The 70,719-nt window shown below is 50.5% G+C and overlaps 1 protein-coding gene and 2 long non-coding RNA genes across 4 annotated transcripts in view; 2 read left to right on the top strand and 1 right to left on the bottom strand.

The window, feature by feature from the left end:
• The window catches only part of LOC140605740 (uncharacterized), a 17,512-nt gene extending 5,485 nt beyond the window's left edge, over positions 1–12,027 (top strand). The window contains exon 3 of one of the 2 annotated variants that reach the window (XR_012008304.1): positions 11,889–12,027. This is a non-coding gene — a long non-coding RNA (uncharacterized lncRNA). The remainder of the gene's footprint in view (positions 1–11,888) is intronic. The other variant, XR_012008303.1, reaches the window with a different exon arrangement.
• A 13,955-nt stretch (positions 12,028–25,982) lies between these two features.
• LOC140605739 (uncharacterized) lies at positions 25,983–32,685 on the top strand. The gene is made up of 3 exons (XR_012008302.1): positions 25,983–26,290; positions 29,897–30,013; positions 31,652–32,685. It is a non-coding gene; the product is annotated as an uncharacterized lncRNA (long non-coding RNA).
• A 30,855-nt stretch (positions 32,686–63,540) lies between these two features.
• Positions 63,541–70,719, bottom strand: part of MVB12B (multivesicular body subunit 12B) — a 186,397-nt gene continuing 179,218 nt past the window's right edge. Inside the window, exon 10 of the mRNA XM_072777954.1 lies at positions 63,541–67,240. Coding sequence (XP_072634055.1) covers positions 67,154–67,240 — 87 coding nt within the window. The 3' untranslated portion in view covers positions 63,541–67,153. The remainder of the gene's footprint in view (positions 67,241–70,719) is intronic.

The following is a 70,719-nucleotide window of genomic DNA, read 5'->3' as shown; positions in this document are numbered from 1 at the left end:
CAAAGGCTTACTCCACTCACTACTCAGTGGTTATCCCTCTCAGTGGTTATCTCTTCCTGCACATTTGGGTTGCAAATGCATGAGTTCCAAGGGGGTTTCCACTGTGTAGTATGTAGGGAGAAGCCCTAATGCTGGAAATGAGCTAATCATGGTCCAGTCCAAGGGAGGCATTGTCCCATCACCCCTGTGTCTGGCTGGAATCAAGGCAGCAGAGTGCTTAAGGGTGTCCATACAGACACCCGGTTTTACTCCGATGGTAGCATATCCCCATCAGGAAATTGACATTGATGTGATTCCCCTATTTTACTTGTGCTCATTTGTGTGTGTGTGTGTGTGTGTGTGTGTGTGTGTGTGTGTGTCCATACAGACACCCTCCTCTCTGAGGAGGTGACATTTGTCCTGGGACCCAAGGTGAGAATGACCTTTGTGCCTGACCCCCTAGGTCCCCTGTGACGAAACCTAGAAAGAACATATGCTTATAGGGTTTTTTTTTTCTTTTAGTAAAGAAAGAAATAAAAGTGTTCTTTTCTTTTTTTTATTAGCCACAAGTTTCAGAAAGGTAGAGTATTTTATCTTTTATTTTTTAATTATTGGAGTACAGGTGACACACAATGTTAGGTTATTTTTGGGCATATAACATAGTGATTCTCTACACTATGCAGTGGTCACCATTGGAAGTGTGTTACATCAGACAGAACATGAGTCTGTGGCTCCCACTGGTTGCGTCTTGACCTTTGTGGAGACCTGGGGCCAAGCCTTGTGAGGCTCTCTGGTTTCTGATACCACGCAGAACCAATTCTGGGTCCTGCAGAGATACAGCCAATACGAAGTGCTTCTTGGGGAAGTCAGAAAAAACATCCAATGACATAAGCCAGGGGGTGAGCTCCGGTCAGAATCTTCATGATTTGATGATACTTGCAGATAATTCTGGTTGCTCTCCAGCAGTGCTGTCCAATAGAAATGCATAAAACACATGTGCTTTAGAGTTTTCTAGGAGTCCCTTAAAAAAGAAACAGATGAAAGTCATTTTAATAAAATATATTACTTAATTTAGTATATAAAAATGCCACTTCAATATGTAGTCAATATAAAATATTAATGAGACAATTTATATTCTTTCATTCATATTATGTGCTTGAAATCTGGTATGTAATGTGATGTGTCTAGCAGGACATGTCAATAGGTACTGGCCATATTTCAAGTGCTCAGTGGCTACATGTGGCTGGTGGCTCCTGTTGGACAGCCTAACTCTAGACATTAGAAGTGTACTTTATTTTGTGTATTCAGATAATCTGTTTCTATTATCATAAGCTTGAAGAGTCTTCATGGGCACTGGCCCATTGGCGATGACTGGCCTAGGAATAAATGGCCAGGGCGCTATGTCTTTGGTGGACATCTGGGTTTTTTAAAATTTTTATTTAAAGATTTTATTTATTTGAGAGAGTGTGAGCACACGAGTGCACACAAGCAGGGGGAGGGGCATAGCAAGAGGAAGAAGCAGACTCCCTACTGAGCAAGGAGCCCCATGCAGGGTTTGATCCCAGGACCAAAGGCAAGACACTTAACTGACTGAGCCACTCAGGCACCCCAGGCATTTTTTTTTAATTAAACATTTTTAATGAGATAAATGTAGATTCAGATACAGTTGTAAGAAATAATAATTTATCTATGCCCTGTATCCAGTTTTATTCCAATGGTAACATATCCCCATCAGGAAATTGATATTGATGGGATTCCCCTATTTTACTTGTGCTCATTTGTGTGTGTGTGTGTGTGTGTGTGTGTGTCTAGTTTTGTGCAATTTTATCACATACACATACACCTACTACCATAGTCAACTTGCTGGACAGTTCCTTGTGACAGGACCCTCCTGGTATTTGCCCTTTTATAACCATGTCCTCTCCCACCTACCCCTCCCATTTTAACCCCCGGCAACCACTAATCTATTTTTCATTTCTAAAATGTTGTCATTTCAAATATATAAATGGAATCGATATGTGACTTTGTGGGACTAGCTTTTTTCACTCCACACAATTCCCTGGAGACTCATCCAAATAATTGTCCTTATCTGTAGCTCCTTACTCTTCATTGCTGAGTAGTTTTCCACATCCTGTGCTATAGCTCCTAACCTCATGCAGCCAGGGGCTGTACCTGTGTCCACAGTGTGCCCTTTTCATGGCCATTCTACCTCAGAGGGTTGAATAGAAGTCCCATGGCTTATAGCCAGGCAGGCCCTGACTGCTATTCAGTGATTAGCATTTAAATGACAGAGGGTTATGGTTAAGATTAGGATAAAGATTAAACAAGATAATCCATAGAGTGTTTAGCAGAATACCTGGCAAGTAATCTGCTAAACACTAACCAAGATAAAGTTATTTACAAAAGTGAATTGGGTTTGCTCTAACGCACAGAAAGCAGAGGCTTGAGAGCTCCCAGTGCGCTATCCCTGAGGTCTCACTATACTGTAGAGGTCTCAGACCGAGTTGCCCAGGGTTGCCTGCTGGGAAGTAGAGGGGCTGGGTTCAAATTTGGCCTGACTCTAGGTTCTGCACATTGCTCCATTTGCCCTGATGTCAGAGGCTGTGGAAGACCATCCTTGCTGGCCTGATGTGTCCTAGGACTCTCAAAGGAGCATGCTGAGGCCACCTTCCCCACCCTCACACCTGCCCTGTTGGCTCTACCCACCCAGCTCAGCGCCTGCTCTGCACTCCTCTGCACTCTTCTCTCTTGCCCCTCTGGGTGGTCACATCCTAAACCTGCTGTGCCAGGAGCTGCTCTCTGTCCACCTGTGCTCCATCCCCTCTGCTGTGATGTGCTGCCCATGCTGCCCACCCGCACAGAGTGGTATTTCTGCAAACACTGCAAACTGCCACCCACCGCACAGGCCTGCCGTCCACCTCACCCACCTGCTCCTCTGTGCAGAAGTTCAAGATCAACATGGAACCCCCACCCCACCGGGTCCCATCTCTGTAAAGGGCAGTCCTTCCAGCTACTTGCTCAGGCCAAAGACCTTGCTTTTTTCTCTCACTCCACACTCTACTCCATTGGGAAACCTTCTCAGCAATCCCAAGTATATCCTGACTCTGAGCATATCTCCCACGCCCTGACCCCTTCACATGTATCTGGTCCAGGGCACTATCACTGTCTGCTCAAATGACAGCAGTGGCCTCCTAACTGGCCTCCATGCTTGTGACCTCTTTGTAATGCACCCTGCTCCCCACCCCAGCACTCCTCACCTCCTTCTCCTGGAGCACTCAGCACCATCTAACCTACTGTATTCTTTGCTTATTAATTTTGTCTAGTGCCTGTCTTCGCCTTATTAGAACCTGAGTGCCACGAGGACAGGGATATGGGTCAGAATTGCTCCCTGCTGCATCCCTAGAATAATGCCTGCTGCATTACAGGGCCAGGTACATGCTTCCTGAAGGCCTGCATCCCTCTGCATGCACGGCTTGGGCTGTGCTTGTTGGGGCACAAGCTGGATTTGCTTGTCATAACACACAAGTGAAACTCCTGACCCACATTGGATTCATTGGCTAAGATTTAGGTCCTCACCCGCTCCATACACTGGGCTCACTCCCTGCATCATTGTCATGGTTACCAAGAGTCCAGAGTGACCCTTGATGTGGGTCTCTCTCCAGCCGGTACCCATTCAGGGATTTGGCACTGGTTGGCTAAAAAATTGGCACCAGTGGGACAGTGACACTTGTCATTCAACCCAGGCCAACCACTCTGGGTTCCAACTGCGTGATGCCACTGGATACCCCAGGGTCTTACCCTCCAGTTGGGTTCTTTGTACCCCATTACTTCCAGTAGGGCCACAGAGATTGTAGGGTTGTGAGGAGGGGATCATATGACAATTCAACAAAGCCCTACCATGTGTCATTTCTTCACTGGCTCCTAACACCAACCCTGGGATGCAGGTAGTGCCATCAATCTCTCCGCACTTGAGTTCCTATGAACTGGACAACTTGTCCAAGGGCTCCCAGCAAGTATGAGGTAGAGCTGGGTGTCAACCCGGGACACAAGGTGCTAACACCTGTGGTGCAGAGGGGTGGAGGGGGAAGCAGGGGCTTTGGGCTGATGTCTGCAGGTCAGGAGCTACTGCAGGATCTGCATGCCCCATGTCCCCATAGCCATCCGCAGGCCACCTAGGATGAGATGTGAATAACAGGCTAGGGTGGGGGCGAAGGTACATTCAGGCCCTTCCATGGGGATACTGACTGCTCGGAGCAAGAGTGCCGTCCCCGGGCATGGGCAGACTAGGGCGGTGCCACAGGGGCACAGCCGGGGAGAGGCTGAGACCACACGGTGGCTGAGGATGCAGGGGGTGGTAACCAGGCCTACCCCTGAACAGTGGGCACAATTCTCAACCGGACAGAATCAGGGACACAGTAGACTATGGCTGGGGACGGCAAGGCAGGACTGGAGATGTGGTGGGGCAGTCCCAGGGGACACCGAGTCTAGAGCTGTTCCCGGCCCCCTGCACCCTCCCCTCCTCAGGTCTCTCAGCCCTAACCACCCCCCCCACCCCTGCCTTACCCTGTCCAGGAGCTGCTCCTCTGCGGCTGCCACCGTCTGACGCGCCTTTGAAATCTTATCTCTCATCTTGTTCTCTGTTTCCTCCTTGTCCAGGCCTCATCTGTCTCCTGCCTCCCCCACCCCCCACCTGCTTCCCATCTGTGGCCCCTCCCCCGCCCCTGCCCGCTGACCACTGCCTCCGTGCTGGCCTGGCCTGTCCTGTCCTCCCGGCTCCGGATCCAGCCCTTCCCTGCCTGTCCAGGGGAGATTTGAGTTGTGAGTGAGGACCCTGCCTGCTGCCTCCTGCGAGCCCTGAACCTCAGCCCCAGGCCCCTGTCTGGGCCCTCCTTCTCTCCCCTGGCCCCCACCCAGCCCTCAGGCCCTCACACTCCCAGGTCAACCGCTCGAGCTCCCTGAAGGCTGGTTCCCCAGGGCCCCCTCTGTCCCTCACAGCACAGGCCACCCTCCGTCCTTGAACTTGCCCAGCCTAGCCTTCACCTAGGGTTCTGTCTCCAGTCTGTGACCTCCTCTAGGTCAGGGACTCCACCCGCATTCTTTACAGATGGCGAAACTGAGGCTTGGTAAGCAGGCACCCCATCCCCAGTGCTTCCTTGGTCTAGGCTGCCCCTCAGTGAGGTTGTCCTGACAGCTTGACGTAGCTCGGCTCCTTCCCACTCTGGGTGCCCCCGCACCCTCCATCCCTGCACCCTAGTTTCTTTTCCTCTGGGGCCTCACCACCCACTTTACAGGGAAAACAGAAGGGGGTTAGCCTCACCCTCCTGGGGGCCGACCTGAGTGTCCACTGTGCCCCAGATGCCCCGGCAGAGGCTTCCAGCATCCTGCCCCTGTCCCCGGGGGCCCCTGCTGCCTCCAGAAGTCTCTATCCTATGAAATCAAACCGCCCAGCCTGCCTGAATTCAGATCCCAGGCCCGCCACGTAGTCACTGAGTGATTGCTGGCTCGTAAGTTCCTTTTCTTCGGGCCTCAATTCCTGCACCTGTAAATTGCCGAGGAGGGTGATGAGGGTGCCTATCTTGGGGGTGTTGTGAGAATTACATGAGTTAATGTGCACAAAACATGATGCAGCAGGACCCAGTGTGTAGTATGTGCTCAGTGAATAGCCCTCCTTGCTCTCACATGCCACAGTGGCAGCAAAAATGTGGGAGAAAATCGTGTACTTGAATGTGCAGGTAACTAACTGTCCCCGGATACCAGTGATGCCTTCACCTTGACCCCATCCCTGAGTGCTTTCCAACCTCAGTCTCTTTGAGTCTTGTCAACAAACTTGGCGGTGTGGACTCTTGCTCCCACCTTCCAGATGAGCAACCAAGACACAGAGGGCAGAGACCCACCCAGGTCACACCTCGGGTATGCACGAGGTAGGATATGCAGGCCAACAGTGGGGCTTCCAGGCTGTAGGACCCTGGCTCAGGAACTTACCACTGGGTGTGACCTGGGACCAGTCGTGTGGACTCTCAGCCATAGTTTATCCATATGTAGAATGGGGATACTTGGTCTTACCTCACCAAGCCACAGTGAGAATCCAGTGATGTCTGTGGGCTTACTCAGTGATCACTCAGTGAGTGGTAGCTGACAGTAGGAGGTCAGGGCTGGGGTTTGCCCCTGGTCTGTCAACTGTGAGTCTGAGCCTACCCTTCCCACCTCATGGCCCGGCCCATCCTGCTCTGCTAGGGACACTCAGACATCTGAAGCCATATGTACATCGATCACAGGTTCTGGGAGGTGAGGTCTACTGCTCCATTTGGAAGCAATTGGGGCCTGAGTCTCTTGGGCCTCCAGCCCATGTTGAACTTATTTGAGGCATTTGTGTTTTCAAAGTTGAAACCTAAACAAGAAAGGGAGTGTAACAGGGTGTTTTGCTGTTCATTCAGATTGTCCTTCTCTGAAGTGTCTCACTGGCTGACTCCTCTGTGGCTGCACAGTACAGGCCTGCCTGGGTGGCCAGTGAGCTCCTGGGCATGAGCCTGCCACAGCTTGAACCTTCCATGGCTTCCACTTTCCACAGGGACCAGCCAGGTGCCTTAGCTAGAGGAAAGCTCTGAAGTGCACAGACCAGGGCCCCCTCCTGGCTGTGGGATGCTGAGCAAGCACATATCTACACTGAGCCTCCGTTTCCTCACCCAGAACTCGTAGAAAACATTCTTTGCCTTACAGGTTTGCCCAGAACTGAGGGATTTCCTGTGATGCTGGACCTTCAGTGCTAAAACCTGAAAACTTCCAAACATACCAGGTTGAGTTGAGTACTGTGAGGATGAAAAGTCCCTCACGTTGCTGCTTAGAAAAGAGCAGTGATGGCTGGGCCTGTGTGCACAGCATGTCTCCATTTCCATCACCTAACTCTGTCGCTTCCCAAGCTTGCCAGTGATCCTGCTTATTCCCCCCCACTTTACAGATGAGAAAACTGAGGCTGGAGAGAACAGGCAGCTTATCCAGGGTCAGACGGGGTGGCTTAGAGTGAATGACTTAATTGTACAGGTCCAGGAAGTCACCCCTGCATCTGGAGGGTGGCACTGTTGTGAGTCATGCTCCACAGGTGGCGTTTCCCTGAATAGTGGAGGTGGGAGCCCAGGGTCTGCTGGCCGTGAGGGACGCCCTTCCTTCTCCCCCTGCTGTCTCTCGTCAGGGTGGTGAAGACCAGAGGGTGGTTCAGGTGCCACTCTGGAGGAGGGCCAGACACTCAGCCTCCTGCTGACAGGCCTTGTTTCCAAACACACTTCCCAAACCCCTCTGCTGCCACTGTGCTGGGCGTTCTTGGACTTCAATTTTCTCTGTTGTAAGGGGTCCGTAATCACAGTACCTACATAGCAGCGTTGTTTTTTTTTTTAAAGATTTTATTGATTTATTTATTCATTAGAGATGCACAAAGAGGCAGAGACATAGGCAGAGGGAGAAGCAGGCTCCCTGTGGGTACCCAATGCGAGACTCAATCCCAGGATCCTGGGATCATGACCTGAGCAACTGAGCCACCCAGGTGTCTCTTGTTTTTTTTTTTTTTAGGATTCATTGAGGTAATTTATGCAAGAGCTTAGCAGATTCCTTAGTAGGTACATAGCAGTGTTAGCTAACAAGGAGAAGATTATAATGGATAAGAATAGTATAATTCACAACTTGTTTCTCCCTCCAGTATCCCACGGAATCCTCACAACAGCACTAGTTTGAGAAGTGGGTGCTATTCTCCCCATTTTCCAGATGTGGAGACTAAGGCTTTGGTCAGGGAGGAAGTTGCCCTGAGCTGTGCAGGAAATGGGGTAGGGCTGAGGAGCCAGGCCGATGGGACCTGACAAGCCACAGAGCCTACCCCAAGTCCCCTTCCCTGACTGCCTTTCAGCCTGTCACCCTCCTGCCCCTGCCCCAGGATGGTGGACTTTGTCCTTCTGGCTCCACTGAGAGCCCACTGGCTCTGTTCCCCACCTTCTGCCTCCCCGCCCTCTTTCCAGTGTGCTTATCACCAGCTGACATCAAAGTATTGGTTTTCTTACTTATTATCCATTTCTCCCACAAAAATACCAGTTCCAAGAAGCAGGGGCTTTGTCTTTTGTTCACTGCAGAGTCCCCATGCCTGCACAGCAGGCCTTCAGTGAACTGTCAGATGATTAGATTATCTTCTAATTATTATAAGAACAAATGAAACTTGGTGTCCTGCAGCCCCAGTGGTGATGCAATGCCTGATTCATGACAGCAGATGGCAGCAGAGAACAAGGTACATGATGGGTGGAGCCCAGGTGAAGTTTGCAGGTTTGACTTTATAGTGTGTGTGTGTGTGTGTGTGTGTGTGTGTGTGTGTGTGTGTTGCATGTACCATCTTCTATCTCCTCTCCTTAACCAATCTTCAAGCCTGCAGATCCCAACCCAATAGAAAGAAGCTTTTCCCAATCATGTATAATAACAGCTATTGTTGATTAGGTACAGAAGCAGTATGTGCCAGGCACCATGTATGCATCATCTCATCAGACCCTCACATTAGCCCTACTACTACTACCCTCATTCTGCAGACAAGGAAAGTGAAGTGCAGTAATAGTCCCCAGGTCACACAGCTAGTGGGGAGCCAGGACAGTTAGACCCCAGTCATTCTGTCAAACAACATGAGATAAGATCTCTGAGCTTTACTTGCCTGTTAGCAGACTCAGAGGCTACCCCAGGAGGAGGAGGGCCATCCTTGTCTCTGGAGGTGTAAGCTGTGCCAGATAAGTACCCGCCAGTGAGTGCCCAAAGCCACTCCTGGCCAGGTACAGCTGGATATATAATTTTCAGAACCCAGCACAAAGCGAAAATGTGGGGCCCTCTGCTCAAAAGTTAGTACAAATTTCAAGGTGGCAACAGCAGAGCATTAGGCCAAGCATGGGAACCTTCTAGGTATGAGGCTGTGTGTGACTGCACAGGTTGCATGCCTTTTGGGTCTGGGCAAGGTGTATGAGGATCAGGTCTCAGGAGCCTCTGGGACATCGTCAGCCCAGCTCTGCAGGAGTTCAGGGAAAAAGTCCCCCTCTGCACATTGCTTCTCATAAGACGGATCCTGAATCCCGGCACCTTTTATCTTTCTTCCCTGGTGGTGATTTATTTCCATGTGAAGGGCTAGGGCAGCCTCAGAGGCCCAGGTCCCATTTGATGGTCCATGAATCTTTCGTTTGCAGATCCTCTGGCCACTCTCTGCGTGGCCGGGCGGACCCACCACTTCCTTTCTGCCAAGTAAGGATTAAAAAGCCATAAAACAAGGAACCCAAACCTCTGGCTGGAGAAGCACACACATGGGCGTCAGATGCATTGGCTGGCTGGCAGGGGATGGATGGGGGCTGCAGGACTCGAGCCCCAAAGAGGGACATCTTCCCTGAGGCCACCATTTTCAGTCTCCTGTCCCCTGTGGAGGGGACTTCCTAGCCACACCTGGGGCCAGATCTGTTCAGGGTCATCCCCAGAGGGAGAAGTCTCAACTGATGCCAGGGCTCGAGGTGGTTCTGATGTGGTCAGAGAGTGAGGATGCTCAGGCTGAGCTGAGCATGAGGGCCCTGGTCAAGTTCAGGTGGGAAGATCTGAGCACCCATTGCATGCTGGGCAGTAAATACATATTGTTTTAATTTCTCACGGGGTTGTTCCCACCTGAATAGCGTAGATGAAGAATGTGGAGCTCAGAGAACCTGAGGCCACTTGTTAAATTCACATAGCTGGAAGTGATGACTTTTAGGATTTTAATTCCAGGTGAAGAGATAGCAAAACTTTGTCCCAAAGAGAAATTTTTAAACCATAATATTTGGAAAAGCACATGACTTATTTCTTGAAAGTGATCTATTTTTTTTAAAGAAATTCAAAGTTAGGGATCCCTGGGTGGCGCAGCGGTTTAGCGCCTGCCTTTGGCCCAGGGCGCGATCCTGGGAACCCGGGATCGGATCCCACGTCGGGCTCCCGGTGCATGGAGCCTGCTTCTCCCTCTCCTTCTGCCTGTATCTCTGCCTGTCTCTCTCCGTATCATAAATAAATAAATAAAAGACTGTTTCTGTTAAAAAAAAAAAAAAAAGAAATTCAAAGTTATAAAAGGCATGTGGAACAAAATTCAAAAGTGGTATAAAATAACATTAAAGTTTATGTCTTCTTTTCCCTTCTCCTATTGCACTTTGCCTTTTAGTTTTCATTATTTTGATTATATTCCCAGACGTGGAATTGCTGGATCATATGGTCCAACTTCATTCTTCTGCATGCAGATACCCAGTTTTCTCCAAACCATTTGTTGAAAAGACTGTCTTTTCCCCATTGACTAGTCTTGGCATTTGTGTTGAAAATCATTTGGCCATTACACATGAAGGTTTATTTCTGGACCCTCTATTCTATCCCATTGGCCATATATGTCTGTCTTTGTGTCAGTACCACACTGTTTTGATTAGTGTAGATCTATAGTAAATTTTGAGGTCCAGAAGTGTGAATCCAACTTTGTTCTTCTTTTTCAGAATTGTTTTGGCTATTTGAGGTCTCTTGAAATTCTATATGAATTTTAGTTTTGGGGGACGACTTTTCCTATGTCTAAAAAAGGTTGTTGAGATTGCACCAAGTCTGTAGATTGTCTTGGGTAGTATTGCTATCTTAGAAATATTATTCCTATCCATGAACATGGGATATCTTTCCATTTATTTGTCATCTTTAATTACTTTTCAGAATTGTTTTGGTAATTCTTATTGTACAAAATTTTATCTTCTCAGTTAATTCCTAATATTTTATTCTTTTATGAAAGCCTTTGTAAATGGGATGGTTTTCTTAGTTTCCTTTTTAGATTGTTCATTGTTGATGTTCAGAAATGCAACTGATTTTTGTGTGTTGACTTTGTATCCTACTACTTTGCTGAATTTATTAATTCTAGCCGTGTTTTTGCCTGTGTATATGTGTAATTTCAGGGTTTTCAACATATAAGATCATATCACCTGTAAGCAGAGATAATTTTACTTCTTCTTTTCTAGTTTGGATATCTTTTAGTTCTCTTTCTTGTCTAATTGCTCTGGCTAGCATGCCTGGTACTATCTTGAATAGAAATGGCAAAAGCAAGCTTCCTAGCCTTGTTCTTGATCTTAGGGGAAAGGTTTCAATCTTGCACCATTGAGTATGATGCTTCCTGTGGGTTTTTCATATATGGCTTCTATTATATTGAGGTAGTTTCTTTCTATTCCTAGTTGTTTGAGTGTTGTTTTTTAATCTGAAAGGGTGTTGAATTTGTCGAATGCTGTTTCTGTGTCAACTGAGAGGTGATCATGTGTGTTTTTTCCCTCTTCATTATGTTAATGTGACACATTTGATTCTTTTTTTTTTATAAATCTTTTTTTTAATTTTTTATTTATTTATGATAGTTACACAGAGAGAGAGAGAGAGGCAGAGACACAGGCAGAGGGAGAAGCAGGCTCCATGCCCCGGGAGCCCGATGTGGGATTCGATCCCGGGACTCCAGGATCGCGCCCTGGGCCAAAGGCAGGCGCCAAACCGCTGCGCCACCCAGGGATCCCTGACACATTTGATTCTTAATCAAACCACCCTTGCATTCCAGGAAAAAATTCCACTTGGTCATGGTGTATAATCCTTTAAATATGTGGTGCAGCACATTTTATACTTGAGATTCAATATTATAGATGTGCTTATCTGTTGGATATCAATCTCTTTCCATTATGTTGAGCTCATTGTGGGGTCCCCTGCAGGGACCAGGTCAGTCTTGTTCACCACTTTTTCCGCAGCATCACGCATAAGGCTTAGCACAGAGTAGGGGCTCTCTAAAGAATGAGTGAATTAATGAATGAATGAGCAAATCATAAAATGACAGAAGTTAACCCAAATAGATAATGGTATGGGATTACATGTGAGTTAAATTTTCTTTCTAGGGATCCCTGGATGGCTCAGCGGTTTAGCACCTGCCTTTGACCCAGGGCATGATCCTGGAGACCCAAGATCGAGTCCCACGTCGGGCTCCCTGCATGGAGCCTGCTTCTCCCTCTGCCTGTGACTCTGCCTCTCTCTCTCTGTCTCTTATGAATAAATAAATAAAATCTTAAAAATTTTTTTTCTTTTTATACTTTTCTTTTATATGTATTTATCCTGAATTTATTATATAATCAAGTAAAAGTTAAATATACATTATTTTAATGGCAGAATGAGAGACAGTTCTGGGTGCCCAGAGGAGACATGATTGAAAGGCATGAGATCAGGACAGGAAGCCTAATAAGGAAGCTGCTGGGATGTCCAAGTGTGGGGTGATGTTAGGGGAGTGTGTACAACAAGGGACTACGGGGACTAGAGCCTCAGTTTCCCCTTTGGAGAATGGGGTTAATAGTCACTCCTGTACTTAAATTGCAAAGGTCAAATGAAAATAGCCATCATTTATTGAAACATCTTCCATGTCCTTTCACTGTCCTATTTAATGCCCCCATTTCCAGTCAAGGATTATTATCTTTATTTTCCAGGTGGGGAAACTGAGTCAGTGGTCCATTCAAATCCTAGCTCAGCCATAATATAAGCCATGTGATCCCCAGTAGTTAGTTTCTGAGTTTTCGTTTCCCTATATGTATAATGGGATAATAGTCCCACCTTCTTGGGGTGTTGTGTAAGGTCAACAGCATTGGGCACATAAAGCTTGTAGACTACCTACCAGGATGGTCCAACAAATACAAGCTGCCCATCATCACTATTACCAAAAGCAGTGAAGTTACCATCCTAGAGTCACACAGCAAACAAGTGGCCAAGCAAGGATTTAGCCCAGATTTCTCTGACCCCAGAGCCCAGCTCTGTCCAGTTCCTGGTGTGAGGAGCTCCCCTGCTTGGCAAGAGCTCTGGGTGGCAGGTGTCTGTGTGGAGCGTATTAGGGCTGAGTGTGAGAGGGCTCTGTCCAGAGCTTCTTCCTGGAGATACATTATGGACAGGGGAGGGGTCAGCGATTGTGGCCCTGTGGGGGATTTTGCAGGGACTGTGTGTCCAGTGCAGCAAGCAGTTTCCCAGCAACCCACGCGCCACAAATGGGCCTCCCTTCATATAACAATACACTGAGATAACAGACAGATTTAATTAAAAAGAACACACATCCTCCTCTGCAGGGCAGCTACAGCCAGGGTGTGGGGCTCGCAATTAAAACTTAGCTCTATAAAGTCAGCGCATAGGCATGGGTGCCTGGAGCTGCCGTGTCTTCTAAAAAGAACACCCCACCCCCACATGCCCACATTATTTATCGAGTTAATTTTGTTCTGTGGCCACAGGGTGAACCAACTCTGAGCCCCGACCCTGACTTGCCTCCCGTTCCTTGTCTGTGCCAGGCCAGGACTTGCCTCCTTTGGGGAGGAGTCAGGCTGAGATGGCTAGCTTTAAAGGAGGAAGTCCCCGGTGGGACTCTCCCTGGCTTTGTGATACCGGGCAAGTGACTCACTCTTCCATCAAGAAATAGTCGGCCTCCTGAGGTTGGGTGAGGCCCAAATGAGCACACAGTGGACACTCGGAAAGTGTGAGTTCTTAGTATTGTTGGTATTATGACCACTGGTGGAAAGAGCTTCTGGAAGGAGACCAGGAGGCCTTGGCAAGAGGGAGGCTGGGATAGTCGAGGAGGCCCAGGTTGGGCACTCAAAGTTGTAGATGTAGCCAATGAGTGGAGCCTTTTGCGTCTGAAGGATCCAGGTTTGAATCCTGGTTCTGCCACTTTCTAGCTGTGTGGACCTGGGTGAGTGACTTCCCCTTCTGGGGCTCCATTTTCTCTTCTGTAAAATGGAAATGATAACAGAATCTTCCTTTTGGGTTGTAGCCTGAGGAATCCACAAACTGGGTACCATACCTAGCACTGAGTAAAAGCTCAAGAGATGTGAGCTTGAGCACTGTGTCCCAGGGAGGTGACTTTGAAGGCCGAGAGGAGGGGTCAGAGATGCCTGGTTTCTTGCCTGGCTCAGAACAGTTTCTCTGGAGTCCAAGTAGCTCATAGGCAGAGAGGGCCCTTCCACGCATTTACTCGCCAGGTGCCCGCCACTGTCAGGCTGGGGATGGAGGGGGGTGCCTGCCTTGCGACCAGATAGGTGGCCTGATAGCGGAGTCTGTGAGACAAAGCTATCGGAGACGTCAACAGGATACTGAATGGGCTTCTCTGAGCGGCGGGTACAGGATTGCATTTGGCTCAGATTTAATTAAAAAGACTCAAATCTTTCTGATAATCCTCCCAGCAACGGCTGGAGCAGGGTCTGAGGCAGGCTCCCTGGCAACAGCGCATCCTGCTGATAAAGAACTTTGTGGGGAGGCCACAGTGAGCCCCCTCAGCTGGCCCAGTGTTGTTGCTATCAGCCCTGCCCATCGCCCAGCCAGAGAGGGACAGCAGCTGCCGCCCCCTCCACCCCCACCCACCCCTCACCCCTGCAGTGCACATTGCTGGGCTGCTCCGTTTGTGGGTCTGAGCCCTCTGCCTTCACACCTACTCCCCCAGTCCAGCTGCCGAGGTCTTGTTTTTCTCCTGCTCCTCCCCTCGTGCTCCAACATTGAGCCTGGGGTGTCCAGTTTTGGGTGTTAATGGAATGGGCAGGTGTCCAGCTCTACTTGGAGGCTGGGCCAACAGTGGAAGGGTGAGGCTGGGCACCCACGTCTGCATCCTAGTGGTACTGTTCCCCTCTCACCTACCAGGCTTTGCTTGTACTCTGCCCTCTGCCTGGTTTCCCATTCACGGATCCTGACTAGTCCTTCGAATCCCAGCCCTCGGTGTCTTCCTAGCCCTCCTCTGATTTACATGCAAGCCCCCAGAATCCAATGCAGAGCCTGGCAGAGAGCAGGAGCTCAAGAGTTGTCTGATAAGTGAATGAATGAATGAATGAATGGAGTGAAGCATGTGAGCAAGTCTGAGCTTGGTACAGGAGTTCTTATACCAACGTCTCCTCATTACCAGGCCAGCGACCTGGCAGGCAAATGACTTGCCTCCCTTGCACATCAGGGGCACCCATCGGAAAGGCAGGCTGCCCTGTGGGAGGAAGATGTGTGATCCCTGCCAGTTCACTACCTCCTGCTGCTGCCCCAGTCACCCCTCAGTGGGGGCCTGAGGGGTGTTCTTGTGACACATCCAGCACCACATAGTCCCAGCCTTGCCTCCCCTAGGCCAGATAGCAGGGCTGAGCCAAATCTTTCTCTTCACCATCTCCTGCCTGGACCCTGCCTCACCCTGGAATCCATTACAAAGTATTTTAAATTTAATTATTTTGATATGCAACAATCCACGCAGCTCAAAGTTATTTGTAGACAGCAGGGTGAAGCTCCTACTTCCTGCCTCCACCTGCCACAGAGAGCTACTGCTGTCAGCTTCTTGGGTGCCCTTCTCAGGCTTCTTCAGGCACACAGACAGTTGATGGGATCATAAGAAGCGAACAGAACAAAGCTCTGTGCTGTGGTCTCTGCCTTACTCTTTTCACTTTTTGGGTCCTAGAGATCTTTCCATGTCGCTGTGGCAGGGTGGTCATCTTTTTGCAGCTGCATAGCATTCTGCTGAGCAGATGGCCTTGATGTATTTAACCAGCCTGCTGTGACAGACATTTTGATTGTGGTCTATCTTTTGTTATTATTAACAAAATAATAACTGTTGTGTGGGAGAACCTTGTACACTCATCATTGGGTTGTCTGTAGAGCAAGTCTCAGAATGGAACCTGTTGGGTTGAAGGTGTAATCCATTTCAATGCGGCAACTCAGGCAGTCTGTCATTCATTTATCCATCAGTAGTGTGCCCTATGTGCCAGGCACTGAGCCAGGTGCAGAGGGCTGAATGGTTGAATGAGCCAGGTCTGATCTTTGTCCTCTTAGAGGACATAGGACTTCTGCTCTATGGACATGGTGCCCTCCACCCACCCTGCCCACTGATGCTGGAGGGCTCCTCTCACTCAAGAACCTGCTTTGGCTCCCTATGGCTATTGGCTCACGTTCAGATTCCCAGACCAAAGGGCGAGGTTCTCTGTCCTTTCTCATCTGGCCTGTTGTGTCCTTATTTTTCCAGCCAAAGCCTTCACCAAAGCTTCCTTACTGACTTCACCTCTAGGCAACCCCAGAGAATAAGCCCCAAGCTGGGTGGGTACCTTTACTACTGGAACACCTGTGGTGTGCTGGGCTGCTGGGCTGTGTTTGGGAGCCCTGGCTCTGGGGTCAGACCATTTGGGTTCAAAGCCCATCCCATCACCTTTGAACCCTGTGGCCCTGGGCAAACCACCTAAGCTTTCTGGCCTTGGCTTCGTCATCTGAAAAATGGGGACAGTAATCTGACCTGCTTCCAGGCTCGTGGTGAGAAGGAGGTGATCTTAGGCCACTATAGCAAGCACGAAACAGGAGCAGGCTGGCATCATATGCTGCTTAATCCCCCCAAATACCTTCTGGGGTGGGCTATTGGCCCCACTCACTTTGCACATGAGCAAGTGGAGGCAGGGTCTGGTTTGGAGTCCAGAGTGTTGGGATCTATGATCCTTACCCTCCATCCGTCATCAGCCTCTTCAGCCACCTGCAGGTCCCTATCTGCATAGGGATGCGCCCCCTCTGCCCGCCACAATGGCCTTTCCTTTCCTATACCACAATGGCCTTTGCGGCCCTCTCAATCCCTTTCCCTTCTGCTGGGCTCTGGCTTCTCTCTGTTTATTCATTCAGTTGTGCCAGGCACACTCTACAAGGACCAACATGGATGTTGCGCCCGATGACCTGAGAGTGGTAGGGGTGCAGGGTGTGGAGGGAGAGATTGGCTAAGAGAGAAGGAAGAGTCTCAAAGGAAGGCTGGGTCAAGAAGCTGGGGCAGGACAGAGACACACCTGGAAATGGGGGGTGGCTTTGGTGAGTAAGGGGAGCTGGGTGGATGTGAGGAGCAGGGGTGCTAAGGAGTTTGCCTGCACAGGGGTGAGTAATGAGAGGGCCCAGATGCTGGTAGGGGGAGTCCAAGGATTTTTCCTTTAAGCATGGAGACCAGGGCAGTGTTAGGGCCACAGGAATAGGAAAGATAAGGGGCTTCCGATAAAGAGGCTGGAGGCAGAGCCCAGCAGGAGAGGTTGGCCCCAGGCTAAGTGGGCCCTGTGGTGGGGGATCTTCTGTTTGAAGCCCTAAGAAGTCAAGAGTACATCCCACCTGGATCCCCAACTGCCTTAGGAAGAGGAGCTTTTTGGGGGCTGGCTGGCAGGTCAGGGCCTGGTGGGGGGGCCCAAGGAGAGGACCAGATGGCCCCTGCGATATCCCCCCGTCACCAGGTGAGTGCTCACTCGGAGCCTGTGCTGAGCTGAGGGCATTTACATGGACATTCTCGTTTCATCCATGCGGCAACCCAGTGATGAGGCATGACCATGATGCCCATTTACCAGAGGAAGAATCTGAGGTTAGAGAGGATGAGAGTTTGCCCGAAGCCACACAGCTGAGGAGCCAGCCACAGGTAGTGGTGGGATTTGATGTCCAGAGGCCAGGTTGTGGACAGGGTCCCTTTCACCCATGACAGAGTCCTGGAGGACCCTACTGCTCTGCATGGGCCTTGGCACCTGCTTTCTCAGCCTTCTGCTCTCTCTTAGCCTGTGTTCAGTGGGGGCGGGCACTGGAGGTGCAGAGGTGATCAGACCCAGGCTCACCCAGGGGCTCACTGTGCTCCTCTGATGTGGAGTGCATCATAGAGGATGCCAGCCGGGCTTCCCTGCCCACTCTGGCCCTGCCCGATGCTGAGGTCTGGTTTCTAGCATGCCAAGTGCTCTGGGATGCTCTTCCACTCCTCACCTGGGGCCACGGACTCACTGATATCCAAACCAGAGGGACGGTGAGCAGAACTGGAGCTCCAGGAACAGGACCTGTGTCATCTGGTTTACCTCACCCCATCCTCAGCATCCAGAGGCCCGTCGTAATGGGGGAGTGGGGAGTTTGATAAAGACAGGGAATGAAGGGCGCTATGAGAAATGGGGTGTGCAAATGTGTGTGCCTGGGATGAGCCCACGCAGACTCCAGGGGCCTTCAGTCTCCTCTCCCAACAAATGTCACACTTTACTCCAGTCCTCCTGCACCAGGACATCCAGGGCTCGGCCCCCACCTGCTGGGAGTGAGGTGTGGGGAAGAGGACACAAGGAATCTTGCGGGGTTATGAGGCCTGGCAGAGGTGCCAGGTACTGAGCCCAGCTGGAGAAGCTTGGGTTGGTGTTGGGTTGGGTGAGGGGCCAGGGAGGAGAGCCAGAAGCTCCCCCTCTCAGTTCCAGGATGAGATTCCTGAGCCATTGGTGATTCTGTGCCAATAGGGAAGCCCTTACTCTATGCGCTGATTGGAAGATTAGCATTTTCTAATGGGGTGTTGGACTGTTTATTGATGTTTAAGAATTGTTTATGAGCCAGCAGATGAGGGGATGGTCAGGATACTACCAGCCTCCCTGGGCATCTGTAAGAGAGGAAGGTTCTAGAGCATTCTGCTTGAGCATCCTGTCTCCAGGGTGGACATGGCATGCCAGCCACAGTTTCAGGGCTGCAGGCCATCTGCCCAGAATGGGGTTGGGAGGGATGATCAGAGTCCAGGGAAGGTGAGTTGTTCTGAAGACCCTGGGACTCCAGGTACAGGGTGGCTGCTGGCTGTTTCCAGACCCTATTTGTTGGTGGGGGTGACTCTGAATATGCATTCAGGATTGGCTCCCATGGGAAACAGTGTGCCAAGAGGCAAAGTGGGTGCCACATCCCAGATTGGGGAGTTGCACAGGTGAAGGTGTGAGGGGCGAGGTGTATTTCAGGAAGAGTGACAAGTTTAATGGCGGTGAAGGAGAATGTGTGGTTCAAGAGAAATGGGGAGTATGACTTTGGAGTGGTAAACAGGCCTTGAATGTTTTGGGATGTCAAAGAAGCAGTAGCAGCCAGCCCTGGTCTGTGGGCTACCCTGGTACTATACCAGGCTCTGGAGGCTCCAGACCGCAGTGTCCTCAGCCACCTCTGGGCCGGGGCTTGGCAATGTGGCTGATTTTATAACCTTCCAGGTGAGTGCGATGCTTGTTTGGGATGGACATCAGGACGGTGGGGAAAGGATCTTTACTGGGAGTGTGCCCTGGACAGATTATGCCAGCACGTCTGGCCTCTCCACCGCCCTCTTCCACCATGTCCCCAGACCTCAACCACTTGGCCCATTGACCAGCCTGTTAGTCACCAATTTTCTAGAGAAATGATTAAGTTCGTTTATTTTATTTTTTTAAAATATTTTATTTATTTATTCATGAGAGAGACAGAGAGAGGCAGAGACACAGGCAGAGGGAGAAGCAGGCTCTGTGCAGGGAGCCGGACACGGGACTTGATCCCAGGGCTACAGGATCAGGCCCTGGGCCAGAGGCGGCGCTAAACCACTGAGCCACCCGGGCTGCCCTAAATTCTGTTTTTTTAATCAAAGTTTTGAAAGTAATGCACATAATACCTGTTAAAGTTCAGGGGAAAAAGACAAATAGAAGAAAATAAAAACTATTTGTAGTCCTATCACCTAGAAACCAGCACCATTTAAGATATTAACATATATCTTCCAGGAAATATACATCTTAATTTATTCAGCAAATGTTTATGTCTCATTTTGTTGTTTTTTTGAGAGAGAGTGAGGGAGAGGGCACATGAGGGGGGTGAGGGACAGGGACAGAGGGGGAGAGAGAACCTTAAGCAGGTTCCATGCTGTGTGTGGAGCCCAACTGAGGGCTCAATCTTCTGACCTGCGATCATGACCTGAGCTGAAATCAAGAAACAGTTTATTAACCAACTGAGCCACCCAGGTGCCCCTCAGCAAATGTTTATTAAGCCCCAATTTTGTGTCCAACAAGTGAGATGAAGTAATGAATAAGCAAGATAATACAACACACACATTCCTTTTTTTTTTTTAAGATGGGATCATGCTATTTGTGCTATTCAGTAAACTGACAGCTTTCCATGTGGAAATATACACACGTATTTGGCATAACTTTCTTGTTTTATTTTATATTAAAACATCACAAAATAAAAAATTTGGAAGTCTAAATGGCTTATATTCCATCCCCCATCACCATCCACTGTTAACAATTTAGGGGGAAGCATCTTTTTAGAATTTTTGTGCCTATGCATGTAAATATACATATTTTTCCACAACTACAAATATCCTATACATACTGTTTGGCATTTGCCTTTCATATTTAACCATAGTCTTTTTTTTTTTTTTTTTTTTTTTAAATTTTTATTTATTTATTTTTGATAGTCACATAGAGAGAGAGAGGCAGAGACACAGGCAGAGGGAGAAGCAGGCTCCATGCACCGGAAGCCCGATGTGGGACTCGATCCCGGGTCTCCAGGATCGTGCCCTGGGCCAAAGGCAGGCGCCAAACCGCTGCGCCACCCAGGGATCCCTTTAACCATAGTCTTGCAGGTGGTTCCACATTAGCACACAGAGGTCTCCCTCATTCTTTTTTTTTTTTCCTCTCATTTTTGCTGCTTAGGATGGGGGTGTAAAAATTTAACCTTTAAACGTTTAGTTTGTATCCAATTTTACACATATTTACAAACAGTGCTTCACTGAATACTCTTGTGCATGGAACTTGTTTAGTACTGTATCCTTTTTCTTTAAAAAAAAAAAAAAGATTTTTATGGGACACCTGGGTGGCTCAGGGCGAGATCCTGGAGTCCCAGGATCGAGTCCTGCATTGGGCTCCCTGCATGGAGCCTGCTTTTTCCTCTGCCTGTGTCTCTGCCTCTCTCTCTTTGTGTCTCTCATGAATAAATAAATAAAATCTTAAAAGAAAAAGATTTTATTTGAGAGAGAGGAGAGAAAAAGAGAGAGAGAGAGCAAAAGCGAGGGGAGAGGGAGAAGCAGACTCCCTGCTGAGCAGGGAACCTGATGCAGGACTCAATCCCAGGACCCTGGGATCATCACGACCTGAGCTGAAAGCAAATTTTTTTTTTTTTTTAAGATTTTATTCATTTATTCATGAGAGACACAGACAGAGCTCTGGAGAAGCAGGCTCCATGCAGGGAGCCCGAGGTGGGACTCGATCCCAGGTCCCCAGGTTCACACCCTGGGCTGAAGGCGGTGCTAAACCGCTGAGCCACCCAGGCTGCCCCCACCCTCACCCCAAGGCAGATTTTTTTTTTTATGATAGTCACACAGAGAGAGAGAGAGAGACAGAGACAGAGACACAGGCAGAGGGAGAAGCAGGCTCCATGCATCGGGAGCCCGACGTGGGATTCGATCCCGGGTCTCCAGGATCGCGCCCTGGGCCAAAGGCAGGCGCCCAACCGCTGCGCCACCAAGGGATCCCCCTAAGGCAGATTCTTAACTGGCCAATGGGATACGCAGAAAGTTGCACAGTCATGCTGGTCCGCTGAGCCGGATGTCCGGTTAGGGTGTGTCCTGGTCTTTGATTAGGGCGGGGCAGTGCCCTAAGTAATAAGCAGGTCAGCGCAAGGCAGGTGCAGCCCAAAATAGAGTCAGTCCTGCTCTGCTTGTCCAGGGGTAGGGGATTTTGTTCAATTTCCTGGGTCCCACATTCCCCTCTTTTTCAGAGGATCCTATGCAGGACCCAATCATGGGTCCAGGTTGCTCTCAGAGTGAGCCAGGGGGATGATTAAACCAGGATTCTCACCAACCTTGTTGCTGTTCTCTTATTTACATTAAAGGCAGCACATAACCCCCCCCAACCCTTTGTTGTAAGAAGACTAATTCTAATCTCCTATTTTGAAGGACAACCTTGGACTAGGGAGTCTTGGAGGTGGGAAATAAGTGAGAACGGCGCAGTCTTAGCTTTAGGGGATTGTCCTTGTCCGGTTGGCTTTTCCATTCTGGAACAAAGTCCTTGAGAACGGCGTGTGGGTCAGCTGGCCGGACGTGGGTGTAGTGGACCCAGGGAGTAATCCCGTCGACCTTGAGAGCGGTGGGAGTGGTCGGGATCACGATGTAAGGTCCCTTCAATCCGCGAGGTTGAAGTGTCTGGTGTTGGTATCTCCGCACGTACACCCAGTCACCTGGCCGATATCGATGGGGGTCCGGGGGTGGCCCAGTCTCATAGAGGGCCCTCAGCTTAGGCCACACCTGCTCATGGGTTCATTGTAACATTTGGAGGGAGAAAAGAAGTTGGTGATCATCAAATTCAGCAAGCACCTCAGATTTTAAATTGGGGATAACAGGTGGAGGAAGACCAAACATGATCTCGTAGGGAGTCAGTCCCATATAGGGTGAAGGGGAGGAGAGTCACCCAGTCCCCGCCAGTCTCCAGGGCTAATTTAGTTAAGGTCTCCTTTAATGTTCTGTTCATCCTCTCTACCTGTCCTGAGCTCTGGGGCCTATATGCACAATGTAATTTCCAATCTGCCCCAAGTACTAGTGCCACTCCCTGTGTTACCTTAGAGACGAATCCTGGGCCGTTGTCTGACCCAATTTTAATGGGAAAACCATACCTTGGCACGAGGTCTTCCAGCAGTTTCTTGGTCACGGTCTGTGCCGTTTCATGTTTGGTGGGAAATGCCTCTGTCCATCCTGAAAAAGTATCTACAAACACTAGTAAATACCTATATCCGTATTTTCCAGGTTTTACCTCAGTGAAGTCCACTTCCCAGTAGGCTCCTGGGCGGTTCCCTCGGAGCCGGGTGCCTGGGTTAGATCCATGGGCGGTGGCATTAGTTAACTGGCATGTGTGGCAGCTCGCCACGATCTGCTCGATCTTTGCTCGAGAGTCTTTAATAGTGATCTTTGCATGTCGTATGAGGTCTTCCGTCTTCCTTGTCCCCATGTGAGTACTCCGATGTATTTTGGGTAGGACTCGCCGTCCCAGTTCCTCTGGCAAGATGATGCTGGAGTCTGCAGCTCTCTACCAGCCACGCAAGCACTGGGTCATAGGCAAGCGTTTGATCCAGTGTAAATCAGCATCAGTATAGTTGGGGGTGTCAGGCAGGGTCGGTGCCCCCGGATCAGGTCGTCTGGTTGCTAAGACCTGGGTCACCACAAGGGCTGCCTCCTTTGCTTTTAAATCGGCTCGCCGGTTTCCCCTGGCTACTGGTGTGTCTGCCTTTTGGTGCCCCGGACAGTGGATGATGGCTAGGGCCTTGGGCAGCCAGAGGGCCCTCAGGAGTTCAAGGATCTCCGTTTTGTTTTAAACAGTCTTTCCCTCTGCTGTCAGGACCCCTCTCTCCCTGTAAAGAGCTCCGTGGATGTGAGTGGTGGCGAAGGCGTACCCGCTGTCGGTGTAGATGTTTATTCGTTTACCTTCCCCCATGGTCAGCGCCTTGGCTAGTGGGATCAGCTCTGCCCGTTGGGCCGACGGTCCAGCTGTCAGTGGCTCCGCCCAGACGGTCTCTGTCTCCGTGGTTACGGCTGCTCCCGCATATCTGACTCCTTCTCGGACAAAACTGCTGCCGTCCGTGTACCAGGTGGCATCCGCATTCGGCAGTGGCTGGTCCTGGAGATCAGCTCTGATTCCGTGCACCTGTGCCAAAATTTCTTGACAGTCATGCAGAGGGGGGTCCCAGTCTGGGTTAGGGAGTAGCGTTGCCGGATTCAGGGTTGTCGGTGGCTTAAATAAAACTGGTGGGGTTTAGCAGCAGGCTCTGATAATGGGTCAGACGGGCATTGCTGATCCAGCGGTCTGGGGGCTGAGTACCCCTTCAATAGCATGGGGGGTGGTAACATGCAGTTCTTGCCCCATGGCCAGTTTGTCTGCGTCCTTGACCATAGTGGCCACCGCAGCAATAATTTTTAAGCATGGGAGCCATCCAGCGGCCGTGTCCAGCTTTTTGGAGAGATAGGCAATGGGTCTCTTCCAGGGACCTAAGTACTGGACAAGGACCCCTTTTGCCACCCCGTCTTTCTTGTCCACATATAGGTAGAAGGGCTTGGCTAGATCGGGCAACCCAAGAGCCAGGGCAGACAGTAAGGCCTGTTTAAGGTCATTAAAGGCTCTGTTCATGGCCTCTGTCCATTCGAAATTTTGCTGGTGCCTGGTGGCCTCGTAGAGTCCAGTAGTCGCCGTATGTGGGGTGTGATCCCCTCTCGTGCTACTAGAGGCATGGGGTATTGGCGGACCCTGACAGGGTCTGCCCCCGGCTTTAGTTCTATGTATATGGCTGGTCGATACTGGGCCAGCCCGACTCCCCCAGTTTCTGCCCACGCTTGGGGAAATTCCCGCAGCCAATGGTCAATGTCAGTCATTGGGGCTGAGGGCATTTGGTGGAGACGATATTCATCTTCTAAACTCAGGACAAGCACCTGAATCGGGTGCCCCTTCTTGTTTAGGACTTTTGCCCCTTCGGGGTGGAAGCAAATTTGTGCCCCCATCTTAGTGAGCAAATCCTGACCTAACAACGGGTAGGAACACTCAGGGATGACCATGAAGGAGTGGGATACCCGGCCCTTGCCGAGATCCACAGTTCTTCGGGTAGTTCATGAGTATTGTTTGGTGCCCGTGGCCCCTTGCACCCATGAAGTTTTGTTTGCCAATTTCCCTTGGGGTTGTAATAAAACCGAATGTTGTGCCCCAGTGTCCACTAGGAATTCAACAGGTTGCCCCTCCACTTTAAGAGTTACCCTGGGCTCGGGGAGGAGTGCTGAACCCTGATTCCCCTAATTGTCCAGGTCCTCCATTTCCAAGATCTTGGCAGGGGCCTTAGATCTTTTGTTAGGGCAGCTTTTTACCCAATGGCCCTCCTCTTTGCGATAGGCGCATTGGTTTTTGTTCATCTTAGGGCACTCCCAAGGGGGACCAGGGCCATCCTCCTTACCGGTCCCTGAAGCCAGCTTCTTGAGGTGCCTCCGTCTTTCCTGTGGGTCGTCCATGGTTGTGGCCAGCAGGATCTTGGCCAGGTTTCGGGTCTGCCGGTCACTTAGTTTGGTTTGTTGTTCTTCCGGACTTTCTCTATTATTATAGACTCGTTCTGCTACTATCACTAAGTCCTGCAAGCTCTTCTCTCCCAGTCTTTCTACTCTTTGCAATTTCTTTTTAATGTCCGGAGCGGCCTGGTTAACAAAAGCCATGATAATTGTGGCCTTTGTTTCTGGGGCTTCTGGGTTCATAGGGGTGCACTGCCTAAAAGCCTCTATGACTCTCTCTAAGAAGGCTGCTGGACTCTCACCCTTACCCTGCCTCACATCATAGACCTTGGCCAGATTGGTGGGCTTGCGTGCGGCAGCCTGGAGCCCTGCCATTAGAGTCTGGCGGTGGACCCGGGGTCTCTCCTTACCTTCAGGCGAGTTGTAGTCCCAGGTGGGGCGGGATAAAGGGAAGGCGGCATTTATGAGGTCTGGGTTTTGAGTCGGCTGTCTGTCCTCTCCCAGGACAGACTTCCGGGCTTCCACCTGAATTCGTTCTCTCTCCTCGGTGGTGAGGAGAACCTGCAAGAGCTGTCGGCATCATCCCAAGTAGGCTGCTGGGTAAGGAGAACAGTATCTAAAAGCCCGATTAGATCTCTCGGATTATGAGAGAACTTTGCATTTTGGGTTTTCCAATTATATAAATCACTGGTGGAGAATGGCCAATATAACATTAGCTGTTCGCCAGTCTCATCGGGGGCCCCATGGCACGGAGGGGAAGGGCGGTGGAGTCGGCTGGCCCCGCATTCAGAGGTGGGGCCGTCCGCGGGGTCCGACCGCGTGTCCCCGCTGCCGGCCCGCGACAGGGCCTCCCTCGTCAGGGAGGGGTGGCGCCCCTTCTGCAGCCCCCGGTGTCTCCGATGGAGGGGTGAAAGGGGGAGGGGGTGCCTGGTAGGGCGGGCGGGAGAATCAGGTCCTCCGGGGAGGAATCCTGGAAGACCGGATAAAGGGGCGCTTGGAGTAGAGTCGGCCTCCTTCTCGGCTTTCCGCAGGGCTAGAATCTCGGTGGGTCCTGCTTTGGGGGGTAAAAATGGTTTTAGCCAAAGAGGGGGATTCTCGATCATGTCCTGCCAGATCAGGATGTAGGGCACCTGGTCAGAGTGGCCGTCCGGTTTGTCCCTGAAGATCACGGCCTTAACCTGTAAGATAATAGGTAGGTGAAAAGTTCCTTCTCGGGGCCATCCCACGTCAAAGGTTGGCCATTCTGACATGCAATAAATTCGGAATCTCTCTCTCCGTATGTCTATGCTCAGAATACGAGCTCTTTCCCTAGCATCCGAGAAGTGGGAGAGCATAAGAGACAGGGGAGTGGTTTCTGTCTCCCCCATTATGTCCCCAATCCACACCAAGACACACAGTAAAGACAATTAACAAGGACACAACAACCCAGACAAATGCAAAAAAAGTTAACAAGTACTTAGTAACACAGACCAACGTTCCAGTGCGGCCGCAGAGACAAAACAGAAAGCAACCCGAAGGGCTGGCAGCCCGTCCTCCTTACAGGTGAGGGCCCCGTCCTCCCGGTGGGGGCAAGGGACGTCTCCTCAAGACCCTCGGTCCATGGCCCGCCAGCGCGTCCGCTTAAGCCAATGCCGACCTAATACAGATCGGAATTCCTTCAGGTTAGAGCTCTCAGAAACATGCGCGCAAAAGGTGGAAAAAGTGGAGTGCACTCACCACGCATGAAACCCGCCGGATAGGGTCCTGGGGGTCTCTCGGATCCCGGACAAGCCCCCAGATGTTGTGCCCAAGATTGAGAACCCGAGAAACCACCACGGAGCCGACACCGATGCAATCACACGAGGGTTTATTACAAGCTCGAGCTTGGGTCCAAGTGTACCCGACACAACGGAGCAGGGACTTGGACCCCGAGACTAAGAGGCGTAGCAGCTTTATAGGGGCCAGTGGCCCATGGGATACGCAGAAAGTTGCACAGTCATGTCGGTCCACACGCAGGTGGCCGATTGAATTACACCTTACCCTATAGTATCCACTTGAGCTGCCCTATTACTTTGGTCAGAATTGGAGCACAGTTTTGGCGGGCACAAAGCAGGGTCACATTGTCATGAGCCGGATTTCCTTAGGGTGTGCCCTGGTCTTTGATTAGGGCGGGGCAGTGCCCTAAGTAATAAGCAGGTCAGCACATGGCGGGTGCAGCCCAAAATAGAGTCAGTCCTGCTCTGCTTGTCCAGGGGTAGGGGATTTTTGTTAAATTTCCTTGGTCCCACAGGCGGCGCTAAACCGCTGAGCCCCCCGGGCTGCCCCCACCCTCACCCCAAGGCAGATTCTTAACTGAAGCACCCAGGTGCCCCAGTACTTTATCTTTCATGATAAAGTACTGGAAGGCTGTTAGTGTGTGCTGCCTCCTCCTGAAGGCTGCGCCGCCGGCTCCCCCGCCAGCTGTGCAGGGCGCCTCTTTCCCTGCATTGTCATCAGCACTGGGTATTACCACTCTTTTGAATCTTGACTGAGCTGATAAACAAAATGTGCTATCTTCATGTGATAGTGATTTGCCTTTTTTGACCATGGCTGAGGTTGGCACTTTTTCTTACATATACAGACCATTTTAATTTCTTTCTTTGTGAATTGTTTCTGTTGTATTTCTAGATTTGTAAGAGATTCTTATATGTAAGTATATTCACTTCTTTCTGTCATCTACCTAGCAAATATCCCTCTTCCCTCCAATAAGAGTGTATCTTTTATATTTTGCTCATTTGGAATACGTTTATGTAGTTAAATATAGCAATTAAAAATATTTTTGGTCTTTGGAGTCATATTAGAAAGATCTATACACTCAAGATTATAAAAATGCTGATATTTTCTTCTGGTAATTAAGTAAATTCCCTTCTAAAGTCTTAAATCCTTAATAAATCTGGAATTTATTTTCGTGTAAGGTATGAATTGAACTTAATTTTTCCCCAGTGGTTCTCTTAATGTTTTCACTTATTTATTAAAAATTCCGCTATTTCCTGATAGATTTGAATCCTATATTTTGCTGTATTTAATTCTTACTGTCTTTGGATCTGTCTCGTTGACATGGTTTTCTCTTCCTCTGCCAGTGTCTCCTTGATTTATTGACTGTAGTTTTACAATATGTTTTGTTATCTTATAAGCAAACTCTCATTAATTTTTTTCAAAAAATTTTGGTAATTCTCAAACATCTGTATTTCCAGATGAACTTTAGAATTATTTAACTAAAAAAATAAAAATTCCACTGCTTTTCATTTGTATTTGGGTTAAATTTGTAGATTACTTTAGAGAAAATAAGCATTTTATAGATTTTTATAGTAATTGATCTTCCCATCAAGAATTATTCAAGAGTGCTATATCCCTCAATAAAGTTTTTTAGTTTTATTTGTAGAGGTCCTATACATTTCTGGTTGTTTATTTGTAGGTATTTGGTACTTTTTATGGCTTATATAAATGGGATTTTTTTCCATTACATTTTCTAACTGCTTGTCACTGAAATATAGAAAGCTATTTCTATTTATCTAACCACTGGCTATTCTACCAAACTCTCTTTTTAGTTCTAATCATTTTTCATTTAAGTGTCGATTTTTATTTAAATTCAATTTACTTCAATTTAATCAATGAATTAAATTTTATTTAATTTTTTATTTGAGTGTTGAGCGTTTGTAGGCAAACATCATCTTCATTTGAAAGTGGTGATACGTTCTTTCCCAGTGTTTTTCTACTTCCCATCAGCTCCCTGATATGTCGTGATTATTTGAAGGGGGTGGTTTACATCTGTGGACTGAAAATCATGAATAACCTCAGGTGTGGCTTCGTAAGCTGAGCACCACTTTTAACACCTGCGGGTGGCCAAGAAGAGAAGGGTATGTGAGAGTATGTCTGTGTAGTGAAGACAAAAGGAGGACACCTGAGCCAGGAGAGCCGGGATGATGTGGCAGCATGTTGCCATCACAGCTGTCCTTGTCAGCAACCTGTGCTGCTTGCATTGTGTGCTGCTGGCATTTCATTTTTAGGTATGTAGTGTGCACAATATTTAAATTGAGAATGGGCATTGAATGCAATGGACAATATAAGTAGCTTTTCCTCATGTTGACCATGCATTCTTGGACCTGCATTCCTAGAATGAGTGCCCTTTTTAAAAAAGATTTTAGGGATCCCTGGGTGGCGCAGTGGTTTGGCGCCTGCCTTTGGCCCAGGGCGCAATCCTGGAGACCCGGGATCGAATCCCATGTCAGCCTCCCGGTGCATGGAGCCTGCTTCTCCCTCTGCCTGTGTCTCTGCCTCTCTCTCTCTGTGTGTGATCATAAATAAATAAAGAAAATAAAAAAATAAAAAAAGATTTTATTTATCTATTCATGAGAGACACAGAGAGAGAGAGAGAGAAGCAGAGACACAGGCAGAGGGAGAAGCAGGCTCCATGCAGGGAGCCCGACAAGGGACTCGACCCTGGGTCTCCAGGATCACGCCCTGGGCCGAAGGCAGCGCCAAACCACTGAGCCACCCGGGCTGCCCTAATGAGTGCCATTTAATCATGGTGTATTATACTCTTAATGTTCTACTAGATTCTCTTTGATAGTGTTTGATTTCATATTTTCCCATCAATATTTCAGAAGAGACTGATCTACAGAGCTTAGGGCACTGTCTTTGTTGGATTGTGGCATGAGATTTATACTAGCTTCACAGGATTATAAGTGAAACTTTCCATCCTTTCTTATTCTCTGGAAAATATTAATTGCATGTGAATAATCTATTCTTTGTGAGAGCTCGTAAAGCCATGTGGGACTGATGCCATTTTAGGGTCATCTTTCCAAAACTGAAATTTGGCTAGGGCACATGTTTTCAACAGCTTCTCATTGATCACAGGATAAAGTGCAAATTCTTCAGCCTGACATTCAAGATGCAGTATGATTCAACTCTGCATTGGCTCTTATCATTTCTCCTCCCTCTCTTATACTCCGGTACAACTAACTTCTGGAAATTCCCCAGACCCTACAGTGGGAGATTCAAGAGGGTAGGAACATGTTTGTTTTGTTCAATGCAAGATCTCTGACACCCTGTAGAAGCTTCCATTTAAAATATATTCTTTGAGGTCTTACTGAGTGGCATTCACTCTCTTAATACTGCTGTATCTTTTAGTTTATGTCAATACGTGTCTACTAAGCATCAACCTTGTGCCGGGTTTATATGTTGGCCCTGAGAAGAAAGAATCCCAGTCACTGTACTCAAGTTCCCATTTGGCTGTTGGGGAAACAGGTGAGTAGAAAGACCTTACGCACAGTGAGGTAACTGCAATGAGGGGGACATGAATGGGCATCCAGGGAGAATTGGGAAGGGCTACCTGACCCAGCCTGGGGAGAGAAATCAAAGAGGCTTTCTGGAGGAGGTAGCTTTGGATTTAGACTTACCTGATAAGGAGAAGCAGAGACAGGCTGTTACAGGTCAATAGGATACCATGAGCCAAGGACGAGAAGGAAGAGCCAGCACAGCCCACATCATCTCCTTGTGACAATAGCACTTGTCTGCTAGGATATCCTATCCTTCCCGCTGCTGAAAATCTGCTAATGCCTTCTTAGCTTACTCCAGATGAATTCTAAGTCCTTGGCACAAACAAGGCCCCCATGCTTCTCCAAATTTACCAGATCATTCTATTCTAACCACTCCTGTTCCTTGCATAGCCCCAACAGTCCTAGCCCTTTGTGTGTTTGTGCCATCTGCCTAATGACTCACACCTTCACTTTGTCCAGGTCTCTGCCCAAATGTCACCAACTGGTGAGGCTGTCCTCTAACCCTATGGAAAACAACCCCTCAATTACTCTCTGTCCTTATCCTGCTTTAACTCCATACTAGCAGAGCCACCTGATATTACACATACACATACATGTTTACATATGCACACATGTATACACACACCTATATGTATGTATATATCATAGCCTGTGATATGTATATAATTTTTTAAAAAAGATTTTATTCATGAGAGACACATGGAGAGAGGCAGAGACACAGGCAGAGGGAGAATCAGGCTCCCCATGGGGAACCCACTGTGGGACTTGATCCCAGGACCCCAGGATCACGACCTGAGCCAAAGGCAGACTCTCAACCACTGAGCCACCCATGTGTCCCTGATATGTATATAGTTTTTAACTTTTTTTTTTGCCTGCTAGAATGAGAGTTTCAGTAGAACAGGGATTTTCTTTGCTCAGTCTTCTAGCCCCAGTTACCCAGAACACCATCTAGAAGAATGTTCTCAGTAAACATAAGCAGTTTGGCATTGCTGGGAGCAATGAGGGAGGAGGTGGGAGGTGAGGACCAGTAGCTAGCAGCAGGAGGCTGAGGCAAGCCTCAAATGATAGTGAGGAGCTTTGACCTTCTCCTGGAGGTAGCTGGGAACTAGGAAAGGGTAACAGGGTGAGGCATATGCCCATTGGAAGGGAGGGACTGGAGGGAGTGAATTGGCAGACACCGAGGGCTGGTTATCTTATCTCAGTGTAGGCAAGAGGTAGTGCTAAAGGGCTGGCGGTGAGGATGGCAGACAGCGAGGGGGCAGGAGAAATGGATGGCCTGGCTGCTGGGGGGTGGAGATGCCACTTGCTGAGCTGGGGAGTCCCAGGAGTGGGGCAGAGATTCCATTCTTGGTGTGTCACATCCAAGGGGTTCCTGGGCATGCTAGTGGGGGTATTCAGGAAACTGAGGTCAGGTGGGTCTAGAGCTCAGAGAGTAGCCTGGACTGAGAGAGGTTTGGGGATTGGAGCATGGGGAGCATGATGTCACTGGCCTGGCTGCCATCACCACCACTTACACTCTTCAAAGCAACTTTTAATTGGGTCACCTAGTATGTACCAGACCCTGTGCTCAGGGCTCTAGGTAGATTCTTTGTTGATTTTCCCCTAGAATCTGGTGGTATGCTGGCACAGGTCTTTCCACCAGCTCTCTGGAGAACAAACCAACCAACCCTGATTTGTAGGGTCCACCAGTTTTCGTGGTATAAACACTCCCGCCATGGCTGATTTCAAGCTACCAACATGATGTCACCAGACATGGAGTTGGGAAGGGATGTGCAGTGGCTCAGCATCATACAGTATTTTTACAACACAGAGACAACCTCAAGAGCATTGGTGAGAGTAAAATGAAATAAATTTATAGAAATCGATGACTTTGGAGTATTTATTACCTTTGATTTTAATATCACTTATTGAATTGTAAGTTTATATAATTTAATTTCTAATAGTGGCTGTTTTTAACAACCGGCTCACAAAATGGATTCCTGAAAATTAACAAGCAGTGCTTTCAGGCAAGTATCAATCAATGCCAGCACATTGCTGCTACAGTCTCATGACGGATCAGGGAGACGAAGTGAGGTCTGGTAAAGGAGAGAGCTGAGTATCCGTGGGCAAGTAACTTCTTGTCCTAGAGCTTCTTTGGTTTCTTAACCTGTAAAATGGGGACAAGTAATGTGTCTCCTAAGAAACTACGGAGTCTCAATGTAACTAATAATGCTTGTAAAGCACCTGGCACTTGGTAAACAGCGGACAAGTAGAAATCACCAGGCGTTATAGTTATTTTGATAATAATCAACATGGATCCTACCCTTAAGATATTTATGGTTTAGTGGAAGGAGGGGGCCAATGATAAGACCTACACATGTTCATAGGATTCTGATTCAGGCAGAAAAGGAAGCCTTCCTGGAGGAGGCTGCATTTGAACGGAGTCTGGCAGATTGGGTTCAGAAGGGGAGGCATTCCTGATTGATGGTTCACCACAAGCAGAGGATGGACCCAGGATGCAGGGACAGTGCTAGATGAGGCTGGGGGTGACAAAAGGAACATATATGCCAAGACAAAGTCTGAAGTTTCCCCTGAGGGCAGTGGGGAGTCCCAGTGGCTCTTCAGCAGGGCCTGAGGGAATCTGATTGGCCTCTTGGAATATCAGTGTGACTGCAGTGGGGAGGAGGGCCGGGAGGGGGCAGGAAGGAAGGTGGCATTGACCATGGGTGGGATAGGGTGGTGGGAATGGAAGCTCACCCATCTGGGCTCCTTCTCTGTGCCTGGGTGGGGCTTGGGAGGGGGTGTCCAAAGACACAGGCTCCCTTGACCCCTCCTCTCCCATAGCTCCTGGAGGTGAGCAGCAGGGTTCCCTCCCTCAACCACTATCATCCCCAGCCCTGTCCAGGCCCAGGTCCAGCTCCAGCAGCTAATCCTGGTCACACTGGGTCCCAAGGCCGGGGCGGGGCAGCCGGGCAGCTGGCCTCAATTAGCTGGGGAGCTGGGTCTGGACAGTGTCATTAGGAGAAAACCAGAGCCCGGCCATAAACTCTAATGAATGCATTAATGGAAGACTTGTGCGCCTCAAAGGGAAAAAAAAAAGCGGGTCTAAATAAAGTTATTAACACAGCCCACCTGTGTTCGGCTCTTGGCCTATATTGTTCAAATAGCCCATTAACTCCTGAAGCATCCAGTCTTGAAAGCAAGCCCTGCCTCTCTGAAGCAGACGTTTAACTGCGTTCATATAATTCAATTAGATTCCACAGTCATGGTCCAAAGGCATTCTCTGGGCTTTCATCTCGGTAATGGCCTGCAGGCCGGAGTGGGAAACAGGGGGTTAAAAAGAGGGGCTTGGAACCTGCCTTTTGGCCTGACTCACCCCATCACCTGGAGGGGCCTCTCAAATGAGTTTCCTGGGGTAGAATTCATTCCTCATGCACCCGCCTCTCAGATGGTCTTTGGTGCCTGGAATTTGAACCCAGACCCTTCTCGCGAGTTCTGTCCAGCATCCAGGCGTGCCCCCCCATTCGGCTCCATCCCCCTTGTCCAGTGGTCCAGCAGTCCAAGGACTCTGACTCCACTCAGCTGACCCTATTAATAAAGAGTTAAGAAAATTCATTAGGAAGTGGGCCTTTTATAGATTCCGTTAAAGCCTTCTTCCTACTTCTGTCACCGAGAAAGGATAAAAATCCTTTTATCACTGTACAACTTGTTAATGTTCCACCCCGGGAGCACTTCATCTGTAATAAACATCTTCACAAAATATGCATCCCCAGGGAGGAGCCGTTAATTTCCTCAAGGCCTCACACATGTAAGGGGTTTTACTGCCTGCAGGTGCTTCATGATATTGCGTGGGCTTCTAATAAACGTCCAGTAAACCGCAGGTAGCGCCTCGGAGAGGGATGGGCCCGTGCACCTGTCCGCGAAGGGCCTCCGCACGCCGCACCTCCACCTTCGGTCGCCCAGCCCTGGCACGGCCAGCTTCGGAGACAGCCTGCCCCTCGGGACGCCTGCAGGTAGGTTCCTAGGGCTCTAAACTCCATCCAACCCCACCAGCTTGCAGAGTCTGGGGGTGGGTAGGACCGGGGAGGGGGAGCCGGGGACTCGCTGCCATGTGGCACCAGGAGAGTTCTGCCCTGGAACTGACACACCTTGGCGGGAGTGGCAAACACCCAGAGACAGCGAAGGCATGTTCCTTGGTTTCCTTTTCTTGGTGGCTGTGGGGGCGTCACCCCCAACAGGATCTGTTGCGGGTAATGTGATGATCGACAAATTTGACTTCCCATTTTCTTAATAACGGAGCTGGAGGGAAAAGAGAACTTGTCTCTCTTAAGTGCGATTCATACGAAATGTGTTTTGCATATCTTCAGGGCAATTTGGGGGGGGTGTTAAAAATAATTGCTAGAAAAATACGTTGCAGCTCAGTTGCTAGAAAAAAAGATTACTTAAGGAGCATTCCGCGAAGTAATTAGAAGTTTGCATTTAATAAATATCACTCTAGTCTCTGGGATTCTTTCCAAGTTGTGATCACCAAATTAATCGTGAGGTATGTGCTAGGTACAGATCTGTGCCTGCAGATATGATGACATGTGGCAGGGTAGCTGGGGACGCTGCCAGTGGCTCTTTCCCAACCTCGGTGTGAGCTGGAGAGCAAGCCCCAGGCTCCCGGGGGTCCACAGAGGCCCACGGGGTGTAGGGGGAGACGGAGGGGTAGGGCATGGCTCTGCAGTCCTGTCCAGGACGAACCACCTCTGAGGACCAGAGGGCTTGTCTCTAAATCTGACAGTTTATGCTGCTTCTGGACACTGAATAACTGGCATTTGTGGGACACGTGGTGGGTCTCTGAGGTATATGACCCAACATCTGTATGGTGGCCCGAAACTTTTGTGAGCTTGTATTTTGTTCAAGTTTGTAAATGCTGAGCGTTGGTGTTCAGCTGCACTGGACTTGCGGGCTTGGGGCACACACTTCGCCCCAGGGAAGCTGCCCAAGCGAGGGAGGGCAGGAAGAGGACCACCAGATTCAACCCTCCTGTGACCCCCACGCCTGTAGAAGCACCTCACTGGGGCCATAGAGGCTTTAGGAAAGGGGAGATTCCTCGAATCTTTCTGGAAGCACTGAGGTGGAAAGCCTAACTCCACTGTGTGTAGACCCCCTCCTTCCCAGCCAGGGACGACAGCAGAATCCCTCAGGCCCGGGACCCAGGACTGGGAGGTGAGGCAGAGCCAGGCCTTTGGGATGTGCACGTTTCTGGTCTGGGATGACAAATAATAACGATGCTGTCGTTGCCCACAGTGCCCACCGACGATACCCGTCCTAACACTCCTGAGCTCTGGAGGTGGGCCAGGACCAGGCACGTTAGGGGCATCTTCCTAACTGCTCCTTTATGGGTGAGGAAGCTCAGGTGTAAGAGGTGAGGTTAGTGGCTCAAAGTCCCCCAACAGAGGAAGAGGAGGAGTTCAGGAAGGCCTGGAACAGAAGTGGAGGGCTCTACCCATGTCCCCTCCTGAAGTCCTCCCACCAAACCTTCAGGGGAGGTCCTAGAGTCCCCAATTTCTAGATGAAAAAATGTGGCTCACCTGGTGGTGGGGAAACCTGGCATAGCCCTGACATCTGCCTCCTTCCCCTGGACATGGCTGCCCCTACCCCCCACTCCTCTGGGCTGGGAAGAGAGTGGGGTCATTCACCCCCTGACCCTCCCCTTGCCGGTCAGCCTGACCTGGCCCAGCAGAAGCCATTGGAGGGCTAAGGAACCTGGAGGGGCATCAGAGGCCACACTGGACATGATGAAAGCCCTGGAGCGCGGGACCCAGCCGAAAGGTTAGAGGAAGCAGGATTATTCCGCCTGGGGAGCGGAAGGCCCAGGGGGCAGGGGCCCTGGCTAATGGAGAGCACCAGATGCTGACCAGCTGTGCTCTGTCTCCTTGGAGGCCCAGCAGGACCAGAAGGGCTTCTACAGCAGGAGGGAATTAGGGGGGATAGGAGAAAGAACTGGCCAGGGGATGGTTGGGCTGAAGGCGGCAGGCGGTCCTCTGAGGAGCTCTAAGAAGAAACTGGATGGCCAGAGAACAAGTGGAGAGAACGTGGAAATTTAGCCTTGAGGAGCTGCACCCTCTTCCTCTACGGACAGGATTTGAGTTAATCCCCCAGCAGTGTTGGCATTCTGAGCTCTCAGGCCTCCGGAGCCTCTGAGGCCATTTCCCGAAGCTCAGTGAGCAGTCAGGGGTTCTGGGGAACCCTGTGTTGGGGGCCTGGACCCACACAGGTCAGAGACAGCCAGACCCAGAAGTCAAGATCTTCAGCTGTCAAAGCCCCTGAACTGTCATGATGCCCCCACCCCCACGTTGTTAACAGTTTTGTGCCATTTATTTTAATAAAGTGTTAGGAAGATCCACAGTGTCTCAGTTCTTCCCGCAGTGAATACATTGGTGCTTTAAAACAATTTGGCTATAATTTCCAAGTGTCTCCATTTAGCTGGTGCCCTAAGCAAAGGCTCCAACTGCTTACTGGTGATCCAGCCTGGTGCTTCCTCCGTCTGATCAGGAACAAGGTCATTGGCCTGGGGGTGCTGGTGTAGGGAGGATTGGGTGAGACCCTAGAAGTCCTGCCGAAGGCTGCTGGAGAGATGATCGCTTCCCTCCTGCAGACCTCAGACCTCACCCCAACTCCCAACTCCTGGATGGGAAAGGCAGGGTACTGAGAGAGGGTAGGAGAGGCCCCTGGGGGTCACCCAGCGGGATGATGGCAGCCAGGCATCGTTCCCGGTGCAACCTGAGGCAGTGTTTTCTTGATGGACTTGATGCTGTTTCTGGATGGGAAAACTCGGATGTCCCTGCTCAGCTTCCTCTACCCTGATTTGGAACTCGGGGCTGGCTAGGGCTATCACATAAGATACAGGGCGCTCCTTTCAAATGGAATTTCAAATAACAAGGAATAATTTTTCAGTATAATACATCCAATGCAATATTTGGGACACCTACTAAAACAATTATTCCTTATTTGAAATTTCAACTGGATGATGCATTTTGTGTGTGTGTGTGTGTGTGTGTGTATATATATACATATACATATATATATAATTTTTTTTTTGTATTGTACTTGCATCTTTCTAAATCTGAAAATTCTACCCAGGACTCCCCCTCCATTTGGGTGCCTGTTTCCTCCTACGTGAGAACCTTCCAGGGCCTTTTCTGGCAACAGGAACCCGGGTTGAAAGCAGTTGCTCTTAACATTTAGAAACGCCAGAGACCGTAGTCACCCCTTTACTGTTGCAAAGAGTAGAAAATGCATTTCCTTGTGTTCCTTTTCTTGCAATGTATATTTTTGCAAAGGAGGTTTTGGGGAGCTCCCTCACAACGAGAATGATTTGTCCCTGAAATGAAGCATTTTTGAGTTCGTTGTTTGCAGAGAATACAGCAGTGCCGGCGGCGGGCTGCCTCTGTGCTTTCTGGTTTCTCTGCGAGAATATGGAAAACAGCCGCTGTACGGGATACTTTTCCCTCTGATGCTCTGGGAGCTTATCTCCTTGATTTTAAAACTTGCTAGGACACAGGTGGATTTTTTAAGAGGTAAAATGGAAGGAAAGAAAAAGGCAAAGTACCGGCACAAGTTCTCGGGGGCAGCTCTTGGAATGCAATTCCTTGGATCAGTGGTATTTCATTTTTCAAATTATTGAGGGCTTTTTTTTAAAAAAAATTATTTACAAAAGGGCCATTGTATTTGCCAACGAATAGATTTAAGTCTCGTTCTTTTCCCCTTAAGCTAAGACAAAATGTTAAAGACAAATTGTTTGGACTTAGCAATCAGGGAAAAAATTTTGCAGAGTCAAGACTGACAGATGTGGAAAGAAGAAATAGATAAAAAGGAAATAAAAGACCTGCTAAAGGTTTTCTTTAAAAATTTTTAATATTTGACTTTATATCTTTGCATAGTACCCTAATCATATTATTTGGAGCGCCAAAACTAAAATTTCAAGTCTTGATGAGTTTTGCTCACTTTTTCTAAATATTTGGCTTTCTTTCTTTTCTTTCTTACTTTCTTTCTTTTTTTAAATTTTTTTTAATCTTCTTCCTGGACCAGAAGAAATACCCCATGCGGGAAAACAATGTATTTGGTGTATTTCCTTTCTAGAATGGTATTTAAAGGCGGGCAGTCGGGCCCTGGTCTTAGATGGCAGAATTGTGCAAAGACAAAAATCCTAGCTCCAGTTCACACCAGAATGGGAGCAGGGGAGTGTTTACCAACGTTCAGCCAAGCCTGAATAATGGGGAGAGTCCTTCATCATGGAGTGAAGGTTGCAGGAGGGCTCTAAGGGACCCAAACCTCAGCCTTTATCCCCTTTCTATCTCCCATCCACCCTCTTCCCTCTGGGAGCATAGATTCCAAATCAGAACCGTGGCCCCCAGTCTGGAGCCTGGAGGTGCAGCTTGATGTCAATTATGGGCCAATTCCAGAGGTGCCATCAAAGAGTTAACTAGGATGTCCCAGTGCGCAAATGTGGGATAATTGGGAAACAAATTCTACAAACATCCTGAAAGGGGCAAAAGACCTTTGATCTTTCTATAGAAAGGCAGACCTTACAGACGTTACTGCCTTTTGGGGCCTGCACACATCTCATACCAGTTTAGAGGATGGCATCTTTCTGAGAAATCAGCCGACACCTAATTCCATCGTACCTTAATTATCCTAACTGGTTTCGTATGTCTCCGGGCATTTTCCCCAAAGATTAGAGGAGAAAGAGGGACTGACAAAATAATTAAATATGCAATTTGCCAAGCGTGGGCAATATGGCTTTGAAATCACCTTTTCAGGAAGTTTTACCGCTTGTTCATGGACATGTATATTGCAGGCTTCAGACTTTTATTTAAGCTCTTTTGATTGCCTTAATGGATTAATACCCGAGTGCCATCAGCGAGGGGCTGAGACCCAAGGCTGTTTCTAATTTTGCAAATATTGTGCCTGCTTCCTCTGGTGTTATGACAAAAACAAGTATCTAGAATTTGCCTTCTCACTTAAAGCAACATGCCGGTCCCCTCAAATAATTGCCTGATGTCAGAACCTGCATCTCACAAGCGGTGTCGTCGGTTACAGGAAACTTCCATGGTGCCAGGGGCCTGGGCTGTGGGCGGCAGCGTTGGCAGGACTGGGCAGGCCCGTGTCGCGCATGGGGCCTGGATCCATTTTTGGGGGGCATTCCTGAAACGAGCCCGTGTCTCCGGCCTGCGCGACGCCTCTCAAACTAAGGCCCCGGCAGCATCCAGGGGTGCGGAGGAACGTGTTACAGTCCCTGCTTATGACTCCTGACGTGGGTAAGAAACATTCCACAGGGAAGGGGCGGGGGAGGTGCTCCTCGGGATTTGGAGAAGAATCTCGGCTAAGACTGCTGCATCGGAGGGAGGCATCCGGAAACCAGAGCCGGGAGTTTGCTCTGGGGGAATAGTTTGCATTCTGTACTCATGATGGGGGAGCTGGAGTTCAGAAGGAACTGGCTGGAGTGATGGCACCATTCCCATCTTTTGGCCGAGCTGGGTGTTCTCAGGGTGGTGTCCTGGGGCCCGTTCCAAGGGCAGGCAGGCAGGCACACCCTCCCCGACGAGTTTGGTCTGGTCTGGGACATCTGGGGGTGCCCCGGGGGCCAAAGATGGAGCTTTAGGGACACACACGGTAGCTGTTGCCCAGAGGGGTGAAAACAGGAGGAAAAACAGCCCCACAAGACAAAAGGATAGAAGGGAGATGACCCCTGTATCCAGGCTTGCTCGTGCACACGCGCTCACGCGCATGGAGATTGCCTTTGGAGGCCGAGGGCCCCGCCTGATTGTCCAGGGGCCGCGTGGCGGGCCGGGCCGTTTCATGGTTCCCAGAACTCTCTAATAAGGCCACTGTCTGTGGCCTTTCTCAGTGGGGACACTGATCCTTGGAATCAGCTTTGATAAAGCAGATGGACCCGTCTGGGATGAGTTACCAGGTTTCCCCCTCTTCCTTTTGAACCCTGCTGCGGTTTCGCCCTTTCATGGCAATAGAGCAGGGCCAAAGTCCCTGGCCTCTGTGCTCGGGGGACGTAGGCCATCCCACGTCCTGGCTCGGGGCGCAGGGAGATGGCAGTCCCTGGATGGGGGACGCTGGCCCAGGCCGCAGGCAGTGGGCGGGGAAGGGGCTCTAGACTTGCTGTTCAGACCCACTGGCCATGGCGCTGGCCCTTGGGGTGAGCATTGCCCTCGACGCGTCTCCGCAAGGCCTGGCAGCCACGGGCTCGCAGGCGTGGGGAGCGCGCACAGGCCAACAGGAACAGCCACGGCCGCGCTCATGACACTCGCCGCTCCCTGAGCGCTCAGTCTGTGCCAGGCACGGTGCCAAGGGCTTGACGAGGATCATTTATTGCAGTAGCACTGCTGTGCCCCTTTCCCGGAAGAGCAAAGGGAGGCTCCAGGAGTTAGGTGGCTTGCGGGTCAGAGGCAGCATGGGACCGAATCTGTCATCCCACAGTCTGGCTTTGAAGCACTAGCCTTGCCCAAGGGGCGGGAGCCTCAGCTGGCCCTCGGGCTGCATAGTTCCTCCTCCGGTGATGGGTTTCTGAGGCCACAGCCATAGAGTCTGCAAGACCTCAGTTCTGAGGTCCCTGACTCCTCCAGGGGTCCAGAGGAGCCTGAATGCCCTGGCAGGAAGGGGGCATTGAACCAGGCACACTGGGTGGGAGGAGAAGAAAAGGCTGCTTAGGCCCTTCTTGGCTGCCTGCTGGCCACCCAGGACCCCAGGAGAACCCCCTCCCCCAGCCCAGTGGGACTTGTCTGTGATCTCTAGCGGTTATAACCGTATACCCTCTCAAGAGGTTCCTCCTCATCAGAGAGGGACGCCAGACGTTGAGCAGCCAGAGAAAGGCTGTCCCCTCCCAGAGCCTTCACGTGGGAGAGGGCCTGGTTTCTAAGGCAGCTCTGGGGAAGCTCACCTGGATACCTGGTTCTGGCCAGGTCAGATTTGTCTCCAGTCTAGCAGCCTCTCTGCCACCACCCCATGTTCTGGCCCCAGCTGCCCGCTCTTCTGGCTTTCCCATCCGGACCTCCAGACTCCTCAGGCCTGCCGCCTGCTTACCCTCCACTGCAGCTGCCCAGAAAGGCAGGCAGCAGGTGTGTGCAGTTCCCACACACCGCCAGCCATTCACCCTGACCTCTGGTCAGCTGGGTTGGGAGGAAGGACCTTAACTTAGTCTAAGTTGTGAAAAGAGAACCTCGATCGTTCACTTAGTTCATTCCATCAAGCACCTACTCGGTGGCTTGGCTCTGGGCTGGCGCCAGGAGCCAGCAGAGAGTGAGGTGCATGTGGTTTCCTGCGCCCATGGAGGGGTTTCTGATTCTGATGAGCTGTGGATTCTGTGCTATGCACTTCATGGATGATTGGGACCCCCAGAGTAGGCTGCGCCACGAGGAGAGAAAACTATGGACACTACTGCATACTTGGTGTCTGATGACAGTCCCGGCCATGGTCCTTTTGGGGACCTTTCGGTGTATGATGGGACAGTCACACTTCCGCAGCTTTGTGCTCCTGTCTGAACCAACTCTTCTGGCAGCTTGTGGCAGAGCCACGTGACCCTCCATTATGAGATGGAGAGTTGAGCACGCCTGCTCGTGTACCTGGCACACTGTTCTTTCCATGTCTCCTCATGGATGTGTTCCCTTGTACCTCTGGGTCACATTTGTGGTGAAAATACACAGATGCCTGTATACCCACCTCCTAGATTTGACCCATGTAAGCATTTTACCATATACTTGCTTTATCTATGTATACATCTATCTAAGAGTATGTTTTTTTTTTTTTCTGTAAGGTTGACCGTTTCCTATGTCATCCCTAAATATTTCAAGTGTGCATTTTCTGAGCATAAGAATAGCCTCCTCCATAACTATAACAACATGACCATTTGAAGAAAAATAAGAGTAATTTGACAGGGTGAGATTTTCGTACTTAGATATAAGTACTGGTACCTCAGAAAAACAAAAGGCACAGCAGACTGTGATCATTTTAAAAGCTTCCTTTGGTTTCAGTCTCCATACGGGGCAGCCAGGAGGATGGAGTGACAGCTGGGGACAAAGTCTGTGAGTTCTGAGAGCGCAGGGTGCTGGCACACAGCAGGTGCTCGGGGAGTGATCCGCTGATTGACCATGTGCCAGGCCAGGGCCCACCCCTGGGTGTCCCTCAAGTTCTGGAGTGTGGGGAGCCTGTTGTTCTAGCTCCCTCCATGCTCAGAGGACAGGGGCGTGTGGAGAAAGAGTCGGGGCTTGGCAGGCAGACTGGTGCTGGGTTTTAATCTCTGTGAGGCCTGGGCTGACTGGGGTGACCCTGAGTCCCCAGCTCCCCTCCGGGCCATCAAAGCTGGGCTGAGGGATCCCTGGGTGGCGCAGCGGTTTGGCGCCTGCCTTTGGCCCAGGGCGCGATCCTGGAGACCCGGGATCGAGTCCCACGTCGGGCTCCCGGTGCATGGAGCCTGCTTCTCCCTCTGCCTGTGTCTCTGCCTCTCTCTCTCTCTCTCTGTGACTATCATAAATTAAAAAAAAAAAAAAAAAAAAAAAAAGCTGGGCTGAGAGTGAGATGTGGCATCTTCCTGGGTGCTATGCGGCCCCCTCTTTTTACCCTGCTGAAGCGGAGCTTTTTTTTTTTTTTTTTTTTTTTTTTAAGATTTTATTTATTCATGAGAGACCCAGAGAGGGAGAGGCAGAGACACAGGCAGAGGGAGAAGCAGACTGTCTGAGGGGAGCCTGATGTGGGACTCGATCCCAGGACCTGGGGATCACGACCTGAGCCAAAGGCAGACCCTCAACCACTGAGCCACCCAAGCATCCCCAGGGAGAGCATTTTAATGTGTATCTCTGACTGTGACCGTGTCCCTGTGGAAAGTTAGAAGAAGAGCTTTGCTACCGTGAAATAGTATTCAGCTTTAAAAAGGAAGGACACTCTGATGCATGCTGGAACTTTAACGCAAGGGACAGCAAGTGAAATAAGCCAGTTGCAAAAAGACAGACGGTACGCTGTCCCATACGGGTGGCAGCTAGAGGACTCAAAATCACAGATCCAAGTAGATGAGCGGTTTCTGGGGGGAGGGAGAGGTGGGGAGATATTTCACAGGTCTGGGATTGCACAACCATGTGAACGGATTTAATGCCAGTGAACTGCACACTTAAAAGTGGTTAAGGTGGCGCAGTCTATGTTATGCGTACTTTACCACAAGAAAGAAAAGTGGGGTTTTGGCGCCTGTGATCCGCTGCATGGTGAGGTTCTGTTTTAGGATGATGATGCTCCCCACCCAGCTGCCCCTCCCCCGGGGAGCACGGCTGCTCGCTGTTGTTCACGGAGAAAGCCAGAGTGCTGTCACTCAGACGAAGTCTAATGGAGCCAGAGATACTTGGGAATATCGGACCCAAGACCTGTTTGTGGAAATGGTGCCGCATTTGAAGCGAATCTCGCCAGCCAGGAATGAAACAGAGGCATTTTGTCAAAGGCAAGAACTTGATGAAAAATTGTTTTATGAAACCCGAATTTTGGCATGTTTTCACATTTCAGTTTGTCAGAAGGCAGACCAATAAATGTTAAACATGTTGTTTATTATTATGCATGGTTGATTTCTTTATGATGACAATTTTATTTTAAAGTTCGTCCTAGAGGCACTGCAGGACTGCTGGGGAAATCTAGAATAGAAGGGCCGAGGGACACTTTACAGGGTATCCCTGCAGGACTATCGAGAGAGCACTTTTTATTAATAGAAAGGAGGTGGCCCAGGCCCACTCGGGGGTTAGCGGGTGTGCTGGTGCCTGTGCTCGGGCCCTGGTTAGTGGGCTCCCGGCGCTGGACTCTGGGGGTCACCATGAGCTCGTGCAGGCCCCAGCTTGTAGAGCCCCTCAGCCTTGCCCCTTGCCGCTCCTGGGTCTTTGTTCTCTTGGCTATCTCCCCCGTGTCGGGGCTCTTGCTGTGGTTGGAAGTGGGGGGTGCTGGGGCCAACAGCCTCCGCCAGGCTCTCCTCCTGTGGGGCGTGGATGGCCCGGCACACCAGCCATCCTGGTGGGGAGATGTTCCCTTTGCTGGAGTCTCCTTTACTACCCTCGCCCCCCACCCCCGGTCTTTACCTTCAGTGGCTGGAGAAGGGGTCGGGTTCCAGCCCCTCCGGAGCTGAGGGCAGGGGGACCCAAAAGGATACCGAGGTCGTCCAGCTGGCCCTTCCTGCTACCTTCCCTCCAAAAGCCTGTTTCCTCATCTGTGAAATGGGGTCTCCATACCCACCCTTGGGGGCCAAGAGTTCCCATTTCAAGGGTGTGCACCCTGGGCTGGGTGCTTCGGAGGGAGTATTCCACTCAAACCCCAGGACAACTGTGTGTCCAGTTCTGATTCCCATTTTCAGATGAAGAATTAGGGCTCAGAGAGGGAGACCTGTTCTTCCGATTGTCCAATAGCGAGGGTGGGGCTGGGCCAGGTTCTGAGTCTGCTCAAATCTGTGCAGGGAATAGGGTGCCTGCTGTGCCCTGGCTGTCTCAGGGTGGACACTTGGTGTCCGTGCGGTGACCTGGCACTTGGTCTCGGGCCGAGGAGGAAGGGCAGGCTTCTACAGACGCAGGGAGCCCAGCTCCTGCAGAGCCTAAGGGTCCTGGCCCAACGTGGGCAACCTGAGCCCTTGAGGGTTTCTCCCTTGCTGGATCTCGGGGCCTCGGGCTCCTGGGTCTGTATTCTCGGCCAGGTCTGGTCCACTGGTGAGAGGACTGCCTGGGCCCCACAACATGGATGGATCCACATCTGCTTGGGTGGTGGGGCCCTCTGGTGGGCCCGGGGCTGGGAAGCCAAAGTGGGGGCGGCAGGTTTAGGGAGCCCTCCCAGGGAGAGCAGCATAGGACCTGCTGTCAGCCAGAGGAGTTCTCGTGTAGGTCCAGAGCCAGGGCGGCCCTGTCTATTGTCGCATGGCATTCTGACAGAGGTCCACCTGCCCAGCCCTTCCTGAGACCACCGGTAGGGCCACAGAGGCTCGGGACAGTTAATGCTCCCACACAGGGCAGCTGTGTCCTCTGCTTCCCCCTTGGCATGTTCCGGGGAGAGGGGTTGGAAGGAGGAAGTGTGCCCTCCCCCACCGCCCTCCCCACCAAGGCTTTGTCAACATTGTTTTTGTTCTTGGGCCTGAGCCAGTGGCTTTGAACACAGATATTGGTTAGGACAAGCTGAGGGGGCCAGCCAGGGGCTAGTTTGGGGTCCTCTCCCTAGATTTGGCCCAGAAACACGTCCGGCCACCCTCTAGGGCCCTTGGTTGCCAGCCCTGCTGTAGAAAACACTTTTGAGAAAGGCAGGGTTGGAGGGATCAGCACTGGCCCGGGAGTGAAGTGTCTTGGCCCTGGCCGCTGGCTGTTGGCAGGGGAGGGAGGCAGCTCCCACTCCTTCTGACCCGAAGCTTCTCCAGCCGCTGGCTGGTGGGGCCTCCAGCAAGGCAGCCTGATCCTCCATAAAAGGATAAGGATCTCATTCTTCACTTTTTAAGCCGCACAAAAGCTGTATGCATAATTAATGTGCAATAAACGTGAGCGGCTGGAAATTAACTAAATGAAAAAAATATACACTTAATTGTAAAAATTTAATTTTGCTTTTATTCTTTGCTTTCTCTCCCCCTCCCCCTCCATTCCCCCCCGCCCTTTTACAACTTGTTATATTCTTGGAGCCCCTCAGATCTCGTCGGAGATCATATTCTGAAAGAGTCGCCTCCTGACCTCTTGCCAGGGAGCCGTGGACAAGATTAGTTTTAAGCCGCAGCCCAGCTAGTTACTTTCAACGGAGGGTCTGAGCGTGCCCACAAGCAGGGTGTTACTGTGTCACACAAAGGAATGTTGTAATCATCCCCCAAGTCCTTCCTTGGGGGACCTCTGGCTGATTTTTAAGGGCTTTGGTAGATGTAATTTTGAGAGTTGCCTTTTGAAACTCAGAGAGCGCCCATCACGGTGTTTAAAATTCCTAAACATGAATTCACTGGTTAAAAAGCCAAAGGACTAAATACATTTACATATATTCAAAGTGTTTGAAGCAATACCATCTGAGGCTTCCTTTTTTCCCCTAAGTTTTTAAAGGACAAGACCTTTTCTAGATGATAAGATCGGGTGGCAAAATTTCCCAGAGGAAAAATTTATTGACACCTTCTTATTGTCACATCTTTTAATAAAACCCAAGGATTTGGCCTCCAGAAACAACCCATCCACTTGAAAGAATTTTTTTAATTTTTTTTTTTTTTTAGGAAAACACTATTAGTGGATACTTTAAAATATGATTTATTGCATGCACATAACAACAATAACTTAAAATATCAGATCCTTGGAAATAAATCACTGCCGATCCCATCTCCCTTACATGCCAGCTGTTTTCCTGTTTCTGCCTGGTCTCTATCAGCAGATAATTTTAAAAGAGGCAGAAGAATCCGGAGACCCAACTCAGAGGCACCTAGGCTGTTTGGGCAAGCATCGTGTTTACAGAACCTCTACTTTGTCCTGGACAGTTCATAGCTGGCCCGTCTCGAAGTCTTTTCACACAGTAACCAACTCAGGGTGTCTCTTTGAGTCGCTCTATTACCAGATTAATTTACAACAAGGTCAGTACAGTTGCTCATGCTCGCTGCCACCTTTGGCCAGGTACCTGGTCTTGTTTAAGGCGAATTGCCATCATCCCGGAGATGCCTAGTCGTCGGGGACCACTGGCGAGTCGTAAATAACCGGCTCTGTGGCTGCAGCTCACCTCCGGCCAGCCCAGCCCAGCCCAGCGGCCTCAGCAGCTCCGCCACAGCCCAGCTGGCAAATCCGGCTGCCTTTGTGAACAGGTGGCCCGGGGGCCGAGGCCAGGCACCGGGCCGGGGCAGTGGGCTGGTTTCTGCAGCAGCCTTCAGGAACCAGTCCTTTTTGAGCCTGAGACCCCCACCCACGGCTCGGCTGGGCCCCAGCCGCAGACCTCTGCATTAAACAGGTTCTGACACTAAAAGTCAAGGTCTGTCGGCTGTTGTCATAGGAATGCAATATCCTCTGGAGGTCCCCTTATTAAAAAAACCAAGTCTTGCTGCTGCTGCCTGGGATAGATTTCTATTCCATTTGTATTGATCACGGGGAAATGTCTCATTCCCTGGCTGACAAATACAGTCAGCAGGGAGGGAGTTCGTGTTTGCTGGAAAACATTTGTTTTCACAGTGATTTGGGGGGGGACCCTGAGCTGAAGCCGTGGTTGTGTTCCATGGGATGGTGGTGGGTGACCGCTCCGATGCAGCGTTACAGACGTGGGGGTTACCGTCTGGCAGAACAATGGAGCCTGCCAGGGCTTGAGAGATGATCCAGTGTGGCCGCTGCATTTCGAAGACTTCAGGCCAAGAGCGGGGACTTGCCGTCCCCACATCACAGGTAGTGGTATTTGTAGGAACCTGTCCTACAGAGAATACCTGTGTGTGAGAAGATATTTAACACAGCGCCGTTTTAGGTGCAAAAGGCAGGAAACCATCTAAGCATGGATCACAGGAAACTAGGTTAAAAAATATCTATATAAAGCAGAACCATGTTAAGTGGCCAGTTTTGACCAGCAAAACTGGCAAACTGGTTTTGCTGGTCAAACCTGGCTGGATATTGACCATCTCCCGGTTCAGTCTATTATGTCTATTGAATGGAATGGCATGCCGTCAGGGACGAGGTGGAGGACTCTCCAAGATATTTTATGAAACGAAAAAAGCAAGTTGCAAAATAGCGTACCTGTTATGCTCCACATGCGGTTTAAAAAAAAAAAAAAAAAAAAAAAAAAAACCAATAGACCTGTATTTGCTGGAATAAGCCTCAGCTCTGGGAGGAGACACGGGGATTTGTCCCCAGCGGCTGCTTTGAGGAGGGAACCAGGGGGCTGAGGAAGGGAGGGCCTGAGAATGACTTTGGCCTTCCCGGCCTCTGTACCTTCTGCATTGTATCCTGTGTGTGTGGATAGAAGATAAGTTAATTAAAATGTAATGCAGAAAGATCAAAATGTCAGTGAAGCCCTCATTTCCAGGAGTTAGGAACTCAGACTTTGTGGCCTGGGAGTTCAGGGCTGCAAGTCCCTTTATCTCACGGAGCCTTGGTTTTCTTATCTGCCAAGTGGGGGTAATAGTGGTGTTCACTTTGTGGACTGGAAATGAAGATTTCCGTGAGAGCCAAATGGGGAAGGCTTGGCACAGTGGCACAGAGAATTCAGTAAATGTTACGTGTTGTTATAAATGATACATAAATCATAATACGCACAGAAGTCCTTACAGTGACTTGCTTGGCATTTTTGTTTGCTTGGAAGGGAGATTAAAACTAGCTGTGTGTGCGTGTGGAGTCAGGGGCTGAGACTCCAGAGTGCTGTGTAGACCTCTGTTTAGGGGACCATTTCGTGATTCAGGAACGGCCCACGCTGCATTTGCAGGGTGCGTCTGATAATTTTTTTCTGAACCAGTAAATGGTCTTCTGCATCTCTGTGTACACAGGCAGGTGAATAATAGAATTAAGCTTATTGGTTTAATTCCTCTGGGCCCCCTTGGTGAGGGGAGAGCAGCTGGATGAATATTTTAATTAAGCTCTGACACCCAGAAGTCAAAGTCCCCGAGTGGTCCCATCGGGCAAGGTCTTGCAGTTTGGGGTTTAATCAAGTTCGGTTTCAGAGTTCAGATTTCTTCCCGGACAGAAATATGTCATTAGGCGTCCAAGATTTCCACTAGAAAAAAAAAATACAACTTGACTGTATTTTCTCTAGAGAATGACACCATGATTCGATTAGCCCCCTTTCCTTGACATTTTGCCCACTTTATTAACTTCTGCTTTGCTTTTAAGCAGGCAACTACTGTTTTACTTCCCTGAAGAAGCTCATAATATTATAATTCAAGTGTCAGGACAGATTAGGTTAAATGAACTGTGTAATTCCCGAAGGAAAACAAACTTCAAAACGGACGCGGTTTGCCTTGTAACATGTCATGGATTGCATTAGCGTTGAACGGGCGACTCTATCACCTCATGTGCTAAAGTTGGCTCAAATGTTCCCCACTCTGCAAGGTGAGAAATTACTTAGCTAACAAAACATTTCGTTTTCCTCTCTTTGCATTCTTTCTTTATGAGATCCTGAATGTGACATTTTCACCAAAAAATCCCTGCGCTTATTTGTGAAAAATGTATATTAAAACCAAAACCCATCAAATGGAAAGAAATCACAGATGGTTTTATTCACAAGCAGTAGAATTAATGGCCTCTCTTCTCTTTATAAATATTAGAAGCAGATGAGTTCATTACGATTTCACCCTAATAAAGAAAACCTGCTTGATTTTGACAAGACACCGACTTATCTAATACATCTCCTAAATAACAAAGCTACTTCCCGCCCGTAAAACACGGCTCGCAAGCACCGGCTTTACCTGGACCGCTCCTAAATTAATGAAAAACACTCGAATCCGAAGAGAGCAAAAGAAGTGTGTATGGGTTGGGGGGGTGGGTGGGGTGCGGAGAGATGGAATTCAGGGGATTTTTGAAAATGTGACTGATTTTGGAAAAGGGTGAGTTTCGAAATGTTTACTTTGTGGTGGTTTGAGATTTTTACATCTTTCAACAAAGCGCGCAGAGAAGTGAAACCATCTGAAAGGGCTTTTGAAAAGAGCGAATCAGCACAAGTTGGATGGAGCTGCGGTTCCTTTATCTGGGGCGATCTGTGCCCATCGTGCAGGAGGGAGCCCCGGCCCCGGCCCCCTCCGCTCCGCCTGCGCCCAGCTCGGCGGCTCAGCCCCAGCCCGGGCTTCAAAGCGCAGTTGGCGGAGCGGCCGGGAGGGAACCGGACACCCCGCTCCAGGGCCGCGCGCCGGCTCGTTCTGATCCCCCCACGGCCACCGAGGCGGTCCTCGGGTTAGGCACGCAAGGCCGGGGCGCTCTCTGTTTGTGCCGCTTTCACCACTTATTAAGTGAGAAGCGGGAGGCTTCAGTGGAAACTGCAAAAGCTGTGTTTTTCTCCCCAGGGCCACAGCAGCTGGGGCCCGTGGCTTACCCATCCCTGCGGAGATGGCCCTGCCTGGGGGGCGGCGGGCGGGGTGTGCAGAGAGACGAGCCGCCCTGGGGCCCACTGTCCCAGGACCTTCTTGGCTCGGCCCCGTGCAAGGGCGTGGGCTCCTTCATCTGAAAAATGCGAGGGAACGCCTTGGGGGCGGCAAGCCACACAGCTTAAGAAAAATGGGCATGTCTCCGTGGCTTTCCGTCCCATCCCACCGATCGGGCTCTCCGAGTCCTTCCTGGACTTCCCCCAGCTCCAAGACCCATGCGGACCTACACCGGAGCTCCACACACCTGGACAAGCGTGGCCCTGCCCGGGGAGGGGGTGCTGGTGACGGTGGCATTGTTTCTAAGCAGCTCCTTGGGAGTGAACGGATTCGGGGACCGCGGCAGGCATGGTCTCGGGAACCTGCGGCTTGCTGTCCCCTGCTCCCTTCCTGCCAGCGGGGCTGCGGAATCTGACAGGCCCAGGTGGAATTCTGAGTTCTGAGCTCATCCGAGTCCCTCCTTCGAGCCCTGGTTCCACAAGCATCAAGCTCCTGTGGGGAGATTTTGGGGGAAGCAACATGTTTGAGCCAAGAACCCATGATTGAAATTCTCCAGTAAATCCCTCCCAGCTGAGCCCGGAGGGCCTGTAGTTGGTTCGGCAAAGCAGGGATGGCAGGAAGGGGGGCTGCGGGTGGGTGGGTGGTGGTGGCTGCAAACTTCAAACAGGACCTGGGCTTGGGGGAGAGGCTGCTGAGGGGGGAGGCCACCGACAGAGGGCTGCAAGTTAATTAAAGAGGCTGCATTGTGGGTTCCTATAAACTCAGCCCTCTCCATATTAAAGCACCAGCAGCTTGAGCTTGGTGCGGGGATGGGGATGCCCTCTCACCTGGGGCTGAGCCTGGGAGGTGGAGGAGGCTGGAGCCACACTGAGCGTGGAGTTGTGCAGGCCTCTGGAAGGCCCCAGCCAGGAGCACTTGCCTTCCAACCAGGAGTCCCCAGGGCAAGGCTGGGGGTGGGGGGCAAGCCTGTGCTCAGAAGCCTCCTTCAACGTCGAGGATCTGCTGTCTTCCAGGCACAGAGCTGGGCACATGACCTGGAAGATAAGTGCCACCACCCCTCCCATTTTACAGAGGAGGAAAGTAAGGTCGAGAGAGGCCGAGTCACTAGCTCAAGTCTATGCAGCTGGTGTGGGGGACAGGCAGGGTTGGGGCCGGGGATGGGGCAGAGATCAGCAGAGGACAGGTTATGGCTGCTGCTTCCATCCTGCCCTCACTTTAGCCCCGCCCCCTGCACTGTCCTTGACATTCAATCAGGTGCCAGTGATGTCTGGCCCAGTGGTTGAGGCTGGGCCTCCCCAGCTTCCCGGCGACAAATGGTTCTCATTTGAAAGAGAGGTTATAAAAACACATGCCCAAAGACACTGTCAGAGAACTGAGGATTAATCTCATTTCAAAGACCATTCCAAATCTTTTTTGGGGGGTGGCTCTGGGGGCAGGCAGCAGCCCTGGTTGGGAAGGACGTCAGGGTTCTTGGTGTGCCCCTCAGATTGTGGCCGGTTGGGGAACATGCTGTGATGTGGGCTGGTGGGAGTCAGGGGCCATCTCGTACCTGGCACGGCTGAGTCTGACCCGAGGTGTTGCTTTGCTCCCCAAGTCCCAGGGCCGGCTTTGCAGGAGGCCACTACTCCCGGGTGGAACCCCCATGCTGCATTTTCAGTACCTTGGTTATGTTTCAGGGCGGTATCAGTTGCCAAAAGGAAGGGAAGGATTAGACGCCTGGGACATTTTCATTTTTTTTGGATGGGGTCAGAAAGCTGAATGCTTTTGCCCAGTGACTCAAGCATAGAGGGCGCCGAGGCCGGTGTGGGGCGGGGGGGGAGGTGGGCACTGTCTGGTAGTCACCTGTGAGCTGCACGGGAGTGTCCCATTGGAGGCAGGGGTGACAGGGAGCTCCAGCTGAGCTGTAGGCCAGCAGCTCCCCAACTGGGCTGCGACAAGCTGTGGGCTTCTGGAACACAGGCATGGGGCCAGGCTCTGGGGCGCTCTGCTGAGCTTTCATGGCAACCCCAGGAGCTGCTTTTCCTGAGAGCTGAGGGGTGCCAGGCAGCTGTTGCCGTCTCCTCCGTGGAGAGATCTCCTGTGGGGAGCCCTGTATGGACTTCTCTCATCCCTATTTTATGGCTAGGGAGACTGAGGCTCAGGGAGGTGGGTGCAGGTGGCTTGCATGGGGCTGGGGAGCTGGAGGACAGTGATACAACTCCTTCTTAGCCGTCTCAGCAGCTTTCCCAAGTAGGGATTGCTGACGTCCCTGTGTTAGGCCTGTGGCAGTGGAGGCTCGGTGATGGGGCTTGTCCAAGCCCATGCGCGGGAGGGTGGCGCCCGAGGCTTCCCGGCCCGTTGTGCAGCCTGGGCTGGGGCTCAGGCCCTCAGCTCCTCCGGATTCCAGAGCAGGGCAAGCGCTGCCCGTCGCCCCAGGGGCAGGGTGGGGTCCCAGAGGGACGCGGAGGCGCCTGGCGCTGCGGGCTGGCGGCCACCCCACCAGAGGCCCGCGGTGCAACGCTGCAGGACTGACCTGCGGCGGTCCGGTCCGGGGAGCTCGTGGAGCGCAGCGTCCTTTCTGGAAGGGGCCCGGCTGGGCGCAGCAGAGCGCCCCCGCGCGGCCGTCCTCGGGCGTGCGCCCCGGCAGCCGGGCCTCGCCGGCCGCTGCGAGCAGACGGGCCTTGGCTTGGGGGCTCGGCAGGCCCTTCGCCTTCCCCGGGGCCCTGCCCACAGCCTTGAGACGGAGCTGCCAGGACGGCCCTAGTTCTGCAGAGCAGAGCAAAGTGCAAGAGACTGCCCGGGTTCCCCCGCCGGGAAATGGAACTCGCAGAGGGGTTTGCCTCCCTGCAACCCTGCAACCCTGCAACCCTGCAAAGTGCGGTCTTCCTGGGAGCCGCTGCAAGAGTTTGTCCCGGCCCCTGGGGAGCCGGTCCAGCCAGCAGGCTGGGGTGCTAGGACTCCAGCTCGGCAGCTCTTGCCAAGCCCATAGTAGCTCATTACCCCAGCAGGAAGCTCAGATTCATACAGCAAGGCCAGTGCTGAGCCTGGAAGCCGATTCCAAACTCGGAGCGCTTGGCCTTCTGGCAAGATCAGCCAGGGAGCATGGATGGGGTGCTACTATGTGCTAGGCGGGAGCTTCCCACCCTAGGTGGACAGGTCTGGAGTGGGCCACGGTCACTATAGAAACTCAGTCCCCTTTCTTGCCTTCTGGGGCCTCCCCATGGCCAATGCCTCTGGGTCGTCCCCCTCCCCAGCACTGAGCCCTGCCCTGGGCGAAGCAAGTTATGGGTCTGAGTTCAGTTCCTCAGGAAGGCATTGGGTGGCTGGTTGCTGTCATCCCAGAGCCCCAGGGTCACATTCAGGAGAGGAGGCAGGGCTGGGCACTGAGCAGGGCCCATCTGACCTCTCGGGGTTCTCCCGGCTGTAACCACCACATGACAGGACGCCTCCTTCTGGGTGGACTCCATCCAGGGGACGGTCAGGCACAGCACTGGAGTTGGGCATTCTTGGGTAGCGCCCCCCACGCTGGCTCTGGTTTGGTTGGCTGTGTGCTCCTCAGCATTCTCTGGAGCCTCTTTCTCCTTAGCCAGGAATCCCTGAGCGCCGGGGTGTGGTGGTAACACAGGGGAAGCGTGCCTCCCTGGCAGTGTTTGTGGATGCTGGGTGGATGGATGTGAGGGCCCCCACCGCCCACCTGTTTACCCCTCACCAGGAGCATCCTCCATCCTGGTGGACCTTGTATAGACTCCGTGTGCACCTTGTCTCCCCCCGGGGGCTTCTTCTCTCCTATCTTCCAGGGCTCTACTAAGGGAAGGTACTGGCAGGAAAGAAAAGCTGTCTTTGAACCTGTTTGGTGAGGGGGAGGGGAAGTAGTCAGATTCTTAAAGCAAGACATAGCACTAACCGCAAAGGAAAAAGATGGACTTTATTAATAATGCCTTAAAAATTATTTTTAAAATTGAGGTATAAGATTAGTTTCAAGTGTACAACACAGCAGTTCTGAATTTGTATTTATTGTGAAAGGATCACCATGATAAGGCTAGTGAACATATCACCGAACATAGTTACAAAATTCTTTCTTGTGATGAAAACTTCTAAGATTTATTTTTAGCAACTTTCAAATATGCAACACAATATCATTAACTGTAGCCACTGTATTGTATGATATATCCCCACAACTTATTTGTTTTACAACTGGAGGTTTGTACCTTTTGACCAGACCCCCCCCACCCCTTACCCCCACTGCCTCTGGTAACAATTTCTGTATCTATGAGTTGGGTTTTGTTTTTTAAAGACTTTATTTACTCATGAGAGACACACAGAGAGAGGCAGAGACACAGGCAGAGGGAGAAGCAGGCTCCCTGCAGGGAACCGGATGAGAGACTTGATCCAAGGACCCCGGGATCATGTCCTGAGCCGAAGGCAGACACGCAACCATTGAGCCACTCAGGCAACTGTATGAGTTGGGTTTTTATGTGTTTGTTTTTTTATGATTCCACATGGATGTGAGATCATATGGTACTTCTCTTTATCTGATTTACTTCAGATATTTATAATACCCTTAAGATCCATCCTGGTTGTCACAAATGGCAAGATTTCATTCCTTTCATGGCTGAATAGTATTCTGTTGTATGTACATATACACACCACATCTTCTTTCTGCATTCATCCATCACTGGGCACTTGGGTTGTTTTCATGTATTGGATATTATAAATAATGCGGCAGTGAACATGAGAATGCAGATATCTTCTCGAGTTAATGCTTCCATTTCTTCAGATAAATACCTAGAAGTGGAAATGATGGGTCACATGGTAGTTCTATTTTTAATATTTTTGAGGAACCTCTATATACTATTTTCCATGGCGGCTGCACCAATTTTCATTCCCAACAACAGTGCTTGCTTTATGTCCTTGCTAACACTTGCCATTTCTTGTTTTTTTTGGTAGTAGCCATTTTAACAGGTGAGGTGATCTCTCCTAGTGGTTTTGATTTGCATTTTCCTGATGATGAGTGATGTTGAGCATCCTTTCATGTATGCGTTGGCTATTTGTATGTATTTTTAGAAAAATATCCATTCAGATCTGCTGGTGTTTTTAAAATTTATTTTTTTGATTTTTAATTTTTAAAGGTTTTATTTATTCATGAGAGACACAGACGGAGTGGCAGAGACACACAGAGGGAGAAGCAGGCTCCCCAAGGGGAACCCGATGCGGGACTCGATCCCAGGTCCCTAGATCATGCCCAGAGCTGAAGGCAGATGCTCAACCACTGAACCACCCAGGTGTCCCTCTCTGCCAATTTTTAAATCAGAGGTTTGGGTTTTTTTTTTTTTTTTTGCTATTGAGTGGAGGGAGTATAAGTTCAGATCATCAAAAGACACCATTAAAAGGGAGGAAAGCCAAGCCATAGAGTACAAGGACATATTTGCACATGTATATGTTAAAGAACTCACTTTGAGAATATATTACAGAATTTAAGAAATGGGGAAAACACAGACCATATAATAGAAAAATGGGCAAGAGACTTACTGGGGTTTCACAAAGTTAGATGCTCAAATATCCAATAAACAAATGAACATGTGCTCAACCCTGTTAGTCAACAGGGAAATGCAAATTTCAAATGCAGTTAGATACTACTTCACACCAACTAAAATGGCAAATTGTTCAAAGTCTTAAGTTTTGTTAAGGATATGGAGCAACTGGAACTTTTGTGCATTAGTGGTGTGAGAGTAAATTGCTATGACCATTTTATTTTTTAAAAAAAGATTTATTTATTTTAGAGCACATGACTAGGGAGAGGGGCAGAAGGAGAGAATCTCAAGCAGACTCCCCACTGGGTGAGGAGCCCGATGCAGGGGCTCCATCCCACCACCCATGAGATCATGGCTGGAGCTGAAACTAAGAATTGGACGCTTAACTAACTGAGCCACCCAGGCACCCCTTGCTACAACCATTTTAAAAGAACTATTTGGAAATGTTACCTAAACTGAATATATATGCCTCCTCTGTGATCCAGCAATCCTGCTCCTTATAGTTCTGATCTAACAGCGATGTGTGTGTGCATCTTCCAAAAGACATACGTGCTCAAAGTCTACAGCACTGCTCACAGTAGCTCCAAACTAGAAACAACTCAAAAGTCCACAGGCAGTAGGGTGGATAAATAAACCCTTATATTCACACTGTGGACTACAATCTGCTTATTCAGTTTTATGTTTTGTCTTTTCCAATTGTATGTGATTTTTAAAGAGCTATCATTTTGTTATAAATTTCTAATCCTACCACCATATGATCAGTGATTTTTTTTTTAATTTTAAAGGTCATATTTATTTATTTATAGTTCAAGTGGGGGAAGGGCAGAGGGAGAGAGAATCTCAAGCTGACTCTGCGCTGAGTGCGGAGCCCCACAAGGGATCTCACGACCCTGAGATCATGACCTGAGTTGAAATCAAGGGTCGGATGCTTAACTGAGCCATGTAGGCACCCCAATCAGAGATGATTTTAGGTGTGCTGCTGATGCTTTGGAATTTATTGAGACTTCCCCAGTGGCTTAGCACATAATAAATTTTAAAAGGATATGAGAACTATGTTGGATCAAAAGTGCTGTGCTGCTTAATTAGGCAAATTACTCAAATCTTTAATCTGTCTGCTCATGTATATTTTTAAATTGAGGTACAGTTGCCATATAACATAGTAGTTTCAGGTGTACAACATGATTTGATACTTGTATATCTTGGGAAATGGTCACCACAATAAATATAGAGAACATCTGTCACCCATACATAGCAACAAAAATATTTTTTCTTGTGTTGAGGACTTTTAAGATCTATCCTCTTAGTAACTTTCAAATATGCAATACAGTATCATTAGCATCATTAGCAAAATGCAGTATCATTAGCTATAGTCACCATGGTATGTGTTATATCCCGATGACTTAACTATCTTACAGCTGCAAGTTTGTACCTTTTGACTTCTTTCACCCACTGCCTCCTACCACTGCCTCTAGCAGCTGCCGACTTATACCCCGTATCTGTGAGCTTGTTTTTTTTTTTTTTTAAAGATTCTACATATAAATGAAATCATACAGTATTTGTCTTTCTCTGACTTCTTTCACTTAACACAAATGGAACTCAAGAGCATTGTGCTATCACAAATGGCAAGATTTTATTTTTGTAGTGGAATAATACTAAGTTGTGTGTGTATTATACCTATATAATCTTGTATATATATACATATATAATTTTGTGTGTGTGTATATATATTCACCACGTTGCACATCTGGTTTATCCATTCATCTACTGATGGACGCTTAGGTGGTTTCCACGTCTTGCCTATTGTAAATAATGCTGCAATAAGCAAAGGAGGTGCAGATATCTTTTTGAGTGTTTTGTTTCTTCAGATAAATACTCCAAGTGCAATTGATGGGCCCATACAGTAGTTCTATTATTAATTTTTAGGGAACCTCCATACTATTTTCCACAGTGGCTGCACCAATTTACATTCTCACCAATAGTACATGAGGGTTTTTCTACATGCCCTCTTGTACTTGTTATTTTTTGTCTTTTTTGTTACTAGCCATTCTAACAGGTGTGAGGTGATATCTCCTCGTAGTTTTGATTTGCATTCCCCTGATGAGTGATGTTGAGCATCTTTTCACATGTCTGTTGGCCATCTGGATGTCTTCTTTAGGAAAATGTCTATTCAGCTCCTCTATTTTTAAATCAGATTTACTTTATCTTATTGCTATTGAGTTGTATGAGGTATGAGTTCCTTATATATTTGGGATATTAACACCTTATCAGATACATGACTAGCAAACATTTTCTCCCGTTCAGCAGGTTGCCTTTTTGTTTTGTTGATTTCTTCTGCTGTGCAGGAGCTTCTTCGTGTACATAGTCCACTTGTATATTATTGTTACTTGGTGAGGCCTCTTCTGATCTGCATTCAAACGCAAAAACAGCTATCATGGGTGCTTACTGCCTATGCTTTCTTTCTTTCTTTTTTTTTTTTTTTTAAAGATTTTATTCATGAGAGACACACAGAAAGAGAGAGGCAGAGACACATGCAGAGGGAGAAGCAGGCTCCTCACAGGGAGCCCCATGTGGGACTCAATCCCGGGACTCCAGGATCATGCCCTGGCCAAAGGCAGGCACTAAACCACTGAGCCACCCAGGCATCCCCTGCCTATGCTTTCTTCTAGGAGTTTCATTGTTTCAGGACCTACATTTTTAAGTCTTTAATTCATTTTGAGTTAATTTTTGTGTATGGTGTAAGAAAGTGTGTGTGGTATGAAGAAAGTCTAGTTTCATTCTTTTGCATTTGGCTGTCCAGTTTTCCCAACACTGTTGAAGAGACTGTACATTCCCCATTGTATATTATTGGTCATTTGACCTAATTGACCATATATGCATGGGTTTATTTCTGAGCTCTGTATTGTGATCTGTTAATCTATGTATTTGTTTTATGCCAACATCATATTGTTCTGATTACTATAGCTTTGTAATATAGTTTGAAACTGGGGAGCATGATACCTCCAACTTTGTTCTCCCCCCTCCCCCCCAAGATTGTTTGGCTATTTGGGTCTTTTGTGGCTCCATACAAGTTTTAGAAGACTTTTTCTAGTTCTGTGAAAAATGTCAGTGGAGTTTTGATAGGGATTGCATTGAATCTGGAGATTGCTTTGAGAAGTACAGACATTTTAACAATATTAATTCTTCCGATCCATGAACATGGGATATCTTTCCATTTATTTGTGCTGTCTTTGATTTCTTTCATCAGTGTCATATAATTTTCAGAGTACTTGCCTCTCACTTCTCTGTTTAAATTTATTCCTAGGTATTTTATTCTTTTTGATGCAATTTGCAAATGGGATTTCTTTCTTAATTTCTTTTTATGATAGCTCATTATTAATGTATAGAAATGGAACTGATTTTTTGTATATTGATTTTGTATTCTTCAACTTTACTGAATTTATTAGCTCTAACAGTTTTTTGATGGAGTCTTTTGGGTTCTCTATCATATCATATTGTCTGCAAATAATGACAACTTCTTCTTTCCCAATTTGGATGTATTTTGTTTCTTTTTATTGCCTAATTGCTCTGGCTAGGACTTCTGATACTATGTTGAATAAAAGTAGTGAGAGTGGGCATCCTTGTTAGGCTCCTGACCCTGAAAGCTCTTCACCATTGAGTATGTCAGCCCTGGGCTTGTCCTATAAAACCTTTATTATGTTATAGAGAATGTGTAGGAACATATAGGTACATTCCCTTTATATACACTTTGTAAAGTGTTTTTTCTATTTTATCATAAGTGGATGTTGAATTTTGTCAAATGCTTTTTCTGCATCTATTTTATCCTTTGTTAATGTGGTGTAGCATTGATTTGTGGATGTTGAACCATCTTTGCATTCCTAGAATAAATCCCACTTGATCAGGGTATGTGATCCTAGTAGTGCATTACTGAAATTGGTTTGCTAATATTTGTTAAGGATTTTTGCATCTATGTTGATCTGGGATAGTGGTCTGTAATTTTCTTGTGGTGTCTTTGTCTGGTTTTGGTATCAAGGTCATGCTGGCCTCATATTTGCTCACGTTTTATCAATTTGGTTAGTTTCTAGGAGAGGTATAGTAAAATCTTCAAGTGCAATTGTTGACTTATCAGTTTCTTTTCCTCTCTGGTCTGTTAGTATTCAAGGCTGATGGACAGGGGAAGGCTGTTTTGAATAAGACTCTAATATTTCCAGTGTCATCCTTTCTCTTGAGGGGCTAGTTTTTTGTTATAATTAAACTCATGTTCTGAATGGTCTGTCAGTTCTTCCTTTGGTGTTGGTCAGTGTTTTGTCTTCTTTTTGGTGGACCAGATCTTCTGCGGTCTGTTTTTCTCCTGTGGGTTTATTCCTGGGGACTCTAAGCTTGATTGCTGGTAACACATAACTGGGGGATGTGGTGAAAGCCCAGAAGTCAGCTTGGTGGTTCCTAATCTCCTCTGTACACTGGCATCACCCTGGGAGACTAAAGAAGACTGGCTCATGGATCCTCCTCCAGAGACTCTGATTTCATGGACTTAGGTGTGGTCTGGGCCCAGGAAGTTTTAAAAACTTTCTAGGTGGTTCTATCATGCAGTTAAGGTTATGAACCCTCATGCCCCTTCCAGAGAAGGACAAGGAGGGCAGGGGGGTTGGATGTGCCTTGGGTGTTCAGCCGTGCCAATGTCTACCTATGTGCTCTCCCCCTTCAGGAGATCCAGACCCTCATGGAAATGGCCAAGATCTCTTCTCAGCACCATTTTTCTTAAGACTCATGTCTTTGGTTGCCTCTACCTGGCCCAAGGTATGGGGAGAGGGGAGGAAAGGAGATCAGCGGTCAGCTGAGCTGCTGTTGTTTTGGTGGTGAAAGGATGAAATGACCCACCCAGGGAAATGTGTGTGTGTGTGTGTGTGTGTGTGTGTGTGATGAATGAGTATAGCCAGCAGGTTGCTCCCCCCACGCCATCTCTCATCTGTGGCATTGGCTATCTTTCCCTCCAGTCTGCTATTTCCCAAAGCCAAGCCCCTCTTAGCTTTAGTGTTAGCTCCTATGATCCATTGATCCTCTTTTTTCTTTTTCTGGCAGCCCTATAAATTGGGCATGAGGGGGAGAACCAGCAGCCTACGGCTATTCATCTTCCTGCCACACATTCATCATGGATCTTCTTGGGTGCTGTGGCTTCAGAGGTTGCCCAGGTGAGGGTCAGGGTCCAGTTCTCACTCTGGTCTCTGGCCTCTTTGAGGCCAGTGTCAGGACTTGTCCAGAGAGGGCTGCTGCTGGTCATCACAGGCCCAGGGGTGGGTGGGCGGGGGTGTCACAAGCCTCGAAACAAGTGCCACTGGGGCCCCTTGTTGGCTTGGGGGAGGGAACATTAGCTTTGCCTCCAAGGGATCAGATGGGACATCACACAGGTGGTGTATAAGCAGACTCTTAGAGAATGAGCAGGACTTAACCCAGCAGAAAAATGAGGGAGAAGCATTCTAGGTAGAGGGAATAGCATATGCAAAGGCAAGGAAGTACAGAGTTTGAAGTATGCAGGATCACAAAGAATCCATCAGGGAGATTTGGAAGAGGTGAGGCTGGGACAGGAGGCAGGGTCAGACCGAGAACAGTGGTGTTAGGAAACCTGAGGGACCCTGATCTCGTTCTTAGGGTGAGGGGTGAAGCACTGTAGGTGGAGCAGCACCGTTAGGTGGCTGTGAGGAGGGTGGATGGGAGGGGAAGACCCTTGAGGTGGTTGCAATGGTCAAGGGGCTGCTGCTGTAATCCAGGGGAAAAGTGTCAAGGGGCAGAATTGCAAAAGGAGCAGCAAGAAAAGGAGTGGCTGAGTTTGAGCGCAAATTTAGATGGGAGAACTGTCCAGCTGGAAATGGTGTGATCACAGACGGCTCCAGGTGGTGGCAGGGGCAACCCTGTAGGAGATGGTGGGCTTGTTTCAGGACAGGGAGTCAGGAGAAGGGGAGCAATCTGGGCTTGGGGGTGTACTGAGGTCAAAGAGTGACATCTGGGTGGCACCTCCCTCCCCCAGGGTAGTTCCTCCACTCCTCCCAGGTGGCTGATGGAGCTCAGGGAGATTGGCCTGTGACCAAGCTAGGTACAGTTAAAGCAGTGGGGAGGATGCAGAAAGGGAGGGAAAGGTCAGGGTAAGGGCTCAGGGAGCCCAGTCTTAGGGATGAGCCAAGGTGGCTAGGAAAAAATAGGCAGAAGCAGGGGGAGAAGTGGGAGAGACATGGTGGAGGGGATGTGGGGGGTAGAGTGGGACAGGCTAGCCTCTCAGCTCCACAAAGGGATGTTGGTGGTGTTGGGTCACAACTGAATTCCTAAGCTGGGTTCAGGCCCTATGTGTGGAAGGTGCTCTGATAGCAAGGTTGGAAGGGACAGATGGACGGAGAGATGGAAGGGAGGATGGATGCTCCTCCATTCCGCGGTCTTCTCCCCATGGCCCAGCTGCCGATGGAGTGCTTCTCTGTCTCCCCAGGAAGGGCTGTCACCCTCTCCTAACAGGCTTGCACTCCCCTATCAACAGGGAGATGCCCGTCGAGGCATCTGGACAGGCATCTGGAATGAATCTGGACCTGCTCCGGACACTCCCGGCTGGCGCAGGAGTCACCCGGCCCAGGCTGGCCAATCAGTGTATCCTGGGACTCTCACCTCTGGATCTTTTGAATGGAGACCTGAACTTGAGTGGCTGTGAGTGCACATGAGTGCGCGTGCCATGTGTGCTGGTGTAGAGAGTGCGCACGAGAGGGAGGACTGGAGTGTGAGAGGACTGGGAGCAGATGGCAGGTACAGCAGATGAGGCAGTGCAGGCGACAACAGGAGAAACAGGTGTGTGGTCTGGCCACTAACCCCGCCCTGGCCTAAGCTGTTGTGAGTAGATTTTGGTTTCTTGCTGCCCAAAGGCCTGTGAGGTGCCTGCCCCTGCGGCCCTGGGGAATCCGTTTGTCTGCCTTCCCGCGTAGTACGTGAGGCCTCCTGCAAACAGACTCTGTGTCCTGGATGTGAAAGGCCACCATCTGTACTTCCCTGGTGACCCAGCGCTAGGAGGGACTCCGTGCATGAGGTGGATGGCAGCACAGAGCCCTGGCCCTGAGGAAAGACCTGGCACATCACTCGGTTTCTGCTTATGCTAAGTGCTCTGCGAACATCCTCCTCCCATCTTCCCAGGGCAGGCCACTGGTAGTGTCCCCATTCTGCAGGTGTCAGGTGACCAGCTGAGGGCCAGTGGTCGGGAAGTGGCAGAGCCAGAACCTGAATCGAGCTCTTCGAACCCCATGTTCTGTTCTTTGTGGGTTTCTCATGGAATTCTCTGGGCTGCTTTTCCTTCCTCCTGAGAGAAGCCAGAGATTCGGGGTCCTGGGCTGGAGACACAGATGCTTTGGGGATTCTCATGGTCCTAATGAGAGCTGAGCTAAAGGTGGCCCCCTTCGGAGTCTGGCGTAAACAGTGCTCTTAGCAGTGACAGCTCAGACTGTGACGTCTAGCCCCAAAATGCGAAGGTCACCTCTAAAGGAGGCAAAGTGCTTTGATAATGGAGCCTGACTGATGGGCCCTGCAGGGAGCCCTGGGCCGCGTCCTGCGGCCCTTTGGTCTCTTCCCCGGCATTCAGCGTGGGGTCTTGCAAGCGGGTGAACAGTCGGGACAGGACGGAACCCAGGGGCAGAGCAGCCCAGGGCGCTGAGCCTGCACAGACAGGCGCCCCCAGCCGCACGTGAAAGCGCACCCCTGCAGTGCCCGTGGTCCCCGTGCTTTCCCGCAGCTGGGGTTTTCGCCTTCCAGGGCCATTCCAGAAGGCTGTTCCCGGAGAATGGCAGGGCTTTCCTTGCCTTTGAAGCCAGGCCTCTGTACTAACGGGGCAGCTTTCCGCCCGGAGGCCCCGGGAGAGCTGGAGGGGAGGCTGGAGGCCCGGTGTCCTCTGGGGGTGCCACCCGCTCGGGAGGGCGCCGCAGCCAGCCGGGCAAAGGTTAAAACAAACGTTTATTTAACAAATTATATTAAGACAGACAATCACACAGTGAGACTTCCCTTGGCCACATACGGGAGTCACCTCAAATAAATAGGGCCAGGACGGGGTTCCCAGGGCGAGGCCGCGGCAGCCTGACCGGCCCGGGGGTCCCACGGCGGCTCACGTGCCCGTGGCCGGGGACAGAGCCCGGTCGTGGTGGCGGCAGGCACTGCTGGGCCGCGTCCAGAGCAGCCAGGCACGAGGGGCCTCGTGGTCGCCCCGGGTGGTGGGCGCTGGCGGGGGGGCCGAGCTCTGCGGCCGCCCCCTGCCCTCGGGCCCCCCGGCTGTCGGGGCGGGGCGGCTGGACCGTCGCCCCCTGAGCACCATGGCCCGCGCAGTGGCCGCACAATCGAGCACGCTGGAACCGCATGGCCCGGGACGCTGGCGAGTCCGTGACTGGGCTGGACACGACAAAGGTCGGGGCGAGGCGCGTGCTTACGCCGGGCCAGCTGGCACGGGGCTCCGGGGCGACGACACGCGCGTCCCGATCTTCTCTGCCGCTCGGCAGCCCCGTGCCCGTGGACGAGCCTCTGCCACTTCATTGGTAACGAGGAGCATCTAATACCCACTTCTGGGTTATTTGCATTTTAAGGGGGAATAACGGGGGACGATGTGCTTCGAGTGCCGGCCTAGTGCCTGGTTTGGGACGCAGCTGTCCTTCTTGTCACCTGCCCCTGCTGTCTTCCTGGGCAGGGGGATGCCCGTGTCAGGGGCTCTCTGCTGCCAGCCGTGCAGCAGGACACCCAGCAAGAGAGGGGGGCCAGGGCAGGCTGGGAGGGGGTCTTCAGCTGCTCCCCACCCCCCTTACCAGGCTTCCCAGCTCTCCAAGTGGAGGCGAGCTGTGGCCCGTACCACATCCTGGACTTGGGGTAGGAAAAAGCCTTGATGCTTAGTTGCGAGTGAACCGCGTCCCACGGCTTCTCCCGATTACCACTGAGCCGTTCCAGGGCCTTTGGAGACACGCTGCATTTCCAGAGGGAAAGGACAACAGGGAAGCTGTGCTCTGGTTAGTCTTTTTTTTGGGGGGGGGGGGAATGAAGGCCAGGCCGCCACCCGCCCTCCCCATGTGGTCCTGGGGTTGAACAAACACCTCTCCCAGGCATGAGCTAGGGGTCCGGGCTGTCCTGGGGTCTGCATGAGCCCCCACATGCACCCCCTTGCCTATGGTCACAAGGAAGGAGGGCGAGGAGCAGCCTCCAATCTACCACAGACACCAGCCTTCCCCCACCACGGTCACTGCCTAATTGCGGATCAGGGGACAATCGGTCACCATCACACGATACAGTGGAGGTGGCCGCAGCCTGCCCTAGCCCCTGCTGGCCTGTCTTCTTCCTGGTGGCCCCGCCTTGCTCTGGGTCCTCCCCTAACTGTGGGACAGGACAGTCTGGGGGCGGGGGGGGGGGGCTCGGGAGGGCGTACAGCTCCTCCTCTGTGGACAGCCTCCCTTCCTATCCCTGCCCCCCGCCTCCCCGCCCATGCACCCTGACTCTGGTCGCAAGTGCTCTCCCCAAAGATGTTTGGTTGTCAGTCAAGGGACAAGGGCCATCGGGCGCTACCTGCCAGATGATAATCTCAGTCAGGCCATGAGCAAGTGCCCAAACCAAGTGAACAGAAGTAATCAGAATTGCCCCTCTATGTTGGGCTTCGGGTCACACAGGTCACTTGGTTTTGGACCAGCCACCCATCCAAAAAGCAGCAGTAGACACAGGTTCTCTGGGCCCCACAGGGCTCCGATTCCCCAGAGACACAACTAGCTTGTGAGTGGTACAGGTGAGTGGGTACAGGTGAGACCCGTCCAACAGCTGTCTCCTCTCCTGGTGAAGCACCAGTCCCCAAGGTCCTCAGACGGACTGCTGGCTCCAGCCCATGACCCCCGGGCCCCAGGGATTCCACCAACTACCTGCCTTTTCCTACCCCTTTGCTGTGTGGAAGGCCTAGGAAGGCCAGCCCCACCCCCCACCCCAAAATGTCCTGTCTGGGCAAAGGTAGGGAGAGGTGACCGCTTCCCTAATGTGCAGAAATCAGGAGCTATCGAGTGAAGATCGTGGGGCAACCAAGGAGGAGAGTGGAGCTGCTGGAGATGGCGGGGCTCGTGAGGGTACATGAGGTATTTTTGCCCGCCCCGCCGCTTAGCTGGCAGCCACCCTCCTCGTGGCGTTGGCCCGATCTGCCCCAGGCACCATGGGGAGGCAGGGTCCGTGCCTGGCTGTGGCTCTCTTGGGCTCCCTTTGTGGTGGGGGACCCTCGCTGCTCTCCATGCCTCCCCCCCCACCCTCCAGACACAGTCAAGCCTCAAGTCCAAAGCTCCCACCATCTGGGGACCCCCAAGAGGGGAGGTGCCAACATTCTGTGGAATTAAGACCACTCTCGAAAGCTAGACCAGGCAGGCCCCTGGGTGAGGGCCTGAGCCCCCAGGGAGGGCTGCAGCCCTGTTCTCGTGGCAAACACGCCTGGAGCTGAACCTGGCAGCCAGCATCGTGAGAAGTACCAGTACGTCCACTGGCTGGTCGTGGTACAAATGTCCATGCTGGCCCCAGTTTGGTGACCTGGCTCATGTGGACTTTTAAAACAACTGTGCTGTTAGCAGAACCCAGTGAGACACAGCCTGGCTCTGAGAAGCCGACGACCACATGCCCATGTCCCTCTGGGGCTGGGCACTGGCCAAGAGTCTTCACCTGTGGCCCAGAGTGGGCCCATCCCTGGGTCAGGGCACCGGCCGAGGCAGCTGGGGTGGCAGTTGGCACGTGGGCATGGCAGAGATGAGCCCTTTGGGAGGGATGGGGATGTGTGGTGGCTGAGCACAATGTCCCGGGCAGCACAACTCCCCTCCAAGCAAGCACCAGGTCCCTCCGCCTTCTTGCCCAGAAGGCAAGTCCTCTGTGTGGGCAGCCGGGCGGCTGCTCCCCGACCCCAGCATGTCCAGTGTGTGAATCGGGGGAGAAGTCTGAGGGATGGCCACCAGTGAGGCGGGGACCCAGGCTCAGGGCTCCTGGGGGACCACAGGCTTCTTCCTCCCGTGTGTCCTCTGGGTCGCCGTGAAACGCTCAGGGCGCTTGCTGCTGTTGGTGTGGGGGACTTGCTTCACAGCAGCCCCTGTATGGGGCACTCAGTGAGTCCTGGAGGGTGCTGTGCAAAGCGGTCACCCGCCTTGGGTCCTCCAGGAGGAACCGGATAGCTAGAGGCAGGCCACAGTCAGGAGGGAAGGGAGCCCGTAGCATCGCTGGGCAGCTCCAACAATTGTGCAGGGCCCTCAGGGGTGACTCCCGTGCTGGGTAGGGTTGTCTGTAGGAGGGCTGGTCATCACACAGACACGTTAGGAGCTGCTGGTCACTACAGCAAACACAGATTAGTCGAGATTATGAACAGTATCCCCGGGGAGGCCGGGGTGTCACGTCAGGCAAGCCGATGGCCGAAGAGGTAACAGCTCAGCTGCCCAGAGTCTCCCAGATGAACCCCACCGTGGGGCAGTAAGAAGGGGTGGGCAGGAGGGACCGGGCAAGGGAGGGGCGCTCAGTAGTCTGGGCAGCTGCGTCTTCTCCCCACGGGGACAGGGTGGTGGCTGGCCCCTCAGGACTGGGGGATCTGCTGACACCGAGTGGGGCTGGGTGGGAGCCGGGCCGCAGCGCTCTGCTCCGTGCGGAAGCTGTACTCATACTGTAGGAGGGAGGGGACAGAGAAGCGTGGTCAGTGCATGAGGACAGCAGAGAAAACCATCCCAAGGCCTCAGGCCGAGCCCGCAGCGGCCCCTGTGCCACCTCACTGAGCGTGCTCACGCAGACACGGTGCCCTCTGGGCACACACGTGCGGTGCGGGGTGTGTGTACAGGTGCACCTCTGCTGCTGCAGGCGGCAGGCCAGTTTGTGATGATGGATGCTATGTGCCGTCCTTGCTTGTTTTCCTTGAGGGGGACTGCAGTGCTCAAAGCCACCGGGTGACCATGGGCCAAGCTGCCTGCCAGGAGTGGGGTCATGTACATGGTGAAGGACAGCTCTGGACTTCCATCCCACACCTGACCTGAGGCCAGCCACAGCCACCAGGCCCAGGGGACCCTCTGACTCTGTGTTTCCTGCCGTACCCTGCGCATGCGTACACCTTCCTCTGAGTTCCCAGAGCCGCTCCCTGAAGTGGGTGTGACAGTCTTCCTTAACTGACAGTGGCCCCAGGCTTCGGGAGGCAGCACCCCACGAGCCCACCTTACCTGGGCCAGGGAGGTACCTGGAGGGGCATGCCTGTCCCCTGTCCCACCTTCAGTAAGACTGAAGCTTACCTGACCCTAGGTCACTGTGTAAAGGTAGGTTTGGAGTCTGATGGAAATTCAGAGAGGCGGGTACCTCTGTTGGGGAAGGGGGAGTGCACCTGCCTCTCAGAAGGCCGGGTGCGATGGCACCGCCGGAGTGTGGAGTGGGGTGGGGGGAGCAGCCTGGTCCAGCATCTGCCAGAGCTGCCAGGTGGTCCTAGGGGTTTAGGAATGAGGAGCTTAGATGAGGTCAGGGGTGGGTTAACATTAAAAAAAAAAAAAAATATATATATATATATATATATATATCTCAGGACTTTTAGCAGTAGAATGGCCCTAATAGCCAAGGGAATTTTAAAAAAGAAAACTATAGCTGGGGGCATCACAATGCCAGATTTCAGGTTGTCCTACAAAGCTGTGGTCATCAAGACAGTGTGGTCCTGGCACAAAACAGACACATCGATCAATGGAACAGAATAGAGAATCCAGAAGTGGACCCTCAACTTTATGGTCAACTAATATTCGATAAAGGAGGAAAGACTATCCATTGGAAGAAAGACAGTCTCTTCAATAAATGGTGCTGGGAAAATTGGACATCCACATGCAGAAGAATGAAACTAGACCACTCTCTTGCACCAGACACAAAGATAAACTCAAAATGGATGAAAGATCTAAATGTGAGACAAGATTCCATCAAAATCCTAGAGGAGAACACAGGCAACACCCTTTTTGAACTTGGCCACAGTAGCTTCTTGCAAGATTCATCCACGAATGCAAAAGAAACAAAAGCAAAAATGAACTACTGGGACTTCATCAGATAAAGGGCTAGTTTCCAAGATCTATAAAGAACTTATTAAACTCAACACCCAAGAAACAATCCAATCCTGAAATGGGCAAAAGACATGAAGTAAAATCTCACAGAGGAAGACATAGACATGGCCAACAAGCACATGAGAAAATGCTCCGCATCACTTGCCATCAGGGAAATACAAATCCAAACCACAATGAGATCCCACCTCACACCAGTGAGAATGGGGAACATTAACAAGGCAGGAAGCCACACATGTTGGAGAGGATGTGGAGAAAGGGGAACCCTCTTGCACTGTTGGTGGGAATGTGACCTGGTGCAGCCACTCTGGAAAACTGTGTGGAGGTTCCTCAAAGAGTTAAAAATAGACCTGCCCTACGACCCAGCAATTGTACTGTTGGGGATTTACCCCAAAGATACAGATGCAGGGAAACGCCGGGACACCTGCACCCCGATGTTTCTAGCAGCAACGTCCACAATAGCCAAACTGTGGAAGGAGCCTCGGTGTCCATCGAAAGATGATGGATAAAGAAGATGTGGTCTACGTATACAATGGAATATTCCTCAGCCATTAGAAACGACAAATACCCACTATTTGCTTCAACGTGGATGGAACTGGAGGGTATTATGCTGAGTGAAGTCAGTCGGAGAAGGACAAACATCATGTGGTCTCATTCATTCGGGGAATATAAATAATAGTGAAAGGGAATAAAGGGGAAAGGAGAGAAAATGAGTGGGAAATATCAGAAAGGGAGACAGAACATGGAAGACTAACTCTGGGAAATGAACTAGGGGAGGTGGAAGGGGAGGTGGGCGGGGGGTGGAGGTGACTGGGTGGTGGGCACTGAGGTGGGCACTTGATGGGATGAGCACTGGGTGTTGTTCTGTATGTTAGCAAATTGAACACCAATAAAAAAATATTATTTAAAAAAAATCCTAAAAAAAAAAAGGGCTCCTCCATGTAAAGTAGAACCACGTGGAACTGCCCTGGTTAAACTTGGCCACCAGCTGAAGCTATTTCCTCAGGGATGTGGTGGTGGTGGAGGAGGCTGATAGGAAGCCTGGCCTGCCTGCTCCCCCCAACCCCGAAGGGAGCTGCCTGCAGCAGGAGAACAGCTAAGAGTGGAGGGCTTCAGGGGTCAGCCAGGAATGAGGGGCAGCAGCAGACCTCGGAGAGGTTTTTTTCCCTTGAGCAGAAATGGTGAAGAGGCAGCCAAGAGACCACCACTGTCCAGCATGTGTCCTCAGTCGCCCCTGCCCGAGGGCCCCACAGCGCTGACGCAGGACAGGCAGACACAGATCTGGGCCAGCCCCGTCTCATGGCCTTTTGTGTGAACAAAAGGAGCAAATAGCCTCAAGTGACCCCTGAGCCCAGAGCCAAAGGGCCCGGCAACGCAGATATGACTGTGGTCCCTACAGACACTGCCACCAGAAGGGGCAGGAGGGAAGGACTTGACTTTGGAGGGTGACCTCAGGCAGGTCTTCGCCCTTCCCTGATCCTCTGTGAACTCCTCCTTGATCCTCCGTGAACTCCTCTCGGAAGTGGGGCTATGTTAAGAGATGACAAGTGTCAGCGAGGATGTGGGGAAAAGGGAACCCTTGTGCCCTGTTGGGAACCCAGCTGCTGTGGAATGTGGTATGGAGGATCCTCCAAAAATTAAAACTAGAACTCTCCTAGGACTCAGCAATTCCTCTTCTGGGTATTTATCTGAAGAAAACAAGAACGCTAACTCAGAAAGCTACTTGCCACCCCCATGTTCGCTGCAGTGTTGTCTGCAACAGCCAAGACCTGGGAGTCCATTAGGGCTCTGATGCCCGGTGAAGGGATAAGGAAGACGTGGCATAGAGATACAGTGCGATCTTATTCAGCCATTGAAAAATCAAAATCTCGCCATTTGCAACTGCATGGATGGATGGTGAAGGCATTTTGTGAAGGTGAAATAAGTCAGAGAAAGACAAACACCCACGTGACCTCACTTATATGTGGAGTCTAAAAAACCCCTATAGTTAAAGAGAACAGACTGGGGGTTGCCAGGGGAGGGGCTCTGGATGGGTGAAGGGGGTCGAAAGGTAAACATTCCAGTTGTA

This window comes from Canis lupus, chromosome 16, assembly GCF_048164855.1.
Source record: "Canis lupus baileyi chromosome 16, mCanLup2.hap1, whole genome shotgun sequence".
NCBI lineage: Eukaryota > Metazoa > Chordata > Mammalia > Carnivora > Canidae > Canis > Canis lupus.
Note: the sequence above shows the minus strand (reverse complement) of the source record. Positions and strands in the feature narration are given on the sequence as shown.